Genomic DNA, 71,027 nt, shown 5'->3' with positions numbered 1-71,027 from the left:
GAGTGTGTGTGCATGGGGCAGAGAGAGAGGAAGAGAGAGAATCCCAAGCAGAGCTCCAGGTGGGGCTAGATATCAGGAACCATGAGATCATAACTTGAGCCAAGATTGAGAGTCAGATGCTTGACTGACTGAGCCACCCAGGCACCCCTACTTCTGCTTTTTTTTAAAGACAAAAAAAATCCTGTCATTATATCTAGCCTTGACCAGTAAACACTACATTTAATAACTAAACTTCTGATTTGCTTCCCTTGTAGAATACATTGCTAATGAGTTGACCCCTCCCATTTTGGTCTGCTCAGTAATCTTATTCTCCATGTAAGTTTCTGCTTATAGAGTTTAAAATATGCTCAGTGAGGGTATAAAAGTCTTTATAACTTAGAGGATTTGGCTCAATTGCTTCATTCTCAGAAAAATAAGTTCAACTAAGAGCAGTTAACAAACCAAAAAAAAATTCTAGTGTTGAGAAATATGTTTAGTCAGGTGAATTAGTTTGCAAAACTGTTGGTTAAGCAAAGCATATGGTTTCATACTTTGTAATAACCATGTTAACCTTAAAGCTTATTCTTCTCTTAAATGACTTTATGTGCTAGGACTTGAAAACTACTGAGACCATGTTTTTCATACATATTGGGTTTTGCTTGTTTAAAGTTTTTTTAATAATTGGGGCGCCTGGGTGGCTCAGTTGGTTAAGGGTCTGACGTCGGCTCAAGTCATGATCTCATGGTTTGTGAGTTCAAGCCCCACATCGGGCTGTGTGCTGACAGCTCAGAGTCTGGAGCCTGCTGCCTCCCTCTCACTCTGCCCCTCCCCACCTCACACTCTGTCTCTCTCTCCACCTCACACTCTGTCTCTCTCTCCTTCAAAAATAAATAAACATTTAAAAATGTAAAGTTTTTTTAATAATTAAAATATTTATTTATTTTAACATTTATTTACTTATTTTTGAGACAGAGGCAGAGCATAAGCAGGGGAGGGGGAGGGAGAGAGAGAGAGAGAGATACAGAATCTGAAGCAGGCTCCGGGCTGCTCTGTTAGCACAGAGCCCGACGTGGGGCTCAAACTCACGAACTGCTAGACCATGACCCGAGCTGAAGTCAGACACTCAACCAACTGAGCCACCCAGGTGCCCCAATAATATATTTTTTTAATTCAAACTTTACAGAAGGTAAAGTAAAAGCCCAAAATAAGTACCTCTTTCCTCTCAGTCCCACTTCCCAGAGGTATTCACTGTTAACTCTAGTCAGTTATTTCAGTTACTTATTGAAGCTGTTAAAGGTACAGTCAGCAAATAACATGTGAGTGCTGGTTAATGCAAGATGTTGTTCTATATTCTTTGGGGAATATAAAGTAGGTTCCTTTTCTCAAGATTATAGTCAGGCATGCACAGAAATAGTGGTGAAATAGAAATACTAAGTATCACAAATTAGATACAAATTGATTTATCAGAGACTTAGAAGAGGGAGTTAGCTGATGTTCCCAAAGCCTCTCTTATGGCATAGGGGTCTTTATATTATTCAGATCTCAGTTTATATGTCATCTCTTTAGAGCAGACTTCCCTGACCATCCTACTTAAAAGTAGCACCACTCAGGGAACCTGGGTGGCCCATTCAGTTAAGGGTTCGCGTTTGGCTCAGGTCATGATCCCTGGGTTGTGGGATCTAGCCCTGTGTCGGGCTCATGCTGAGCGTTTAAGATTCTTTCTCCCTCTGCCCCTCACCCTTGCTCAAGCTCTCTCTTTTTTTTCTAAAAAAAAAAAAGGTAGTACCACCCACCCTCATTATCATATTACCCTATTTCTGCTTAAATGGCAGAACCCATCACCTGCAATTAGTAGTTTACTTATTTCTCTTCCTCTGCTAGTGGAACAGAAGCTCAGTAAGGACAGGAATGCTGTCTATTTCATTCCTGTATCCCAAGGCCCAGAACCAAATTCTGTGCATAGTATTTGGCCGAAAATATTTACTAAGTGAATGAATGGGGCATGTACAGAAGGAGGAGCACTTTAGCCTAAGGGAGCAACATGAACAAAGGTATGGAGGAAGGAACAGGGAAGGGTATAAACAAAAGGTTTAGTGAAGTCAGGCAAGACCTGCCATTGTGCATAAAATCAAGTGGAGTGGAAACTGGAGGACTAATTAGGAGGTTAATGTTGTATGCCAGGGCCAGGGAGCATGGAGAGGTAAGAACATAAATGAGATTCTGTAAAGAAAAAACTGAAAGGACTCAAATTTTGGTTACATAAATTGGTACTGAATCGGCTACTGTAAACTGTTAAAGAACTTCCTGTTCTTCATAATTGCTGCTTTAACCTGGTATTTGAAGCTTTCCTTAGAGTTAAACCTGTTTGACTCCCTTTCCATCTTCTGCCCAAAACATTTTTGACTCTTCATGCCATATTTATTTCTGATTCAGAGATTTTGTTTATGCTGCCTTTACCACTTTGTCTTTCTCCTTTTTCTTCATCTTTGAATGAAGATTTGCCAGTGTATAAAATATATAGGATATATAAAAGATAAAAGGGAGAATGAGATTGGAGAGGGGCACACAGGAGCCTCTGAAAAGGCATAAGAAATGGAACGTTTCTAGTACCATAAAAGCTCCCCACGTGTGTCTCCCAGTCTATTCTCTCCCTTTTCTTTGAAGTAAACCACTGTGCACTTAGGGTATAGTGTTATCTTGTTATCATTTTACTGTATTTCTTTTTTTGTGTGTGTGTTTTATTTATTTTGAGAGAGAGCATGAGTGGGACAGAGAGAGAGTGAGAGAGAATCCCAAGCAGGCTCCGCACTGTCAGTGCAGAGCCCAAAACACTCCCTCTCCCCCACTTGTGCTCTGTCTCTCTCAAAAATAAATAATCATTAAAAAATTTTTAAAAAAATCATGATCTAAGCTGAAATCAAGAGTTGGACACTTAACCCACTGAGCCACCCAGGCACCCACATTTTACTGTATCAGCAGAAAAAAACTGGGTGCCAAACTTATCAGTAGGAATCAATTGTCTATTTAGATGGCATACAAGTGTTTATTGAGCATTATTAAATAATGTAAGGTTTGAATTTTATGGTTAAATAAAATATAAACTTGTGAATGATAAGAATTGTAGGAACTTACGTTAAGCAAGTCCCTTTTTTTTTTTAATGTGCTTGGTCTTCCATCCTGACTAAAGGTGCACTGGATGTAGGATTTTTCATACATTTCATGGGGAAGGATTGGGATATGAGTCTTAGTCCATTTAATTTGCAAGTCTCACCTTTAGTTCCATACCAGTTTATATTGTACTGATAGCATCTTCACATATTTTGACTTCACAAAACCTATCTATATTTCTTTCTCCTTGGTCTACTTATTTTTATCTATCATAACTTCATGTTTTAGTACTTTAATGCTATTATATTTTCATCAATGGCTGTCTTTTGTCTCTGCACCACAGTACCCCAAGCTGCATTATAATCCCTTCTAAGAACAACCATGTATTACATTATTTTCCCTTGTAGCACCAGCTCATACTCTGTGTATGATAAAAACGTTGTTTGCCATGTTTTGATCTAGTACCAAGAAGGATGACCAACAGGCTGGGAAAATGACAGTATAGAGGCACTATTAGAGTTCTATCCCTAATGAGTATTTTGCTGACTTACAAGGAAGGGTCACAGTTCCTTTTTTTTTTTTTTTTTTTTTGAAGAGCTCTGAAGTGTTCTGAGGAATCAGAGGTTTTGTTCTGTTTTTTTCTCCACATCTGGCCAAGAAGGATCCAGAGTATGTTTCCCAAGTACAAACTCTAGCTTCTGGGGTATCTCCCTTATGGTGTGACAAGGCAACAGAGAATTAAAAACCTTTCGATGGGCACCTGGCTGGTCAGTTGGTGGAGCCTACAACTCTTGGTCTTGGGGTTGTGAGCTCAAGTACTATGTTGGGTGTAGAGATTATTTAAAATCTTTAGGGGTGCCTGGGTGGCTCAGTCAGTTGAGCATCCGACTCTTGATTTCAGCTCAGGTCATGATCCTAGGTTTGTGGGTTCCAGCCCCGTGTCAGGCTCTGTGCTGACAGTGCGGAGCCTGCTTAGAATTCGTTTCTCCCCTTCTCTGCCCCTACCCCACTCGCACTCTGTAAGTCTCTTTCAAAATAAATAAATAAACCTTTAAAATATTTTTTTAATGAAAAATAAATAAAATCTCTAAAAAAAAATAAATAAAAATTTAAAAACCCTTTGGTACTTTAAATTAATCCATTAGAAGGGGGAAACTGCCATAGGGCCGTAATTTCCTTCCTATATTAATTTTCTTCCTATATTATCATCTAACTACAGAAGGCAAATACTTTAAAACCTGACTAGACCTGTTTAATAAGCCTAAATTCTTCCATTTATAGCCACCTTCAGCATTGAAGGGATTTTATGTTTACATTATTTTACATATGATACTTTGTATTCTATACTGAGACCTATTATTATGACTGTCTGAACCTGGCACATGTTTATATTCCATTGATTTTTTTTTTTTTTAATAATTTTACCCTGGTTTGTTCACAGGTGGTCAGGACGTAATAACCGAGAGAAAATTGGTGTTCATGTTGGCTTTGAAGAAATCTTAAACATGGAGCCTTATTGCTGCAGGGAATCCCTGAAATCCCTCAGACCAGAATGTTTTATCTATGACTTATCTGCTGTAGTAATGCACCATGGGAAAGGATTTGGCTCAGGACACTACACTGCCTACTGCTATAATTCTGAAGGAGGTATAGATGGGTAGATGGGGAAAAGTATTTTATCTTGGGTCAAATTTGGAAGCTGGAGTTTAGGCTTTACAATTTCTAAATTGACCACTAAATCATCTTAAGTGAAGCCACTTGACCTTTTGTTTTCTTTCAAGAATACTTCTATAGTTCATAAAAAAAACTGAGAGTTTGTGCAGAAAATGGATATTTTCTGCAGGATTGTAGTAGTTTTGACTTTCAAAGGCTATAGCAATAAGATAGTAAGAATGGTTGCATTAATTCAGTGCTATCTTTTTTTATATAATTTTTTTCATGTTTATTTATGAGAGAGAGAGAGAGAGAGAGAGAGAGAGAGAGCACTAGTGGGGGAGGGCAGAGACAAAGACACAGAATCCTAAGCAGGCTCCAGGCTCCCAATTGTCAGCACAGAGCTTGAACTCACGAACTGTGGGATCATGACCTGAGCCGAAATCGGACACTTAACCAACTGAGCCACCCAGGCACCCTAGTGCTCTCTTTTATTACAGGCATATTTCTAAGGGCAAGTCCTCTGTTTACTGGTTTCATCTAGTTAATTTTGCTAGAGAACAGATCATCTAATAAACTGGGATCACAGATTCTTAGAATAAACCCTGAGTTTAGGTTTTAACAAAACTCACTTTAATTTACTGCCTCTATGGACCCTCAAGGACAGTCTTCATAGGTAACAAGTGACTTAGGGTTTTTTTTATTTCCCTTCCTTACCTACTATTGAAGGAAGACTGAGCCTCCGCATTCATACCATTTCCCTTCACCCTACACAAAATAAACACAAAAGACGTGTGGACAGAAAGCCCACATAATCCACGAAGGCAATTAATTTAACAATAAACTACCAAGAGCGAGTTGTACACTGTTTACTTTACAGTATGACTAGTAGCAAAAGCATTAACTGGTAAAATGATACCTGGAATTTAAGATTGTGTCAGGTGAACTAATCAGATTCTTTAACTTAAAACTACTTGTAGAATAAAGGTAGATAAATAACATATCAGAGTAACATACTGCCCAAACTATTTAAAAGAAAGGAGTTGGCTAATTATTTTCCCTTCAAAGAAACTTTAACTCTTACTGAAACTAATACCTTTAAATCCATTTTAATTTATACTAGAAACTTCTAAAATTCCTTTATAAACATTAAGGTATATTTCTGTGCTTCACTCTAGGGTTCTGGGTACACTGCAATGATTCCAAGCTAAGCATGTGCACTATGGATGAAGTATGCAAGGCCCAAGCTTATATCTTGTTTTATACCCAGCGAGTTACTGAGAATGGACATGCTAAACTCTTGCCTCCAGAACTCCTGTCTGGTAGCCAACATCCCAATGAAGAAGCTGATACCTCTTCTAATGAAATCCTTAGCTGATCCAAAGACAGTGGGGCTTTCTTCTTGTGATTTTATATATACTTTTTAAAAGGGCTTACAATTTTGAGCTTCATTGTTTTAATTTTTTACTTAGGAATCAGTGCACAGTTTATACATTTTGTATCCACAACAAAACTGTTTTTACAGAGACAAAATTAGCATAAACATGTATATCAATGACAGCAGGTAACTAAACTTTTCTCAAGTACTTGGGAGTTTTAAACTTTCAGTGTTTACTTCATACTGGCATTACTTCTTTTATATTTTCATGTCTTAATTGGCTCAGATCATGAATTTGTGCAATCTTTTACTGAAGTTCAGGTGGCATCATTTTATACATTTTTTATTTAGCTTTTGTAGGTATTTTCTATACAAATTCTTATTAGGTGGAAATTAGATACTCTTCACTAATGATATTACCAAAAAAGAAAAAATTTCTTTCAGGCCATTTGCATAGTGAAGTTACCTTTGCCCCTTGAAGGCAGTTAAACTACTACATTCACTGTGAAATACCAAGGTATTACCTAAATACTCATCAGTCACACTAATTGATACTCCTGAGGCTTTGTGTGTTACAGGACTCAGAACAAACATTCCTTTGGTTAAAGGAACTTCATTTTTTTCAAAAATGTATTAAGTTTTAATAATTGTTCTTTATTTGGCATAGTCAAACTTCATACAAATGAAAATGACAGCTTTATAAATAGTATATTTAAATTACTTCAGTACTGTGGACATGAAAACAATGATGGCTCAGACTTACAATGATTTGTTTGGCAGCAAACAGGTTTGTCCAGATTCTAATAAAGCAGTCTTATAAAAAATCTGAATTCAGCAGTGTATTATGGTAAGCAAGTACAGTTTAACTTGGATATGAGGTTTTTTTGTATGTTTAACATTAGATCTCTTAAAAGCTTTGTACCGTATCATATCTTGAGATTTTTAAAGGAAAAAAAAAAGTCTTCTTGAAGAGAAAAAATTGCTTAGGACAGAGAAGATAATTGTTCAAAATTGGCAACTGGGCAATATATTCAGCATCTCATTTTTTCTAAATAATTTTTCTAAATCTCATTTTCTAAATAGGCTTGGATTACTCACTCTTGCTCCGATTATGTGAAGACTAGGAACCTCAGATGTTCAAATACTTGGCCCTTTTAAAAAAACTATCTAAACTTCCATTTTATTATAAATGTTATGACTCTTTGCTCTTCCCAAATAATCTTACTAGATCTCTTTAATTTCCTACTGCTGCTAATTTATCATCCACTAACCTCTATAGATCAGCTATTTCACATCTTGGCTCAGTGTTAACCCCTGGAAGATCATTTATTCTTTTTAGGTTTGCTTGTAGGTTGAAATCTTCATGAAAGATAATACCCTATAGAATGCTGTTTTTTGCCAGTGTTCATCTATTAAGTATAAGCTTGAAAAGGACCTCTATTAGCAAATTTTCCTTAAATTTCAGAGGGCAAGTTGCTGGGGCAGCTGATCATGAAGTGCAATGAGAATTTATCACTGAACAGACAAGTCATTTATGCCAAAATACAGCCTGAGTATTAAATGGCTAAAGTTTAAAATCTTTCACTTAATTACCTATGCAAGTTGTTACCTCAACTGTTAACATAATTATACCTCATTAAAGATTTATGTGGTCAAGATACCTGAGTCTAGCCTTTTTTAATTTCAAGGATTACTTTATACTTGGGTAAACTGCTATACACTTTAGCACCTGGTTTTAGGGAGATAATTTAAAGACAACTCTGGAAGATCTGTTTGTAATGGTATAGATGTTTCAGTACTTATTTCAATATAAAAATATATGAGAAAGAAAGTGACTTACCCTTTTACTTTTTTTTTTAAAGGTATACACACCTATATGTATGCACATAGCTTTTTTTTTTTTAATTTTTTTTTAACCTTTATTGATTTTTGAGACAGAGAGAGAGAGCATGAACGGGGGAGGTTCAGAGAGAGATGGAGACACAGAATCTGAAACAGGCTCCAGGCTCTGGGCTCTGAGCTGTCAGCACAGAGCCCGATGTGGGGCTCGAACTCACGGACTGTGAGATCATGACCTGAGCCGAAGTCAGACGCTCAACCGACTGAGCCACCCAGGTGCCCCGACCCTTTTACTTTTTAATCCCTCAAAACTAAAACCTAAGGGGAAGACTATGTGTGTGAGGTCAAGGGGGTATATGGGAATCCTGTACTTGATGCACAATTTTGCTACAAACCTAAAATGGATATAAAGAGATGTATTAAATTTACAAAACCAAAACCTAGCCAATGAACAGAAACTTAAATTTCTTATTGTACATCTTAGTGTAGACTTCTACATTCGGCTAAGTTGATCTAACAAAAAACAACGTGTTTTGGTTGTAAAATAATTTACTAAAGGCACTATTTGTTAAACATCAACTAATAATTTGTTACTAATAAGGTACATCATTGTAAACATAACAAAATGATTTCAAGAGATACATGGCTAGTAGGTAAACAATACAATGTTTTTAAGTGACAGCTTTCCTATTTACAAGATCATATTTCTTCCAGCTATTCCAGGGGCATGCAGCGATGCTACTGCTCACAAGAGTTACTAGGAAGAGAGCTTGGAGGTCATAACTGGTTTGAGATCCCTACTGCTAAAGAGAGGTCTTATAATGCTCCAATATTCTTCATTCACAGGGTAAATTATAAAACTCTTGAGCATAGAAATTGAGATACTTTATATCTCCCACCAAAACACATCAAAGTAGTACGGACTCAGAACCCCAAGAGAACTAGCTGGAGGGCCCAAGCCCTATAACATGTCTAAGCATGAGCTTGTGAGCTCTGCCACTACCACATCGCAGAAACTGGAGAAAATAATTTGAAAGTAGCTATTGAACATTAGCACCATAATAAACATGGCTCATATAACTGAAAACTAGATTGTTTACCCCACAAGACAACATTTATAGCTCTAATGCTATATATATAATAAATGATCTAAGTACAGAAATCCAGTTTTTCTTCCTATAAGAAAAACATTGAACAAAATACAAACTAAACAGCATCCCAGAGGCAGTGAATCTTATTGTGCTAAAGCATATACAAATTAAGGCTTTACCTTGGTACATAAACAATTTTGAAATTGTGTTGGAACATTCCCAACAAATCGGTTACAAAGAATTCAGGCAATTTGTTCAAGAATCTGTAGTGGGACTCAGTTTAAACAAGTAAATATTAGGTATCTTACATTCAACTTACGCACTTAGCTGCCATAATTAGTGTAACTGAAATGCCACTAGTTTTTAATTCAAGCCAGTCAAGGGGCAGGGTGAATTTGATTCATTAATGGAATAGCCTAATAGTTCAATTTAACTTTTCTAACTATAGCAAGATCGAAGTATGGGAAGTTTTCCTGTTCTAGTATTTGTAGTTTTAAATGCCCTTTTGGTTTATTGAGCAAGCTGAATACATTTCCTGATAAAAACTACCACTGGATAAAGGATCTAAATGTTGAGATTTTACTAAATCAAGGTTTCAAGTTGGTACAATGTATCTACCAGGTCCTGTTTCAATTAATCTTCATAATGTCATGGGAAAAAAATGAAAGACAAAGACTAATATGGTTCTAAAAAGAAAATAAAGGCAAACCTTTCCTAAAGCTTTATATTAATTTGTGAAGATTTTCCCACATTATGCATGTGTAGATCTTGTTTTAGCCATTATGTCAGAAGAAAAGTTTCAGTGTAGAGGTCTACAATCCAGATAAAAGGCTCTACGTTTCCCTACGTTAAGTTCAGCTATTTCCTGTGCAGAATTATAACCACAGACATTGAAATGTAGCTCTCAGATCTGAAAATGTCTTTATTTTTTAGAAAATGGATTCCAGGAAGGTTAAAAAGCAATACCAGAGGGTATAGGTGCAGAATTGGATGTAGTCATTCAAAGCATTCAATTAAGAATATGGCAATATAAATATCTGAAAAGCATCTCTTAGGTGTTTAAAACAAAAAATGTGTAAGTCATTCCTAACTAACTTGAGCTTTATAGCATTTCCTAGATGGGAAAAACAGTTAACATTTGAAAGTCCTGAAAGCTTTTTCCTTGGCTAATTACATTAGATGGTTTGCATTTGATCAAAGTCCTTCCTTTTTAAACATGGATAAAAGCATTACATAGGCCCACTGTTAGACAAACATGTTGCAAATAAATTGTGGTATAATGTACTCCAACAAAGCTTAGAAAATAAAAGATGTTGAGGCGGCTTTGGACTAAGTTTAATAGTCATCTCCTCTGCTGACAACTTCTTTACACGTTGGACGCAACAGTATGGTATGTTCAAACTGTGCTGTATATGATCCTTTAATGTCACATAATGGTGGATAAGGATCTACAATGCCCAAGTCACACAGATTCTTCAGAGCCATCAAGTATTTACTTTCTCCCAAGCGATCCAGCCATCTGCGGCAGAAGGCAAGGGTGCCAAAGTTTTCATTGATGACATTTAACAAGTGTTTTGTTCTTGGAAGCCTAAGAGGAGAAAATCCAAAATTAACAGGTGGCTAAAAAGTTACCAACTCATTTTCCCCATTAAGGAAAACTCATATGGTAGCTGTGGTTTTACTTGGTAATTAACTTCAAAAAACTTTTTGTCTCTTTCAACATTCAAAAGTCAGAATGTATAACAGCCCATACGTAATTATAGATGGCAGCTGAATGGGAGACCACCTGAAGACTATCTTACGTATTTATTTATGTGTCTACATATGTGTTTTAAATTCCCAGTAGACACTCATCAACAGTATTATGGTGGTAATTTCCTTTTTTGTGCACCAAGCTGAAAAACCTGCACATAAAGGAGGTATAAATCCATCCTTCAACCATCTTCTCCAAAAAATTTAAGGGGAAAAAAAGGTAAAAATAGAAAGTTTATCAATAGGAAAATATTAAGAACAAAAACCTAGAAATGCCAGCAAAATGATTCTCTCTGAAAGTATTAACAATTATTAGAAACTGGATCTGAAGAGAATACTTGCCTATATCATTTTCATCTCAGGTAAGATTTTTAACAGGCCAATTTCCTTGCTGTATTATAAAAATCCACACAACTTACTGGTAGGCTATAGAACTGTACATTAATGAATATACCACTGTGAATGTTTGTCATATTTTTAAAAATGCTACTAACTGGGAAAAGAAGCTTAATACTCCTATAAAAACAACAGTCTCTCACCTTATTGGCACATGTCCAACATCAAAATTTTTCATATAATGTGAACATTCCATATCATCATGAACAACACCTTTTCCTGTGCTTCCAAAGGTTTCAATGGCATACACTTCTCCTTCCTAAAGAATATGTAAGGTCAAGGGGAGAGAAGAAAAATTCAGAACCAATTAAAATTGCCATTTGTTAACTTCAGGCTGAGGTTATTATTTACTTCATATAAGAAACAACATGAAATAACCCCCTGGTAGTCATCCACCCTTCCTTGCTTTATCTCCTTAGCACTTTTTGGTCTATGTCCTCCTATTGGAATGTAGGCTTTATACAGGCAGGGAATTTTATTTTGTTCACTACTACATCCTCAGTGACTACTAAAGAGACTGGCATCTAAGAGATGCTTAGTAAATACTCATTAAGTGTTGAATGAACAATCCTCTGACATACCCAACTTCCATAGCTGACTGAGCCCTGGCCTGACCAGACACAATTTGCATACTCAGACCAGTAAAGATGGCAAGTTAATTTTGCTCAACATACTATATGCTCAACTATCACTAACTTTAGTTTAGGAAAAAAAAAAATCAGAATGCTTCACAATAAACACTTTGTATGTATGGCATACATACCTCCATTCTTGTAGCCTCTCCTCCTTTCACGATGGGCACTGTTTTCCCAGCATGTATTCTATACGGCCCAATTGAATGTCCGTTTAGGTTACGGATTGGTTTCACTGGCATAATAGGAAAACAGTTATTCAAGGTTTCCAGAAGCACAAACAGATCTCTTGGCTTTCTGGCACAGAGTTCAAGCATTGATTTAAAAACGATATGGCACTACTAAATAACCTCGCATTGACATAGTTAAATACAAACTGGAAAACTAGCAGAATATAGAAAAGATGTTAACTGCAATTTACTAAAAACTAGAAGGGAGTCAAGGGGGATGATGGGAAAAGAAAAAACTATGTGATGAGGTAACAATGGGGGGTCATCTAAGGAGGTATTGTTTTTCATTCGTTTTTAACTTTTTTTTTTTATTTAATCTCTACACCGAACATGGGGTTCAAACCCACAACCTTGAGATAAAGTCACACACTCCTTGGACTGAGCCAGCCAAGTGCCCTTAAGGAGATACTGTTAATATAAAGTTATATTACACAGTACATGTCATGTACACAGTGATTACAAACAAAAAATATTTTTACAGTTATGGACCAAAAGGTAATGTGAAAATGTGGATACTGTGTCGAAATGATAGGATGTAAAACCATACATTTTTTTATTTTTTTCACAAACCAACTCATACGGTTTTTTCTTCAGTTGACAAAGGGGGGGGGTTGGACTTCCAGTCCTAGGGCTTGAAGATCCCAGGACACAAAATGAATCTAGCAGGACTGCCACCAGGGTGTAGAAAATTCCAGAAAGCTTTGGCCTACATAATGGAATCTACACACCTCCCTATCTTAAATTTTACAATTATAGCACATTCCAAGTGTTAATAAGGAAAATCCAAACAACTCCAAGATCTTGAGACCAATTACAGAACAAATTGTGGTATATTCACACAATGGAATACTACTCAACAATAAAAATGAAAGGTTGGGGATACACTGAACAACAAAATAAAACCTAAAGAAAAAAGAACAACAGGCACAATTATATACATGTTGTTTTATTATTATATATGTAAAAGTTAAGCACAAATATACTGTTGTTTAAGGATGCATAGTTAGATACTAAAGACATAAAGAAAAGCAAATGTAAATACTTTAGCACTCAAGACTGTGGTTTGCTAGAGGAAGACTGCTCTAATTCAAAAGAGTATACAGAATTGAAGGGCTTTTGGAATGCTGACAATATTCTATTTCTCAAGGGATAAAATTACATAACTTTTACAACTGTTTAACTGAATTTTTGTGTTGCATGTATTTTCAGTGATATTCCACAAAAATGGTTTAAAAAAATCTATCTCTGCAGTGCTAGAATTCCAGTACAAGTTGCCTTTCTTTTAAGGCAGAATTAGGTAGCAAGGTTTTTTCAACTCTACAACAATGAAACAATGACAATTACATTGACTGTACTGTACAAAATTGATTTGCACTGATGTTTACAGGATTACGGATTTGTGAGCAACAAGGACATACACCATCAGGTTGCAGAGGAAGAATACCTTCTGCAGTTGGTAGAAACAGTAGTCTATCAGTATCAACAAGGTCAGGCAAAGAATGCTAAATAAATCATGTGAATTTACAGAGGTCAAGGCGGTATGAATGTCTCTGCTCAGATGACTACAAGGGAGAGACAGGATTTGGTTAAAGGCAATGTGGGAAACACTCCTTAAGAAAGTTATTAGAATAAATATACTCACTAAAAAATAAAAATAAATAAAAATAAAATTAAAAAGTTATTAGAACAGTAGTTACAAAGAGCAGTGAGCACAGATCAGGAAGGAGGACAGTGGTTAGACCCTGAGAGCTGGGAAAGCAGCACAAAGCACAGGTGACTCTGGGACTGTGTACCTAAGGCAGTGGCTGGGAAAGACCAAGAGGCAAAGGGAATAAAGATTAAAGAAAAAACACACAAGGAATTAACTGGGCTCTAAATTCTGAACTCAACTTAAAAAAAAAAGGTGAAGGGCTCATCAATGGAATGAGTCCCTGGCTTCTTTTTAAGCCTCAATTTGACTTAGTCACAGAAAACCAAGTCTACATTTTGGCCATTCTCAGATAAATCCCTGGATATCTTATCAGCTACTACCGCAGCTCGGCAAGAGTTCCCACCTAGTGACCACAGTTTTCCTAATAAGATGAAGTTATTCTCCCTCCGTATTCCCTCTTTATATTCCCAGGAGATAAAGAAAGCACTCAACACTACTTTGTAAAATTAATTCTGCAAGAGGTCACATGCATTTCAAAATAATATTCATTTTTTAAAAACATACCTTGATATGTCTTCCCATCTATTTCAACCTCATAGGATTCCATAACTTCTTGGATGGCCTCACCAACATCACACAGACGGACATCAATTCCAGCACACTAAAAACAAAATGATACATATACTTGTTACTCAAAATGCATAATTTTATTACAATTTATTAGTATTCTAAAAGGACAATTAGATAAACTGCTTTGTATATTATAACTTCCTTTATAAAACCTTGGTATATTATACTAGAATTGTCCACTTAAAACCCTAAGGGCAGTAGACCAGTCTTACATAATCCAAAGACCTTCAACAGGCTATAAAATGCTCAAAATACATTGAATGAAATTGTGCTTCCAGTTCACATACCTTTATTCCAGTGTTAGTGGCATCTTTTACAGCTTTTAATAATGTATCATATTTGGGATTAAAAGTAACAGTAAAAGCACAGTCAATAATCCTACCTGAAAGAGAAAATTCTTCTTTAAGTTGATGTATCAGCTAGTCAATGTGTCTACTTTATTGCATCTATTCTATTAATCTGCCTAGTTAACATGCAAATAAAACGATGGGCTCAAATGAAGGCAGCAGTCCAAGTACCCACACAGCATTCAAAATCAAAGTGAAAAAAAGTATAAATAAGTTATATAAAAGTTTCAGAATGCAAAGACTAATTCCAGGGTCAGTATGTAACATTTCAAGATAGCACCAATATAGTACTAACCTAGGTGGATAAGCAAAAATATAAACAGAAACAAATCAAAAAGAGAAAAACCTGGGGACTAAGGAACAGTAATGTGGGCAGAGAAAATGTAAAGGTCTACAAACACCAATCAGTGCAGCTGCTGCAATTTAGCAAAACCTCAGGTAAGTACTTTATCTGAATTTTATTTTCTTTATCTGAACTTTATTTTCTCACCTAAGTGAGATAAAAGGTACTCACCCAACAAGGTTTGGGGGCAGAATTTAGAAAAGCTAGCAAGTATATAAAGGTTGGTAAACTTAAACGTTCTAAGTAAATGTTTGTTGTTCTTATTAACAGATAAATTTCTGAAACAACATGAATAGATAAACAAGATTAATTTCTTCTCACCTTGATACAAAGAGTTATAAACCTCAATTACCAATGGTTTGCATTATACTCCATGTAGTAGGATACTTAAAAGTAAATCTCAAAAACTGGCTCAACACAACTCTACTGAAAAGTGAGGCATAAAGAAGAAAATTAGGGAGTTCAAGTACCTGAGCCCCATCTAACAGAGAGAAGACTACTTTTTTCTGGAGGTGGGGGGGGGGGAATTATTTCCAAAAACTCACCACTTATATGTGTTCCAAAGTCTATCTTACAGATGTCATCATACTGTAATACTGTTGTGTCACCAGCATTTGGAGTATAATGGGCGGCACAGTTATTTAGAGAACACCCAGTAGGAAATGCCAGGCCTGCATTTAATCCATTCTCTTTAATTAGCTTTCGTGAACAGTCTTCCAACTTTTCACTATTTAAAAAAAAAAAATTATTTACATTTTTATCTTTATATACCTTAAAGGTCATCAGGTCCAGAGAATTTACTAAAACTCTTAAGTTACTTTCTGGGAAAGATCTGAACAATTCCTGGATGTGAATGACTAATAGTTCTCTGATGCTATGAAAATAGTAGCTCATTTCTAAAAGATAAAAGATTAAAAAAAATTCAATTCCACTAGAAATCTGGAGAAACAGAACCACACAATCAACTTTTAACTTAGTTACTAGGAAGTGAGATTCTCCACTCAGACTAATATAAATGTTGATTACATTTTATTTGCTCAATGTTGCACATTTAAAAAAACTGTCTGAATTAGAGAACTGTTGCCTTTTATAGCTAATTACTACTCGAAAGGAAAACTAGAGACAAAGTACTTTTATTGGTTTCTTCATTGCATTGTAACTGTTTTGTGACCAATAATTTTAATACAAATTGTTAGATAGAGAAGTAATAGACTTCCGAACAGAAAGTAAGAATCAGAGTAATGTGTGCATTTGCACATATAAGTGTACAATGTACAAAATAGGGTTGTTGAGGTATAAATGTCCTCTTATGGTTTCCTCATTACATTTACAGTGTAAGAACTCATATTTCTAGAACCCTCACTTCAAGTTTAAGTAGTAAGAAAGCCAAACATTACAACTGGAGAGTTAGCACTTAAAAAAAAAATTTTTTTTTATCACATTCTTACAAAAATATATTCCTTTTACCAGATTTCTATCATTGTCATCCCAGGCTTGATCCAGCTCATAACATATTTTCTAACTTGTCGATGTGCTTCTGCAGCTTCTCGAAAATCATTCCAAATCTCTTCACTAGCTTGATCTAATGCTTTCTTTTCTTCACTTGTAGTTCTCCAAGCAGCTGTTCGCCTTTATAGTATGTATAGCATAGTATTAGTCACTTTAGAAACAGCAGATAAGCATAAAAACTGAGAGATAAAAATACACTAATATAAGACATTTTAGATAAAAATGTCACACAATTTCTTGTATTAAACATCAGCAAAGTTTCTGAAATACGAGTAGTCACACATTTGCAATCAAGCCAAATCAAGTTAAACCTTTTTTGTAAGACTCTCAAAGTCCTCAAGTGAAATTTCATTCATAGTCAAAGAGACTAAAACTTTGCCACACAAAAAAGGAAAAAAAAAAAAAAAAAAAAACCAGAGAAGCCAGAAAAGAGTCCTGGAAACCAAGCAGTGGAAGAAAAAAAATTATCCTTCCACTCAAGGTTACTCTGAGAGACTTCAAAAGACCACGCCAAAAAAATAAAAAATAAAAAAAAAAATAAAAAAAAAAAAGACCACGCCAAAAATTAACATTTAATTTCATCAACAGGGTAAGTACTAATATGAAAACTTGACCGGAAATCTACATACACTTTCATCAAAATATAAAATATTATGTGCTTTTGCAGGATCTTTCTAATGTAAGAGGCAATGCTCCTTGAAGGATATGGCTCATATTTGAAAACTGCCAGGGATAACAAACATTTTTTATTCAGTATCTGGGAAATGAGAAGATACACTGACTCCCTTTAAGCAGCACCTTTCAAAAATAGTAACTTATCAAATGAAAATCTTTTAAAAAGTTCTTATAACTTTCATACATTACTGGCAATATTGAATACACAGTTCACAACTCAGTGATCACTGAGGTATAAATTATACTCAGTATAAAGTGATGCCTTCATTGGGGCGCCTGGGTGACTCAGTCAGTTGAGTGTCCAACTTCGGCTCAGGCCATGATCTCAGTTTGTGGGCTGGAGCCCTGCATCGGGCTCTGTGCTGACAGCTCAAAGCCTGGAGCCTGTTTCAGATTCTGCGTCTCCCCCTCTCTCTGCCCCTCCCATGCTCATGCTCTCTCTGTCTCTCAATAATAAATAAACATTAAAAAAATGTTTTAATTTAAAAATAAAAGAAATAAAGTGATGCCTTCAAGATTACTCCTGTTTTCCTCAAACTATGGTTTGCAGGCAAATACAAAATACAGCCTGGTACATGTCTCATAATCAAAATTTTACTGCAATACAACTATGTCTATTTGTGTACGTACTGTCTATAGGTACTTACGTGCATGCTATAAAAGCGTAAGTGAGTAATACTCATGGCCTGAAATATTTACTACATGGCTCTTTATAGAAAAAGTTAACATAACTGCTCTAGAGTATGCCCCTAAATTAATGTTTCCAAATACTGTGAGTTCTTGGTCGTTGTCAAGTTATGATTACTTCCTACCGCAACAGCTACCTGTGTGCCAACATCTAGCACCTCTAATTTGCTACAATGACACAAAGGGGCCATCCTATGTCATTTTAGGGATACTTAAGCATCACAGAGGCTTCTTTGGCTTATTTTCTGTTTGGAAATGTATTTTGGATCTATATACTGACATTACAAAGAAATGAAATATTGCAGCACCATCTGTTAAGGTCAGTTTTGAACGCCACAAATACTTAAATGTGTATGAATTACTTTTAATCGGAACAGTGAAGATTCAAGAGGCAATTACAAGTATTCAAAGGAACATCCTCAGACTAGAAGGTAACAGGATATGATCCTTTAAAAAAGTATATTCTCAACATGTGGCTCAATCTTTTTTAGCTGCAATACACTTATAGTTGCTCACTCCATGATGGGACAGACAAGCCACAATCTCCTGACCTCCAGATATAACTCCAGTTTATTCTCTCCCATGAATCCAAAAATCTTTCCTGGAAACCAAGAACCCAAACATTCTAAGAATCAATCATTTCCAGGCATAAGAATACTGGCTAAAGACATCAGTTTTTAAACAAAACATATCACAGTTGTCTCTTACATGGGCCATAATTCTGGCACATATACAATAGCCATACCATTATTGCACCCCTTGCCTCAAAAGCCAAACATTTTGTGAAAAACAAAAATATCCCCAAATGTTTTTTCTAGAATGGCTAAGATGAAAGACCATGTCCACAGGGAATTGATGGATATCATGCAGTGGGGCCATGAAAATGAAACTGTCATTATCAATTCCCATTTTTTCTCTTCAATTCTTCGAATCCATTTCTTATAGATTAAAATGCTAAGTATAATTAAATTTCAAATGCTATCTAACTACATTTTAGAATCAAAATATGGCACAATAAAGATCTCCAATAATGAAATCAACAGGTCTCAAATAAACATCTTACACTTCTGAAGTTGCATAGCTTGATTCTTAGAAGCAGTAATTCTTCAAAAGGTTATGGAATGTTCTACATTGTTGCTAAAGAGGTACCAATCAGAAGCTAGATTAAAGAAATTCTTTTCCTAAGTCTTGAGTTCAAATTGAAAGCCATTAGTAATATTCAAGAAATAGACTGCCAGCATCTAAAATTAGAATTCCAGGTTCGTTCTAAAGACAAAAAATATTATCAAGGAGCCTGTCTTCTTTCCTAAATTTGATATTTTGACGTTCAGTCTATTTAGCAAATACATAGAAATCAGTAAAATGAAAAAAACATTCTGAGCCAATAATTATTTGAAAAGGCAATTAATTCATCCAAGTGACAGAGGTGGGTTAGAAATACTTTTTAAATAAATTATGTATGTACAACAAAACTATCAAAATAACTGCTCGAAAGAGAATCTTTACAGAAGTGTTTACAGAGTATGTAAACTTCCCACACCTCTTTCATATTTCGGAGTCTTTTCAATATTTCATCATTTTTACTAGATGTGTTAAGAGCATAAAATGTAAATAAAACCAAAAGATACAAAGGAATCTGATTATTAGTTTCAAACAGTTGTAAACATTTCTGAACTCACTGCATAGATAACTTGAAAGCTACTTACATTTATATTTTTAAAGCACCAAATACCACGTTTATAAAATTCATTTAAAAATGCATGTCTTTAACCTAGAAATTAAGATTGCATGTAGATCAATTCCTTCCTCTGAAAACTGGTAAACAGAAAAATAAAGCATGTTTTAACTTTGCCTATAAGAAACTATAGTTAACTGATAAAGTTGAGACCCAGCTGATAGAGGAAAATTCTTCTTATAGAAAATCAGCTAATAAATGTAGAAAGAACTACAGAATTAGAAATCCACCATTTTGCAGTCCCCAATGAAAACTGATAAAGCATGAATGGATATTAAAATACTTAAGAAAAAGGCTGTTGAAAAAAAGGATATTCCAATGGTACCAAACTACCCACAGATTACTTGGAAACTGCAAAAAGAAAAAAGTACCTTTAAAAAAGAAACAGCTGGCTAGTATCACATTAACCAAGTGACCACATACAGTAAAACTAGTAACAGAACAATCTGACAATCTGACATTATATCTGATGCAACAGACTATGATTCAATATGAAGAACACAGTATCACTTATATGTCCCTGTCAAAATCTAAATATAATCTAAGACTTTACAACTAATTCCAGGTTACAGAAAATAGAGCGAAATCACTAATAAAATTATACTAGATACAAAATAGAATATTATACTCATTCAAAATTGGTTTAAAAATTTTTACTAACATAGGAAATACACAGAGAAAGTCAGTTTTTTTAGAAGTGCAAATTACTAATTATAAGAGGAAAAAATAGTAATGACACACTAGAGAAACTAGATACACCTTATCCAAGTGATAAAATCTGATATCATGTGCCTCCAGATGTGACAATCCTGAAAAGGACATGATATCTACTTGTCTAGTATTCCATCCAAAAATACACAAACTACTTTCAAATAATTCAGAAAAAGTAGATGAATAGAGATTCACCAATATAACATTTTCCACATCTGCCCTCTATCTTTCTGTCTTCCAAGGAGAAAATGGAATGTTACTGGTATATTATACAGAATATATATATTCGGTGTAATTGTCATATTCCCCTGAGAAAGAGAACAATAGATGAGGCAAATGTTAAAGAGAACCTGAGTGAAAGGTATGCAGGAATTCTTTCTTTTAAGTGCAGAATTATTTTAAAAAAAGCTAAATAAAATGCTGCACTCAACCTGGGTGGTAGTTACACAGGCAAGTTCTTTGTGATAATTCATGCAATTTTTAGTAAGTTTATTAAAAAAAAATAATGAAGGAAAAAAAGAGACAAGCAAAGAAACAAACCCTATAATGTAGGGAACAAACTGATGGTTACAGGAGGTGGGAGGTGGGGGGAATAGATGAAACAGGTGATGGAGAGTAAGAAGTGCACTTGTTGTGACAAGCACTGGGCGATATATGGAAGTGTTGAATCACTATGTTATACACCTGAAACTAGTATTATGCTGTGTGCTAACTAGAATTTAAATGAAAACTTAAAAAAAAAAAAGGGTAGATATAAAACTGTATTTAATACTTTACCAAACCTGTAAGAATACTGATTCTGATCTATTTGCAAACAGTCAAAACTGGTTATATGAATGTCAAAAAATATTAAAACTTGGGGCGCCTGGGTGGCTCAGTCGGTTAAGCGGCCGACTTCGGCTCAGGTCACGATCTCTCGGTCCGTGAGTTCGAGCCCCGCGTCGGGCTCTGTGCTGACACAGAGCCTGGAGCCTGTTTCAGATTCTGTGTCTCCCTCTCTCTGACCCTCCCCTGTTCGTGCTCTGTCTCTCTCTGTCTCAAAAAAATAAATAAACGTTAAAAAAAAAAAAATTAAAACTTACTAAAAAGCAAACATAACCACAATAAACTTCTTTTTCATTTCCCCACAGCATACAAGATTGCTTTTTAATATTTAAGTATTACTTAAGAAATATAACATATAATTAATATCTTCCTTTATTGTTTCAAAATCAGAGGTTATTCTACCTTTACAATGTTTAATTTGCAACAGATGATAGTAAGGAGGGAAAGATAGTTTTTAAGGTTTATAAAATCTCAATTTTCTTTGTATTAAACATTACTTCAACTGTTCCACTATATTCACATTATTAAAAATATTAATCTATTTTTTAATAAGTATAGGAAATCAATGGTTTTCTTCCACTTAGCAATAAACACATAGAAATGGAAACATAAAAACATCCTGTTCACATCAGTAACAAAACCATAAAACACTTAATAAATTTAACAAACAAGGGATGGGACCTACCTGAAAAGAATCAGAATAAGTGGGAAAATATACTATGACAATGGATAAGATAAAGTGACACAACTGTCAATTTTCTGAAAAAAGATACATAAGTATAATGCAATTCTGATCAGAATTCTAATGAGAGCATTTTTCTGTGGGTATATGTGTTAAAACTATTATGACTAAAAACAGCTTAGTATAAAAAAGAACTGTGTTTGGGCGTGTATGGCAGAGGAGAAAGACTTGCCTTATTGAATTATCAACATATAAAGTTGTTGATAAATCCAAATACTAGCACAGGAATACACAAACAGATCCGTAGAATAATAGAAATTGGTTGACTAAGAAAATATAGTTCCATAATATGAGAATATAGTATATGGCAGAGGTGGTTATTCCATTGAGTAGAATGAATTATTTCATGAATAAACAATTCTAGCACAATTGGCTGTCCATTTGAAATAAAATAAAATTAGCACTCCCAACTCTACACAAAAAAATTCCAGACTAACTAAAGACATAATAAAACACAGAGGAAGAGTTTGAAAAAAATCTAAGAGACTGCTAGGAATCCAGAGGTATAATATACCATATTCAAAATTTTAAAACTTTTAGGAGAGCAAAAGAACAAAGCCAAAAATCAAAAAATGCTCACAATCATTAGCAGTTTGAGAATCATAAACTAAAGTATTAACATATTCTTTGATTCAGCAGTTCCACTCCTGGAAAACTATCACACAGTAAAACTGCCAGAGTGTAAGGAGACACATACATAAACACGTATACATAAATACATATGTGTATCTTAGAAATACTTATTACAGAATGGTTTATAATATGGCAAAAAATATTAGAGACAAAGTAAATGCTCATTGATTAGAAAATGGTGAAATACAATATAGCATATTCATTCTATGGAATATTATAAAGACATTCAAAAGAATAACAGGTCTTCTGACTGACTTGGAGAGCCTTCCTGAATGAGAAAAGGTGAGGAAAATGTGCATAGGATTCCATTTTGGAAAACAAACAAGACCAAAACACTCCCCTTACATAAACAGACATAGATGTGTACATATAGGAGCATATAAAAATATGGAAGGCTACCTGCTAGGTGGTTACATGGGTCTGGAAGGAAGGGAAGGAAGAGGGAACAAGCAAAAAAAAAAAAAAAAAAAAAAAAATTAAAAAGATTATATTTAAAAATAAATGTTGATTATATCGTATGTACTACAAAAAGTTTAATTACATGCCTGTAACATTTCAAAAACAGATGCTTTAAGATAGGGATGGTGACTGATGAATTCAAATCCAAAGAAAAGATGCTCATGACACAAAATTTCAGAACTTTATAGACTTATTCCCTATAGGTACTGGGAATTAAGGAGGGGGATTAAAATATAACAATATCATGTTCTTTCCTAAATTTAAAGAAAAACAATGATGTCTTTACAGGTCAGTGAAACAAGGCTACAGTAGAAGCTTTCTTAACCAACTATGGCAACCACTGGATTAACTGATGGTCTCAATTCCCTCTGTAAAATATACTGACCAATGGCCACTGTATTCTGAAAATTAGGGGCTGACAGGTTCCTGTTCTGAATAATAACAGCAGCAACTAACAATGCTTACATGTGTCTGTTACCCTCCTAAGTGCTTTACATATATTCTTCACAACAACCCTATGAAGTGCTTATTTTATGGATGAAGAAATGAAAACAAAGACATGATAAATTACTTGCCCAAGTCACAAAGCTAATAAGCATTAGAGTTGGTATTCAAATGAATCCCAGCTTCCATGTTCTTAGCCAGTCAACATAATGCCACTATGAGTGTCTGCTGACCAGCGGAAATGTTGCCTTTCAGAACAATCAGGTGATTTGCTCACAAACCGGTGTAAATTATCAGTTACTATAATTCTGTAATTTTGTTATACAGTACATAAAAAAAATTTTTCCTATGAAAACTAAATTGACTACTCAGAAAAGTCTAAATAAAGGCAAGTCATAAAAAAAAAAAAAACTTGTCACATTAAGTGTAGATAAGAACTGCAAATGGTTTCAGGAAAAAAATGTAAACTTACAAGTATCAGACCTCAGACTACATAGTTTCTATTCACAGCAGCTCAAAATGGAATACATTCAAAGACAATGCATTATGGATATAGCTTATGAGGAGAAAAAACATGTTCAAATATCAAGAATGATAAAAAACAAATGTTTAACTTTTATCAATAAAGATTTTTATTTTTTGTTATTCCCCACTTTAACATACTTTTTTGATTAAACTATGACCGGTCCCAATTATTTTGGATAAGAGGGCTTCTACTGTATTTTTGGTTAACAAATTCACAAGCTTTTATTAAGGTGGTGGACCAAAGCTCTGAGAAAAATCAAATCTGCTTTATTGCTAAGCTACAATTTTCAAAAATCAAACTGGAAGTTATTTTATGATCCTTACCCATCTTGTGTGGGTGGGTACTCGCATTCTTGTCCTTTGGGAAATACACCGTTAGGATACAGGTCACATATTGGAACTGAGGGAGGGTCTGTTTGAACTTTTGCTGTGAGATACAAATAAAGCATTAACTCCTGCAGTTAAAAATAAAATTAAGCACTTATCATTACAGTTTTTCTCAGTTCCTAATGGTTGTTATATGACCTAATTTTAAAGAATCTCCTTGCTGTCTTACAGTTAAAAACAGAAGATATTTCACCATGCTGGCCACCTCCTCTCCGATGTACTGCTGCTTGGGAATAGAAATATTCAACTCCTTAGAATTCCATTATGTATTTAAATAGTATATGCCTTGGCAGAAAGCACATTCTAATGTTTTTGTCTTCGTTTACTATACTGGAAATGGAATAGCATAAAGGCTGTTTTTCACAAATAAAAATCAAAGAAGCAACAAGAAAATATGAAAGAAATCCTATAAAGATGAAATAAAAATATAAAACTACTATGTGTTAATAAATTAAGTGAAAAACTTATTTCAAGGAAATAATAAGATATAAAAGTTAAGCATATACATACCCAGGGCTAAAAGAATTTAGGTAGCCATACACAAATTTCCAGATACTTAAAAAAAGGTAGAGTTCTTACATATGTTTTAAGAGCATTATTTCCCAAACTATGTTCTAAAACACACCAGTGTTCCAAGATGACTTTCAAAAATATCTGGAGATCTGTCTTCTGAAAAAAATGTTTAAATACATAAGAACTAGTTACATAGTTCTTATTATATGAAGAATCACCTTTTAGTAATGACTGCTATTTCCAAAGACTGCCAGGAAGCTGAGTTAATTTATGCAGTGATATAAGACATTCAATGTATATCTGCAGTATTTCAACTACTGAGGTGAAATATGTGGTTTTCTTTTGATTATAACTGGTCTTATGTTACAGATTTTTGTCTTCAATTTTAACACATATTTTGCTCTCTTTGTTCTGCAATGGGGGAAAAACTATATAAATAAAAATATGACTTTATTGAGCCAAATCATTTATCTATGGAACCATGTTCAGTTCCTTCCTTTAACCCAAATAGTATCTCATGAGCACCAAATGTTTTTCCGTCTTTACATAATGTTTAAAAGCGTCCTATGGGCAAGTAAACTTGGGAAACACTGTTTTAGGGCCCTCCTAAGAGGGAACATTTAAATTTAAAATAAAAAAAGATCTTAGAGGTCAACTAATTTAGCTTTACACTTAAATCTAGGAATCCCCTAATGCCTCTGACAGATGGCAGTGAACTCCTAACAATGGAAGCAGTCTTTATCTCCCAAGCAAAAATCCATTCATTTTGAAAGAACTGTAACTATTAGAAACCTCTTCCTATACTTATACTGTTAGTTCCAGCTTTATTCTTTGCAGTGGAAAACATTTTACTTTTCATTTCAACTGATTCCTTCCTCTCTATGATAAGAAACCACTTTGAGGGAAATGGTTCTTAACACTTTCACCCCTATGTGCCAGCCTTGAATTTGTCAATGTTCTTTGTAAGCTGGTATCAGAATTGATTCATATTAATAGTCCAAATAAGGTATAATTAATATAAGACTATACTTTTAATTCTAAAAATCTTAGAGCTATTAAATAGTTAAGACTCCCTGCTTTTTGGCTCACAATGTACTAGCACTCAAAATCCTTAGATCCTATTACCCTGTTCTAATTTTATGTACATCTATAAAAGTTCAGCTTGCTAATCCTAGTCTATTTCTCAGTTTTTTTGATCTTTTGAAATCCTGAGTTTATCAACAAAAGTATTACCACCCTCAGCTTTATTTCATCTACAAATCTGACAGATGCCTTTTATACTGTCCATAAATTATTAAAGCAAAAGACTCAAAAAGAACATTAGAGAAAAAAATTTGTAATAAAAATATGACTAGCCTTAACCACTTATTAACTGTGACTTGGACAAATGGCCAAATGTGCCAAGCCTCAGATTCCTCATCCACAAAATGAAGAACCAGATGAAATCTTGGATAACCTTTGAAAATACTAATGTACCCTGCCCAAGTTTTATTATCTAAAACTATGAATAATTATACAATCTGTACTACAGTTATCATTACTATCATTTGTAATTCTCTCACTTTATAAATAAGGAAAATAAGGGCAGTGAATGGCTCATTATTACATTATTTGGCTTATTCCAGAAGTGATTTATGATAGCCTACAAGGAGATCAAAAATAAACAAATAAGAAACAGTAAATAAGAGAACAAAAATCAAAACATGGAAAGAACATAAAGTAGAACCTGAAATACAGCCAATACAAAACCACAGATTTGGCTCTAAGCCCTCTAGTAGACAATATATATATTTTTAAAGCTAGGTTATTTGCATATAGATCATGCTTATGAGATAAACACGTAAGTACTCAGGAAAAGCACAATTATTCTTGATACTAAGACCAAACAAAAGAGTGTCTTTTACAAGTACTCATAAAGAAATGTAATGAACAATAGGTTCAACAACATCCTCAGAGGAGGCACAATAAAAGCTGATGGCAGGGGCACCTGGGTGGCGCAGTCGGTTAAGCGTCCGACTTCAGCCAGGTCACGATCTCGCGGTCCGTGAGTTCGAGCCCCGCGTCGGGCTCTGGGCTGATGGCTCAGAGCCTGGAGCCTGTTTCCGATTCTGTGCCTCCCTCTCTCTCTGCCCCTCCCCCATTCATGCTCTGTCTCTCTCTGTCCCAAAAATAAATAAACGTTGAAAAAAAAAAATTAAAAAAAAAAAAAAAAAGCTGATGGCATCATAGTAAAACATCTGTCAGTGGAAGAATTCTACCAGTGGCATATACAAAGTAGCCCCTTAACATTACTCCCTGTTTATCTACTTCTGTTAGGGAGTAATTCAAGGGTATTGGGAGAAAGAGTTATCTCTCAAACCATTTTCAGACAATACCTTGTCTCATGGGCACACTTTTAACAATTTTTGAACAGAAGGAATATGATATCATAATCCCTGGAAGACTTCTAGAACATAGGTAGCCTATGCTCATTAAATACAGACTATGGGGGCACCTGGGTGGCTCAGTCGGTTGGGCGGCTGACTGCAGCTTAGGTCATAATCTCATGGTCTGTAAGTTCGAGCCCCATGTCGGGCTCTGTGCTGGCAGCTCAGAGCCTGGAGCCTGCTTCCGATTCTGTGTCTCCGTCTCTCTGCCCCTTCCCTGCTTGCTCTCTCTCTCAAAAATAATAAACTTTAAAAAAATTTTTGTTTTTTAATACAGACTATGCTAGGGACAGAACTGACATCCTATGTGTAGAAGGACCTAACAAAAGTAGATGCCTGAATAGAAAGAAGGCTATCCTATCTTCATCTGGAGACCCATCAGGAAAAATGCTGGCAGAGCCAAAAGCTTTCTTAAAAAAGGTATTTCTCTCAACACAGAGATAAAAATGAGTCAAGCCCCAATATTCTAATTCATAAAATTTTCGCCTGAAAGATTTAAAGAAAGGTGCAACCAGACATTCAATGTTCCCTAATAGCCCAAAGGGCATCCAAGATTAGAACTTGTTCTGATTCTCAACCCAACCCAACATTTATTCCCCAATACTATACATTCTCCCCCTGGTCTCCCTAATAGAATTCCAGGTCCCTGAAGATGTTGATTTGCCATTTAAAATAAAACAAAACGCAAGTAGGATCATATTTTAAATAATATGAAATAGTGCAATACGTCATTAGTAACATTTTACCATATGCACAAATTTTAAATAATGGGAATCCTCATTAAATACTCATCAAGAATCTTGTAATTTCAAAGCTGGCAGGTGAACTGCCAACTATGTTTACCCTATTACCACACAGTGGCATCACTTTAGTCATCCCTGAAAGAATTGTTATTTGCATTATTCAAGTTTTAAATGATAAACTCATACCTAAATTATGGTAAAATGCAACCAACTTATTATTAACATCCCTTATCTCAACAATAGGTAAAGAAAATACCAACAGGACTATTAAATGAAAGAATAGTTGTTTCATTAAATTCTACTCCTGTTAAGCCTAAATTTATTTCCCTGACATACACTAGGATCTTAAGCAACTTCAAACCTACTCTTCAAACCAGCTGGTTAACAAACACTTCAAGTTTTTTAAGACCAACTTAAGATACTAACGTCCTCTCTTCTTCTTCTTCTTTTTCTTCTTCTTTCCAGCTGCTCCATCTCCATCCCCATCTCCATCTAAGAAAAGACCATTTCAAGTACACATTTATTTAAACCTCAGAAACAGAGAGACAAAACAAGCATAAGCAGACAAGTAACACACACACAAAGCATCTTAAATAGCATACAACAGAGTTGATCCAATATTCTTAGAACAGAATTCTATATAATGCTAATGTATCAAAATTTGGTTTGCATAATCAAAAGCACTAAGGAAACTCTGACTCACTCTAATAAAAGAATTATTGAAAAAGGTATTTTTAAGAATAAAAAGTATATTAACACTCTTTTTCAAAAACTAGGAAAAATAACCAGTGTTAGTTTAATGCTAATGACTGGGTGACTTCACCTAAAATATTACTAGTTTGTTTACATATGCTTTGCAGGTTAGTATTTCATGACCTCAAGTGATCCTCAAAGCAACTTTAAGAGGTAAAACAAGGAATGTTTAATGGACATGCTCAAGGTAATCCTAACTGATAATGGCAGAAATGGACCAAGAATATATCACCTGATTCCTAATCCAGGCAGGGATATTTAGGGGGTCATATTTTAAAATATCTTTTCCTGGGGCACCTCGGTGGCTCAGTCAGTTAAGCATCTGACTTTGGCTTAGGTCACGATCTCACGGTTCATGGGTTTGAGCCCCGCGTTAGGCTCTGTGCTGACAGCTCCAAGCGTGGAGCCTGCTTCAGATTCTGTGTCTCCCTCTTTCTCTCTCTGTCCCTCCCCCACTTGTGCTCTCTCTTGTTCAAAAATAAATTTAAAAAATTAAAAATTTTTAAATATATTTTCCTGTATAGTTGTTATTAAAGAAAGAGTTCTTCTGGGTCAAATGTACACAAAAATCAGAGGGTATATATGCTTTTCCCAGGTTCAGTTGTCAGGTTCTCAAAAGAACCTGATGCCCAAAAATGGAGATTAAGAACTATCTGAAAAAATAGTTGGCAAAAGAGTAACTAAAGTAACCACTATCTGTTAGTTTTTATAACAATATTTTATGAAGCCCATGCCATTCTCTTGGAGAAAAGATAAAGGATACTATTATGGCCAAGATTAAATAAATAGTGACTTAAAACATTTTAAATAAAGGATACCAAAAAATAGACTGGAATTTCTGAATTTCTAAAAAGGCTGCTCAATAAATTTCAAGTCATGAAGTATGCCAATCTACCCACAAATCACAATGCTATGAAACAGGGATGAATAGGAAGCTGTGGCAACAATTAGAAGTTGACAGTTTAATAGTATGTTCACCATATAGTCTTCTTTTAAATGTTTCCCCTAGTGGCAGTAACTCATGGCTAGCATCAATAATTTTAGATCATGAAATCCACACTCATAAAACAATGTCAAACGAATGCTTAAATTTTCTACTCCCAGAATGATAAGCAGGAGTCATAAATTATCTCACCATGCTACCACCTATATTCTTCTATTATAATTATCACACAAAATTATAATCTTTTTTTTTGTCTGCAAAATGATAAGGGAGCTACAATGACCCTACTTGTCTGTGAGCTCCTTAAAGATTATACACCATTTCTTAAACTAAGGCACAGGACTAAGCATATGATAAATATTCACTCTATTCAACAAATGAATGTTCTTTTCGCTTATTTTATCCTACTTATTTTCATCTAAATGAGAAATAGGAAACAGCAATTTAACAAAGAAGGAGGTAACATGATATAGGGCTTTAATGGATTGAGTGATAGAAAACAGCCAATATTTGACAATTTTTGACTTAGAAATTTGCAATTTCTTTTTTTTTAATTTTTTTTTCAACGTTTATTTATTTTTGAGACAGAGAGAGAGAGAGAGCATGATCGGGGGAGGGTCAGAGAGAGAGGGAGACACAGAATCTGAAACAGGCTCCAGGCTCTGAGCTGTCAGCACAGAGCCCGACGTGGGGCTCGAACCCACGAACTGTGAGATCGTGACCTGAGCTGAAGTCGGATGCTTAGCCAACTGAGCCACCCAGGCGCCCCAGAAATTTGCAATTTCTTATGTTCACTCAACCTCATGAAATTGGGTACAGGAAACATGGAAACACAGTGGGAACACAAACATTGCCAACTTATGCATTACTGGTTTCTAGATTCAAAAGCTCAAGAAAAATAACAGTAAAATAATTTTTTTATGTTTATTTATTTTTGAGACATATGAGACATATTTATTTTTGAGACACACACATATGAGCAGGGGAGGGGAAGGGAGAGAATCCCAAGCAGGCTCCACGCTGTCAGAGCGGAGCCCAACGCAGGGCTTGATCTGACTAGAGATCATGACCTGAGCCGAAATCAAGACAATAAACTGAGCCATCCAGGAGCCCCTAACATGAATTTTTTCTTTTTTCTTTTTTTTAGAAAAGACAACTTTCAGGGTGCCTTGGTACCTCAGTCAGTTGAGTGGTTGACTAGTGATTTCAGCTCAGGTCATGATCCCAGGGTTCTCCCTCCTTCACCCCCTTTCCCCTCCCCCTCCACCACTCTCCCCTGCTTGCAGGTGCCCTAAAAAAAAAAAAAATAATGAAAAAAGAAAACACTAATTCACATATTCTGCACTACAATTTTAATAGTAACTTTCATTCATTCAATAAACATTTGCTTAGGGATTGGTGGCTCGGTTAAGCATCCGACTTTGGCTCAGGTCACGATCTCATGGTTCATGAGTTTGAGCCCCATGTTGGGCTGTGTGCTGACAGCTCAGAGCCTGGCACCTGCTTTGGATTCTGTGTCTCCTTCTCTCTCTGCCCCTCACCAACTCATGTGTGCACACGCTCTCTCTCTCTCTCAAAAACAAACATTAAAAAATAATAATAATAATTTGCTGACTTCTCAAATAGGTAAAAGGAGTAAAATAGCAAACAAGATGGTCTTTACTCTGGAAGAACATTCAATGTCTAGCATACTGGTAAATAACACTACACTCAACCTAAAACAAATGCTTCAAGATATATATCCAGTTTTAAATACACCCTAAAAGTCCTTCCAGCTGTGTGATGTTAGGCAAATTATTTAGCCTCTCTCTACCATGGTTTCTTTATCTTGAAAATGAGGTAAGAAGAAGCTCCTCCTTTGATACTCATTCTTCTGAGGCTAATTACTTTATCCAATGTTCAAGGTCTGTATTCGGTGTGGAATAATAGCAACTGTTTATTGCCAGAAGGGTAGTAGAGCCTGGATCCGAATACTCAACTATATATGTTTATACTCCCATGCATTATACCATGCCACAATTTATGTTTTTTTTTTAATGTTTATTTATTTTTGATTTTTGGTTTTTTAAATTTTTGATTTTAATGTTTATTTTTATGTTTTATGTTTTAACGTTTATTTATTGAGAGACAGACAGAATGCAAGCGGGGGAGGGGCAGAGAGAGGGAGACACAGAATCGGAAGCAGGCTCCAGGCTCTGAGCTGTCACCACAGCACCCAACAAGGGGCTTAAACTCATGAACAGTGAGATCACAACCTGAGCTGAAGTCCGACGCTTAACTCACTGAACCACCCAGGTGCCCCACAACTTATGTTTTTGTAAGTCTTTCACAGCATCCCAGGATATTCTTAACAGGTATAGACTGTTCATATTTATTACTGGATTAGCACCATGTCCAAATCAATTAACATTTGTTGAATGACAACTGGACATCCATATGCAAGAAAAAAAGGTACCTTAATTCTTACCTTCCACTATATACAAAAATGAATTCTAATGGATCATAGACCTAAACATAACAGCTAAAAATATATAAAACTTCTTGGGGTGGCTGGTTGGCTCAGTTGGTTCAATGTCCCAACTCTTGATTTTGGCTCAGGTCGTGATCTCATGGTCTATGAGTTCAAGCCCCACATCCGGCTCTGCACTGGCAGTGTGGAGCCTGCTCAAAATTCTCTCTGCTCCATCTCTGCTCACCTGCATGCTATCTGTCTCTCAAAAATAAAGATTTTTAAAAAAAACAAAACTTTCCATTCTTTAAAATAAATAAATAAAAATAAAAATGTATAAAACTTCTTGAAGAGAACATAAGAAAAAATCTTCATGACCATAGAGACAGCAATTATTTAACTTTTTGGATAACACACAAAAAACATGACCCATAAATAAAATGGGATTTCATCAAAATTAAAATCTTTTCTGCTGCAAACAATACTAACATGAAAGAAAATATTAAAACATTTATCAGATAAAGAATTTGTATCAAGAATAGAGAACTACTATAACTCAGTAAAACAAATAACTCAATTGAAAAATGGACAAAAGATGTGAACATTTCACCAAACATATATGAAAGGCAAAAACATGAAAAGATGTTCAACATCATCAATCATTAGGGAAATGCAAGTTAAAACCACAATAATATACTACTACACACCTGTCAGAAAGCTAAAATTTAAAAATTAACAATACCAAATGCTTAAGAGATTCAAAGCACTTGGAACTCTCAACCACTGCTGACCAGAAAGCAAAATGACACAGATACTCTAAGTAACAGTTTGATAGTTTCTTATAAACATATACTTCCCATATGACCAGCAAACCTACTCCTAGGTATTTACTCAGGAGAAATGAAAATGTCTACACAAAGCCTTGTATACAAATGTTGACAGTAACTTTATTCATAAGGCAAAAACTAGAAACAATCCAAATATCCATCAACTAGTAAGTGGATAAACGAATTTGGAATACTATTCAGCAATAAAAAGTAATGAACTACTGACACATATGCTACAACTGGATGACTCAGATTATCATGCTAAGGGAAATAAGCCAAACAAGCCACACACTACAATAATTCCATTTATATAATATTGTAGAAAAAACTACAGTAACAGAAAAATGTATCAAAGGTTTCAAGGGATCAGGGTATAGAGCAGAGAACAGACTTCAAGGGGTACAAGGGAACTTTTCTGTGGAGATGGAAATGTTAAATGAAAATGGTCTACACCTTGAGGTGCCTGGATGGCTCCATTGGTTAAGCAATCGACTTCGGATCAGGTGATAATCTCACAGCTCCTGAGTTCAAGCCCTGGTTCATGAGTTCAAGCCCTGCGTCAAGCTCTGTGCTGACAGCTCAGAGCCTAGAGCCTGCTTCACATTCTGTGTCTCCCTCTCTCTGCCCCTCCCCTGCTTGCACTCTGTCACTCTGTCTCTCTCTCTCTCTCACAAAAATAAACAAACATTAAAAGAAAATGGTCTACATCCTGGTTGTGGTAACACAAATGCGTACATTTGTCAAAACTCACCAAACGATATACTTACCATTTATTTTTTATTTTTTTATTTTTTATTTTTTATTTTTTTGAGAGAAAGAGTGTGAGCAGGGGAGGAACAGAGAGAGGGAGATACAGAATCTGAAACAGGCTCCAGGCTCTGAACTGTCAGTACAGAGCCCAACACGGGGCTCGAACTCATCAACGGTGAGATCATGATCTGAGCCTAAGTCAGATGCTCAACCAACTGAGCCACCCAGGCGCCCCATCAAACGATTACTCATAAAGGGCAAATATATAGAACGTACAACATCATGAGTAAACCCTAATATAAACTATGGACTTTGCATAATAATGATATATCAATGTAGGTTCATCCACTGTCACAAATGCACCACTCCAGTGGGGGATGTTGATAATGGGAGAGGCTGTGCATGTGTAGTGGTAGGGGGTACATGGGAAATCTCTGTACCTTCTGCTTGATTTTGCTATGAACCCCAAGTAAAACTTCTCGAAAACAAAGTGTATTTTTTGAAAATGGTGAATATAGTCCTAGGCAAATTATACCTTAATAAACTTGACTTAGGGGACCCAGGTGACTCAGTTGGTTAAAGGTCCAACTCTTGAGCTCTGTTTAGGTCTTGATCTCAAGGTCATGAGTTCAAGTCCTGCGCTGGACTTAAATACTTAAAAATTTTTTTTAAAAACTTAACTTAAAACTTTATTGAATTACTTCTAGAACATTGCCAATTGCCCATGGGACTAACTTTTCACACCAATACTCCAGTGTCAAATTAAACACATCTAAAATTAAACACAATACCTTCTCCTTTGCCTACAAATTCCCTCCTCCAATCCCCACCCACTCTCCCTCTCTACTTCACCATTTCAGTGAACAGCACCAACATTGTCACCCATGTTCAAACCTCTAGAATCTACTAATGCCTCTTCTTCCTTCTCCCCAGTTTGAAAGTCTCTTGCATCCTTTGAATTCTGCTTCCACAACCACTATTCCAATGAACCATTCCTTTCCATTCTCATTTATGCCCACTAATTTAAATCATCATTAACACATGCCTAAGCTGTTAAGTGCCCTCCAAAATGATTTCCAAGCCTTTCCTGTATATTTCCTCTAGCAACCCTGCATATATATAAAGATTAAATTATTTTTATAACATTCTTCTCTTTTCTTTAACATTTTATCTTTTAAGTAAGCTCTATGCCCAATGTGGGACTTAAACTCACGACCCCGAGGACCAAGAGTCACATGCCCTATGGCCTGAACCAGCCAGGCTCCCCTATAACATTCTTTTAAGGGGCGCCTGGGTGGCGCAGTTGGTTAAGCGTCCGACTTCAGCCAGGTCACGATCTCGCGGTCCGTGAGTTCGAGCCCCGCGTCGGGCTCTGGGCTGATGGCTCAGAGCCTGGAGCCTGTTTCCGATTCTGTGTCTCCCTCTCTCTCTGCCCCCCCCCCCCGTTCATGCTCTGTCTCTCTCTGTCCCAAAAATAAATAAACGTTGAAAAAAAAATTAAAAAAAAAAAAATGCTCCAAGGCTCCTTCAACAAATCATCTCATATGGCTGGTCTGCACTATTCACTACATCTTGAATACATTCTCAGCATTGTTCTGCCCCAAAGTGGTCTCTTCTGTTTGGTTTCATTCACTCAAGTCCCACTCCTTCCAAAGAGTGTTCCTTCATCATTGAGCCCGCAATTCCATCTCCAAATTCCAATAAGCTTTCAGTGTATCTTTTCCGCTCTTTGTCTCTCCATCCCACTATCAGTTTTTCTTTAGTACAAAGATTCTGAAATACTAACTTTCTATCCTCTCAAACAACTCTCACAATAGATAAGTAGTACTAATCTATTAATTGGTACTACTAATTAGTATGAATTAGTACTAATTATTAATTCATTTCAATAATTACTATTATTGAAACGAATTAGGCAAACAATTCAATTAGAGAAAACCAATACTCCAAAAATTGTCTTTAAAACATTGATGATTTCCAATCCGACAATCAAACTTTTCTCCTTCAATGTCAAGAGATTCACACAACTTTGCAGAGGTGCAATGAAACAAGGAACGCTCTTCAAGATTAACATTTTGATATTCTACACAGGCCTACAGCAATCTATTATATAACCTTGAATTTAACAGTTTCTTTCTTGCTAAGAGCTCAAAATATGGTCATAATTTGAAGCACAAACGAAGGTAAAATGGACAAGAGATTTGCTTAAGGAAGAGCTAACTATTCCCTTGAACCTTGGCATATTTCCCACCAAATTTTGACTATAAGCTTCTTGAAGACATAGAGTTTATCTTTCTAAAGGAGAGACAACTACTCGGCCTTATCCTAACACAATAATTAAAGTACAGCAAGCTTTTGTGTTGCTAAGGATTATAAGGCACAAGCCCAAGTTGGCAGTGCTTGAGGAAGAGCAGCAAGTCACAACGGTACAATTAAGAATGGGAAAATCTCATCTCCCTTTCTGCCAAAAAAGCTTGTGGAATAAGTTCTCTTAGCAAATACTGCCTCCACTGTCTTACTGATAACATCAATTGTTAGAATTCCAACAGTTTTTGTCTTTAAAGAAATTTTATAGGACCAACATACGGCAAGAAGCTAGGGTTGGGAAATTTGTAATAGAGTTTAGAGGCACTCCATATAGTCTTTGAAAATAAAGAGAGGGAGCTTTCATACAGAGTAAAGGAATAGACTTGGAATCAGGTGCTAGGTTTGAAACTTTTGGTTCTACACATAGCTGTGTCACACTGGGCAAATGACATAACTATTATTTCCTGAAAAGAGCACCTACTTTGCTTGGTTTTGTGAAGGTAAAACGAGAACACATGTGAAAGTATTCAAAGACAGCGCCTTGTACATATTAGTTGCTCAATAAATGTTAGTTGAATAAACAGTCCTTTTATTTCATCTTGATACCCACTACTTGGTATTTTACCAAGTACATTTTTAAAAGTTGAGATCTGTGTTATTTGAGCAGTCATTCAACCTATCCCACTTTTTAAGAGTTACTTATAAATACCTTTTCTTTTTTATCTGTGAGATTGAGGCTTTAATGTCAATTAATTAAGTAAAACATTAGAGAATCACAAACTATATGGACACAAGCAGATTTTGTTTAAAGAATATCATATTTTCTTGCTTTTCTAACCACAAAAATCAAATTTACCATTTACCTTCATCGTCATCATCTCTTTCTTTCTCTTCCAATGCTTGTCTTTCCAATTGTCTTGCTACCTCATCAACTGAGGCTCCTGATTCTTTATCAGGTTCCTGTTGCCCTGCTGATCAAATATAACATAAGTCAAATCTAATAAAGATACTTTCCAATTTGAATATGTTCTAAGGATCCTGGAGAACACACAAGTCCTTTCCCATCTGATAAGTATTCAGGAAACAAAAACAGAAACGTTATTGGGAACATAATCGAATTTACTTAACAAAAATCTGCCACATCTAAGTAGCATTGTCCATTCAATAAACTATCCATTACACCTTCTTTGTACTAGTAACTAAACAATAAAAGAAAATGTGAGTTGGTCCCTAGCCTTAAGTTGTTTCACTTTTTAAAGTACTTAACAATTTGACTACAGCAAACACTTTATTAACCAAACAGGTACTTAAGATAGGTAGTAAATGCTGAAGGTCTTAGCAAGAGGAGGATTTGTACAAGACACTGGGAACTTCAAATCTTCATGAAGAAGTTGCCAAGCCAGGATGGGTAAAATCAAAACAAATAGGAAAAGATAATTCCATTACTATAAAACCTAAATTCTTGAACAGCACAAGACCAGCTCCCCCCACCTCACCCAAGTGATTACAACAATCTAGCTGTAGGAGCAATAGCTGTGTGTATAAAGGGATAGTATTCCCACTTAGCACATACTGAAGTGATATTCTGGCTACTGTAGAGGGTTCATATTGAGAGATACAACTGCTTAAAATATATTAGGGTCAGTCTACTGAACACCTGAATGGACAAACTGAAGAGTTTGGATTTCATCCGAAAGCCAGGAACAGCCGACTTATGTCCAGGGATTAAACTTTCTCTTGAAGTGTCTCAGCACCCACAACTTTCCCTTTTCAACTCCCATTTAATCAAAATTTCATAAAGTTATAGATTAACCCTTTCCAACCTGTCTCCACTTCACCTTCATCACTTGTGGCCTCTCCATTGGTCCCTCAATCTTTGTGTGGCTGATTTTAGAAACAGGTACAACATTTTTTTCCCTAAAATGAAGGACCACGTACAACAAAAACACCGACTTCTCAAAATATTTTAAGTTCCTAACTCATAATGTAATCCAAGTGTAAACTTTCAGCTGTTTTCCTTACCTTACCAATGGATTTAAAGAAGTTCAATTCCAACCCACAGATTATTCTATCTGGACTGCCGGCAAATGGCATCATAATTCACACCTAAAAGCCTTGAAGCTTGGTGATGCTATGGGATGAGGCAGGTGAAAATTCGCACCACTACCATATATTCTGCAATTACTACTCAGTGACATGAGCGCGTGGGCAAACACACATATACACACACCCAGAAGTGTAGCCCGCAACAAAAATCCTTCTGTAAACCAGGAAGGTGGGGGGAGGCGCAGTCAAGGCACTAAGATTTGCCCACTCCTCTCCTATCCTTGACGAAAACATGCTCCAGGTTGCTTCAGCAAAGAGGCGACAGTCCGGGTCAGAACGGATTTTTGAGGAAGGCACACCGCGAGGAGGGTAGTAGAGCTCGGCCCTGTGCACAGCTTCAAGTTCGTTGCACGGTATGTATGGGTGGGAGCTGAGTTCTGGCAATTATAAGGGCCCAGCAACCCCAGAACTACCTCACCACAGGCTGAAGCACCCTTTTCTCCCCCACCCCACCCCCACCAACTCTCTAGTCCCAGCTAAAGAGAAGCCGCCTCCACCCGGGATTGGGAATCTGTAGTCCGATTTCAACACACAGTCCTGGGAATCAGTCCAGTGCAGTGTTCCGAGTCCCCCAGTCTCTTGTCACCCCTGCCGGGCCTGGGCCGAGCCGTTCGGCAATCCCTGGCGGGGACTGGGAACATACAAAACTCCCTTTACCTGTGGCAGCCCCTTTACTCTTCTTCTTCTTCCGTCTTTTTTTCTTGGCTGCCTCCTCAGCCGTAGAGACAGCTCCCTCTTCTCTGTCGTCTGGATCCAGGTCGCCATTCAGGTGGCTCCCGGAGGACGCTGCCTCCTCCACACCCGCCATGTTGCCCGAGAGAGCGCGAGACAGTGAGACAGAGCGGCAAGGGCCCGCTCCTTCTTCACCCACCTACACGAGCGACGCCGGAAGCTGCTCTCGATGGTAGGAGCGCAGGGAATGCTGGGATGTCGGAGGACTCGACGGCGCGAATCGCGCGCTAAGGGGTGTTGGGCGAGGCTGAGGAGGAGCGCTGGACTGTGGCTGCTAAAGTGCTAGTGGGGCTGCCTCATACACCTTTTTTGTCCCCGGGCATTCCCCGGGCACATTGAATGCCTGTGCTTGCCCAGCCCTCAAGAGAGAGGGACGTCTGTGCTGAAACCGAAAAGTCATATTAGCGGATTTATGAAGCGTGCCGAAAGCGAGAAGAGGGCCCCAAAATGTGTTCACTTGTACACCTTTTTTTTTTTTTTTTTTTTTTTTAGGACTCAGAAGGACTGCGTTGTTTTTCACAGTTACAGTTCACGACGAGGCTGTCCAAGCACTTACGGTGATGAACCTGCAAAGGAGACTGAAGAGGCGTTTATTATTAGAGAAGGCAAGGGAAAACAGCGTTTCACGGAGGGAGTGATTAACCGCAGAGTGCTGCTAGGAAGTCAAGTAAGAGGACTGAAAAATGTCAGTTGTATATAGTAACATGGAAGACATAGGTGACCTTAGCAACAGCTACTTAGATAGTGAGAGATGGAAGGCGGACTCCAGAGAGTTGAGGAATGAGAGGGAGGTGAGGAAATAAGAGACTCTCCTCATCCTTCAAATTTCAGCTGAAATGCCACTCCCTCCGAGACTCTTCCTCGGTAATCTAAATCAGGCCCTGCTTTTACAACCTCTCGTTGAATTCTTAACCTTTCATGGCAATTTGTAATTACATAATATGTTTGATAAATTGGTTTGTGTCTGTCTCCCCAACTACCTTGGGCTCTGAAGAGAACACCCTGTGTATTTTGTGTTCTGTCACAAGCACCTACCTCTAAGCTAAAGCATAGTCTGAGCTCAGGAAATAGTCATTGTATCAATAGCACTTTAAAAGCTCCAAGTACTTTATTTTCTCATTTTATCCGCTTCTGAGTTGAGGAAATTAGAAAGTTTTGTGAACTTAGGTCACACAGCAAGTGAATAGAATCCAAACAGGCATCAGGCACCAAAAGTTAAATAATTCTGTATTCTGCCTTCCCAATTGAAATTTCAAATCAGTAAACATTTATTGATTGTAGGTTAGAAATAATTTTTCTTGATGGCCAATAAAAAATGAAGGAGAAATCTGTACCCTCAAGAAAGTGTAGCATTCAATGAGACAAAAATTTAACTAAATAAGAATAAAATAATACTTATGCTAATACTTAAGTCATTTAATTCTTTTCTATTCCAAGCTAATCTATCACAAAGGTGAGGAATTTTAAAACAGTCTAGAAGATATTCAGACTAGGGGCAAGGATGTGACTAAGCCCAGGAGAAATCAAAGCTCACCCTTTTGAGGTGCAAGGCTACTGCACAAGATTTTTTAACATCCTTATAAGTAATACTGCTACGTCAAAATGCCTCCAAAATTTTTTTGTAAATCTTCCTGGTTTTTCTGTAAATTCTGGGAATACTTGTACTGTGGCTACTATCTCAGACCCAGTTGAGGAGACACAGGATCCTGGAGGACAGAAACTGTAGGGTTGATAAATGAATTTTCACAAAGGGGTGCTGGTATAGGTTGACAGAATTATCAACGTCAAAATAAAATTTGTTCACTTAAAAAAATAAGCTACTAAAATGCAATAAGACAAAATATTGTTTCTTTGTTGGAAAGGGATTGTACTCTACTTCTCCCCCTTTTTTTTCCTGAAAAGAAGCAAGAAAACTAAACTTCAGGGTAGTTGTATAAAAACAATATATATCTCAACAGTATGGTAGTCGATATTTGTTGGATGATTGTTTTCCAGGAAATTCCAGAGTTTGAGATAACTGAGTGAGTACTTAAAATAATAGCCCGTTACACTCCTTATTTCCATCATTTTTCTTCATTTAGTTTCTCTACAAGAGGAAATTGAATAGGATAAAGGAATGAGAAATGTTGAAATCTCAAAGAATCTAAGAGAACTAAGAATCTAAGTGAATAATGTAACTCAATACCAGTACAGGCTAAAATATTTTTCCTAGCTGACTACATGAAGTAATTTTGTCTCAGATGGCTAACTAGATAAGCAGATAAAAATTTATTTTTTCCTTAGGGAGATACTTTTCCATTTATAAAGTCAATGCATTATAATAAGACATATATTTTTTAAAGATTTTTAAGTAATCTCTATACCTAACATGGGGCTCAAACTCACAACCTTGAAGTCAAGATTCACATGGTCTACTGACTGAGCCATCCAGGTGCCTGGATACAATAAGACATATTTATTATTTTGTCCAGAAATGTATTTTTTGCTAAGAAAACCTCGATTCAAAAAATGGACATTTTTAGCCCCAGTCTTACTTTTTATTTTGAAGTCCTTGATAGTGGTATGGCTTTGGACAAGTCACTTAATTTCTCCAAATTGCACTTCTCTTACTTGTGTTAACTAACATTAACATTAACATACGTTTCCTTATTTCTAAAATGAGTATAATAATAGTACTACATAGAATATGGAAATTAAATTTCAATATGGAGAGAAAGCACTCATGGTAGCACAGTGTCTTACACAATAGTGATAAATGTTAGCTAACTTTACTGTTAGTAAGCCATGCTCCTAAAAATTTTACATTTGTCTGGATCATTTGATGGCCTAGATATCCTAAGGCACTCTTACGTTTTATTGACCTCTGGCAATGGGTTAGCAAGAAATATATTAGGAAAAAAATTGAGAAGGCTTGATTTCTTAATGTTAAGGGTAAGGATATTTTTTTCATATCTTTATGTTTAAAACGTGATATAACTCTTTAAAAATCTATAGATGACATGGCATATACATGCATATGCCGTGTGTGTGTGTGTGTGTGTGTGTGTGTGTGTGTGTGTGTGTGTGTGTATGGCATGCCAGTCTTCAAGTACAGTCACATAGAGGTTAGGGATTCAACATGTGAATTTGGGGGGGGGGGATTCAGATCATAACACAGACATTGCCAAATGCCTTCTTATAGAAGGGTGCAGGGAGTTATTCCCAGCTGAGAGCCACTGGCATAAAGGCATGAAAGAATATGGAATGTTTATGGTAAGTTCTTGCTGAGGAGTAAATTACAGCTAGATTGTAAAGGGCCTTTTGTGTTACCCTAGAGGATAGCTTGTATTGTAAGGCCTGAAGGTGATATGTCACAGGGATGTTTAAAGTTTATTATTTTAGAAAAAAGTCTAAAATAGAAGGCCATAATAGACATGTCAATAACATGTAAATAAAATGATTACTATGTGCCATTAAAAGCCAGAAAAGGATATGCATGTAGATTATATGGATAAATTTAAATGGTTATGTAACACAGAGATTTTCAAGCTAGCTAAAGATCACTGTGATGGCAGTCTAAATTCTAGAGCAATGGTTGCCATCCAATAAACGGTTTCATTTAAAAAGCCAAATAGGGGTCGGCTAAGTGTCTGACTCTTGATTTCTGCTTAGGTCACGATCTCATGGTTTGTGAGATCAAGCCCGTCAGGCTGTGCACTCACAGCACAGAGCCTCGTTGGCATTCTCTTTCTTCCCTCTCTCTCTGGCCCTCCCTGGCTCACACACTTGTTCTTTCTCACTCTCTCTCAAAATAAATAAACTTAAAAAATAAAATAAAAAGGCAAATATATTTAAAGAACTGTTTTCAACGAGGGTATGGTACTTTCTATTTTTTGAAGTTGAATAGTCTTTTAAATTACTATGAAATGGTAGTGAGAGTAGATGATGTTGGGTTTTGTGCCCTGACAAAATTTTTAAAAAAAGAAAACCATACTATGTCAGTTCTCAAAACCATTTTTTAGACTTTTCTGAACAGTGAGATCTCTAAGTCTAATGGCCTCTATTCTAAAGAAAACATTGGAAATGACAGAGCCTTGTAGTAGAGGAGACTTGCTAAGATGTTACTGTTGATAACAGTATTGATAAGAACTTACAGAAGGCTATTGGGGGGCCAGAGAGGAGAGGTTGGATTGCAGAAACATTTTGAACATAGATTTAAAAGAACTTAATGGTCCATTAAATGTGGAGAGGTAGAAGTTGAGGATCACACCCAGGTTTCTGGCTTGGGTTCCTGGGTGGATAGTGGTACCACTGTCTGAGATAGGGAATAAAGGGGGAGGAGGAGGTTTTGTAGGAGTTGGAGGGGAAGATAAGCATTGGGCATTTAAAGTTTGAGATGCCTGCAGAGCATCCAGACAAAGATATCTAGTAGTCAGTTAGAAATATGGGTCTGGAGATACAGACATGTGAGTTATTAGGACTTGGGTAGAAGGCTATGAATGAGGTAATTCAGGGAGAAGAGAACAGGACCCAAAACAACAATCCAGAAGGACACTAATATTTGAGGATTTTGTTTACAACAAACAAGAGTGGAAAATTCTGTTAAAAAAAGTACAAAGAAATAATAGGACAAGAAGGAGAAAATGCTTTAGAGAATAATCACATAGAAATAAGGAGAAAAAAAGGGTTTACAGAATAAAAGTTTGGTCAACTATATCAACTGCTGAAGAAAGATTAAGTAGTATGAAGTCTCAAACTAGAGCATTGATTTTAGCCATCAGGAGGCTACTGGTAACTTTAGTGACAGCAATTTTGTTAGCACCAAAAGAGGGATCCTCACAAGAGATTGGGATGCACTATCCTGAACGCCAGCTCAAAGAGCAAAGGATCCTTTATCCCAAACTTACTTTATTAGTGATTCTTGCAGTGTTCTCCTCTTTTGTTCTAGAGAGAGTGTTTCTTGAAATTACATGTGGCTCTGTTGCCACGTACTCTGGTATAATTCCTTTCCTATTTTAGTTCTGTCCAACAACATCCTAGGTTACCTTTTGTCTCAAACATATTATTATCTCTTTTTGTAACTGGAGAATAGATACTTAATAATAGAACTTTACCTTCCCCATGATCTCTATGTAGCATCCATGTATTTAGGCTGAACTTTGGGAAAGACATATATGGTTCCAAGAAATATTCCTATGGCCAAAATGTCAGGAGTATCATTACCTACATGGAAGTTTCAAGTGTTTATTAGTCAGGGATACATAGGAATCAATATTAAGAGTTCATAAACGAAAGATAAAAACTACATGAAATACTGGAGGACAAATGACAGTACCATTCATAGACTCCCTCTTCCCATCTCTCCTGATCATCGTTCCCTACTACTTGTAAAAAGAACTGAGGGTTATTTTAGTGTTGAAGATCAAGGTGGGCTGAGTTGAACTAGGAATATATTGTGAATGAGGTTGTAATGAGCCCTCATGATTAGGATTAGTATTCTTATAAAAGAGGCTCCAAAGAGGTCCCTTGCCCCTTCCACTATGTGAGGACACAGCTGTCTATAAACCAGGAAGCTGGACCTCACCAGACACAGAATCAGACAACTTGAAATTGTCTTATTTGGTTGATTTTGATTTTTTTTTTCTCTTTTGCTTCAGTTTGGATGGTTTCATTGCTTTGCCTTCAAGGTCACTTTTATAGTGTCTAATTCCGATGAAGCTTATCTGGTTACCTTTTCATTTCAGATACTATTTTCTTCAGTTCTAGAATTTCCATTTTGTTCTTTTTTTATAGTTTCCATTTCTCTATTGAGATTTTCTATTTGTTGTTTTACTACATTTATGTTTTCCTTTAAATATTTAAACACATAATAGCTACTTTTAAGTCCTTATCCCCTATTTTCGTCATCTCTTTCATTTCTGAGTTTACAATTTTTTCTCCTGGTCGAGAGTCACATTTTCCAATTCTCATGTCTTGTAATTTGCTATCTTAGGCTAGAAACTACAGACACTACTCTGAAAGACTTTTATTCTCTTTCATGATGGAGTATTGAATATTGCTAAAATAGTTAATTTACTTGCATCTCAGTGTGATACTTTCAAGGTTTGTTTTTAAGTTTTGTTTTTAGAGCTAGAGTACCCCTTACTCTAGGACACCAGTGTTCAATATGAAATCCACTAACCACATAGGGCTATTAAATAATTGAAATGTGACTAGTCAAAATTGAAGTGTGCTGTAAGTGTAAAATGAACACTGAATTTCAAAGACTTAGTGTGAAAAAGATTGTAAACTATCTCATTAATAATTTTCTGTGTTGAAATGATCATTTTTGGACATATTGAGTAAAATATTTTATTTACATTAATTTTGTTTACTTTTTTTCCAAGAGGTTACTAGAAAAAGTTTAAATAACGTTTATGTCATTATATTTCTCATGAAGTATGCTACTGTAGTGCTAGTTTAACCCCATTCATAAAACCTAGGCTTTCTGGGATTTCTACTAAATTTCTCAGATAGTTAAATAGACCTTTCCACTGTGGTTGGTTGGAACACCAACATCTCCCATTTCTGTTCAACTTCTGATCATTGTTCAACCCATAGTTTCTCCATAGTTGTTCTCTTCCTAATAGTTGCCCTTTGCCTAGTCTTGCAGAGTCTTTTCCTGTGCAGACTTCTCTGTGCAACTTCCTTCTCAATGATATCTGGTCTCCATCTCCTCAGCTCAGATACACCACCATGCTTTATTTGGCCTTTCCAGTGGAAGGTGCCCCCAGACAAAAGCCACTGCAATCCTGAAGCTTGTTCATTTGTTTCTCTTTTGTAGGGATAATAGTTCTGTGTTTCCTATTGATCAATGTCTAAAAACATTTATTTTGCCTAGTTTGATGGTTGTTTTTGGTGGAAAGTCTTATATCCAGTATCAGTTGCTTTATCATGATTGAAAGTAGAATTCTTTATTATGATCTTTCATTTTCATGTTGGACATTTTCCTTACATGTCTGATGGGTGTTGCTTACGTGTTCGTATTTTACAATAATGCAGCGGGAGAACTGTGACTTCTATGTCCATGGGCAGAGCTTTGCCAACTGGGAAGTTTTGCTTTAATGTGAATGGATGAAAAAACTAACCATAGACATTGGATGCCTGTAATGGACACTGTTGGAAGTCTACCCAGAATTCATTTTCGTTTTTTCCTTGCTAACATAACCCTGCTTTTGGTCAGTTGTCTTTGCCTAACCATGTGCCTGACCAGATGAATGTATCCTCCAGGGTACACCCTGATTGGGCTAAGCTAATACACAACAATTCTGATCCTTCCTGTGACTTGTTTAGGAAGGACATGTGTCACAATTTTGGTCAATGAGACATGAAGAAAAACCATTGAATGGTAGAAGATATTTGTAAATGATATATTAAATAAGGGACTAATATCCAAAATATATAAAGAACTATACAACTCAACACCAAAAAAACAAACAATCCGATTAAGAAATCGAGGATCCGAATAGATATTTTCCCAAAGCAGATACACAGGTGGTCAACAGACACATGAAAAGATGCTCAACATCACTAATATCAAGAAAATGCAAATCAAAACCGCAATGAAATACTACCTTACACCTATCAGAATTGCTAGAATAAAGAACACAATAAAAAACAAGTGTTGGCAAGGATGTGGAGAAACAGGAACTCTCCTGCACTGTTGGTGGGAATGTAAACTGATACAACCACTGTGGGAAACAGTATGGAGGATCCCCAAAAAATTAAAAATAGAAATACCATATGATCCAGTAATTCCCCTACTGGGTATTTACCCAAAGAAAATGAAAATACCAATTCAAAAAGATGTATACACCCTTATGTTTATTGCAGTAGTATTTAAAATAGCCAAGATATGTGGCACAAAAACAGACACTCAGATCAATGGAACAGAACAGAGAACCCAGAAATCGACCCACAAATGTATGGCCAACTAATCTTTGACAAAGCAGGAAAGAACATCCAATGGAATAAAGACAGTCTCTTCAGCAAATGGTCCTGGGAAGACTGGACCACTTTCTTAAACCTTACACAAAAATAAACTCAAAATGGATGAAAGACCTATTTGTAAGACAGGAAACCATAAAAATCCTAGAGGAGAAAGGTAAAAACCTCGTTGATCTTGGCCACAGCAACTTCTTACTCAACACGTCTCCAGAGGCAAGGGAAACAAAAGCAAAACTGAACTATTGGGACCTCATCAAAATAAAAAGCTTCTGCACGGAGAAGGAAACAATCAGCAAAACAGTATGGAAAGGAATGGGAGAAGATATTTGCAAATGACATACCACATAAAGGGTTAGTATCCAAAATCTATAAAGAATTCATCAAACTCAACACCCAAAAACAAATAATCCAGTGAAGAAATGGGCAAAAGACATGAATAGACACTTCTCCAAAGAAGACATCCAGATGGCCAACCAACACATGAAAAAATGCTCAACATCACTCACCATTAGGGAAATACAAATCAAAACCATATTGGATACCACCTCACACCTGTCAGAATGACTAACATTAACAACTCAGGCAACAACAGATGTTGGCGAGGATGTGGAGAAAGAGGATCTCTTTTGCATTGCTGGTGGGAATGCAAGTTGGTGCAGCCACTCTGGAAAATAGTATGAAGATTCCTCAAAAAAATTAAAAATAGAACTACCCTATGACCCAGCAATTGCACTACTAAGTACTTATCCAAAGGATACAGGTGTGCTATTTCGAAGGGGCACATGCACCCCAATGTTAATAGCAGTGCTGTCAACAATAGCCAAAGTATAGAAAGAGCCCAGATGTCCATCAGCAGATGAATGGATAAAGAAAATGTGGTATATATATACAATGGAGTATTACTTGGCAATCAAAAAGAATGAAGTCTTGCCATTTGCAACTACGTGGATGGAACTGGAGGGTATTATGCTATGTGAAATTAGAGAAAGACAAATATCATATGACTTCACTCGTATGAGGACTTTAAGACACAGAACAGTTGAACACAAGGTAAGGGAAGCAAAAATAATATAAAAACAGGGAGGGGGACAAAACATAAATGACTCTTAAATATAGAGAACAAACAAAGGGTTGCTGTAGGGGTTGTGGGAGGGGGTGATGGGCTAAATGGGTAAGGGGCATTAAAGAATCTACACCTGAAATCTTTGTTGTACTATATGGTAACTAACTTGGATGTAAATTTTAAAATTAAATAATTAACTAAAAAAAAGTGATGTTAAAAAATAAATAAAATAGCCAAGATATGGAAGCAACCTAAATGTTTATTGACATATGTGTATACACACACACACACACACACACACACACACACACACACACATACACACAGTGGAATGTGATGCAGCCACAAAAAGGATGAGATCTTGCCATTTGCAACAACATGGATGGACCTGGAGGATATTAAACTAAGAGAAATAAGTCAGAAAAAGAAATACCATATGATTTCACTCATATGTAGAATCTAAAAAACAAAGCAAATGAATAAACAGAACAAACTGAAGGTTGCCAGAGGGAAGGCGGGTGGAAGGAATGGCCAAAATGGGTGAAGAGGAGTGGGAGATACAGGCTTTCAGTTATGAAATGAATCAGTCCTGGGAATGAAGGGTATAGCGGCACATGGCTGGCTTGATCACTGGAGCATGCAATTCTTGATCTTGAGGTTGTAAGTTCAAGTCTCAATCGGAAGTAGAGATTACTTAAAAATAAAATCTTTAAAAAATTAAAAAAAATAAAAGGGTACAGTATAGGGAATACATATCGTCAATGATATTGTAATAACATTGTATGGTGACAGATGGCAGCTACACTTGTGGTGAGCACAGCATAATGTATAAAGATGTTGAATCACTATGTTGTACGCCTAGAAATAATGTAACATTGTCAGCTATACTCAAAAAAAATTTTTTAAGTTTATTTACTTATTAGAGAAAGAGAGAAAAAGAGGAGAGAGAATCCCAAGCAGGCTCTGTCATATGATATGTCATATGTCATATGAATAATGCTACTATGTTGTTAGTGCAGAGCCCGAGGCATGGCTTGAACCCACGAACTGCAAGATCACGACCTGAGCTGAAACCATGAGTCAGACACTTAACTGACTGAGCCACCCGGGTGCCTCTCAAAAAAATGTTTAATATAAATATATAGTAAATAAATAAAAATTTTAAAAAGAAAAACCCACTGAGAACATCTGGAAAACGTTTCCTAAGTTAAAAAAAACACACAAAAGAAAATATGGTCCCTTCTTTTAGGTGTTTTCAAAGCTGAAAATGATCCTTGGGGATGAAATCTGAAGAACACAGAACAGAAAGATGGGATGATGCTGGATCCTTGGTGATGTCATTCAGCCACTGAATTGGAATCCATAGGCTACTTATTCTACCTCCAAACATCTGAGATATCATATTTCTGTGTTGTTAAATTTCTGGTAATTATAAATAAAGACATTCTAACTTTATACAAATTCCAGAATGTACACGACTTGGTGCTCAACTGGCTCTGTTAATCCAGAAATTCCAAGTTTACATTTCCAGTGACTGAGGATGACCAAAATAAAAGACATGAATGGAATCAGTTGGTCTTGAAGTTCTGAACGGAACTCTGGTACAAAGTTATTTTGGAGTCAGAACCAACAGATCTCTAATATTCCTTGGGTCTGAAAATTGCAGCAACTGGTGAGACAGAAGGTTGGTACTTTTTAAGGCACTCAGATATTTTTGAGGGCTTGAACTTTGGAATTTGATATCTTTAGGTTGTTATGGGTAGAAGTTGGAACTGGCAGAGACTTTTGGGTACTCTTTTTTTAAAAATGGTAATTTACATGTCACAAATTCATCATTTTAAGGGTATAATTCTGTAGTTTTTAATATATTACTACTGCTATTTAATTATAGAATATTTTTCATCCATCAATTAATAGACATTTATGTTGTTGCTATTTTTTAGCTATTATGAATAATGCTACTATGAACATTCCTGTACAAGTTTTGGTGTGGACATATATGTTTTCATTTCTCTTGGATATATATCTAGGAGTACAAGTGCTGAGTCATATGGGATAATTCTATGTTCAACATTTTGATGAACTACCAGACTATTTTCAAAAGCAACTGCAGCATTATACAGTCCTACCAGCTATGTATGAGGTTTCTAATTTCTCCATATGTTGTCAACACTTATTATTGTCTTTTTTTAAATTATAATCATCCCAATAGGTATGTAGTGGTTTTGATTGTAATTTAGCTAATTACTAATGATGGTGAGCATCTTTTCATGTGTTATGGGCTATTTGCATATATTCTTTGGAGAAATGTTTTTCCAAATCTTTGGTCCATTTTTAAATTGAGTCATTCATCTTTTGTCTTTTTGTTGAATTTAAGAGTTCTTTATATATTCTAGATACTAGATTCTTATTACATAGGGTATGCTTTGCAATTATTTTTCCCATTCTCTGATTCATTTTGATTTTTTAGAGTTTATTTGTTTGTTTTGAGAGAGAGAAAGAGCACATGTGTGCATAGGAGGGACAAAGAGAGGGGAGAGAGAGAATCCCAAGCAGACTCCACACTATCAGAGCAGAGCCAGTGTGGGGTGAGATGATGACCTGAACTGAAATTAGGAGTCAGGTACTTAATCTACTGAGCCACCCAGGCACCCCTTGAATTGATTTTTGTATATGGTGTGATGTAGGGATCTAATTTCATTCTTTTGTATGTAGATATCCAGTTGTCTCATTACCATGTGCTGAAAAGACTATTCTTTCTTTCATTGAATTATTGTGGCACCTTTGCCAAAAATTAATTAACAATAGATGTGAGGGCTTATTTCTAGACTCAGTTCTAATTCATTGATCAACTGCAGTTGACCTTTGAACAACACTGGGGGTAAGGGCACTGACCCCCAACACAACTGAAAATCCACCTACAACTTTTTACTCCTCAAAGCTTAACTAATAGCCTACTATTGACCTGAAGCCTTATCAATAACATAAATAATTGATCAATACTTATTTTATAGGTTGTATATATTATATACTATATTCTTACAATAAAGTAAGCTAGAGAAAAGAAAATGTTATTAAGAAAATCATAAGGAGAAAATACATTTATAAGGGCACCTGGGTAGCTAAGTTGGTTAAGCATCCGACTCTTGGTTTTGGCTCAGGTCATGATCTCACTGTTCATGAATTCGAGCCCCACATTGGTCTCTGTGCTGGCAGCATGGAGCCTGCTTGGGATTCTCTCTCTCTGCCCCTCCCCTGCTAGCTTGCTGTCTCTCAAAAATCAATAAATAAACGTTAAGAAAAAGAAGAAAATACATTTATAGTACTATAAAATCTCTACATTATAAGTAGACTCATACAGTTCAAACCCATGCTGTTCAAGGGTCAACTGTAGCATGCTTGACCACAATTTGTGTTTTTATAAAGCAAATTAACTAATAATTATTAAATGAGAGACTGATCTCAGCCTAGCATGGAATTTGTCATCCTCAAATTTTCATACTTGATTTTTCTAGTGAAAGGAGGCCACAGCAGAGGTAATAGAATTGTAACCTTTATTAGGGTGGGAAAAGGCCTTCAGCTCAGCTGCGACACAGGCAAGAAATCTTTCAACTCTTAAAAAAAATAAAAAATAAAAAATGAGCACTAGTACCCAGGATGCCTCCTCAGAAAGGTACTCTCTCACACTGTATCAGGTTTCACTTCTCTCTGTGCATGCCTTAAAGCAACCCCACTGGCAAGGAGCTCTACTTCATCTACATTATTTCAGTACCCATCAGTTTGAATTTCTACTCTTAACATTTTTAAAAAAATATATCCCTGAAGCAGCTTCTGCTATAAGCGCCTGCTAGGGTCATTTAAGTTTCTCCTCAGGTGCCAATTACTGGCGTGTGATTTTTTTGTGCTCTGGTTCCAAAGTAGCATGGATTTTAAGTGGTGCACCATAACCCTGTTTTTCCCATAAGCCCTATTATTTCTAGTGCAAAATATTGCAAGACATAAGGTTTTTCATGAATGTACATAACATGTTACAACATAAATGCCTGTATTTTTACATTTTAACCGAGGATTTTTGAGATAGTGGATTCACTTAAAGTAGAATCTTTAGCTACAGTGGCAGGACAATGAGATGGAGATGTGTAGATAAATAGGAGTTTTGCTGTCCTTCAAATCTTCATTTTAAAGACATTCTCCTACTTAAAGGATGGGCTAATCCAATCTGGGCCTCTGAAATTTTTCTTTATTAATAATAGTAATAGCTAATGATCCTCAGTCCATCCTATTTCCCAGTCCATTGATGTTGTTGCTGCTACTCAGTCCTCCACTGTGTGCTCCTTCATCCTTCTACTACAAATCCATTAGGCCAGTTAGCTATGGTTTAGCCAGCCCCAGACTCCCTCCCACTGCCCCCAGTCACAAGTGGGTTTTCACAGCCTACTAGGTAAAATGTGTCCTCTTAGTCCATGCTTCCCAAACTTAGGCATTTTTCAGAATCACCTGGAGGGCTTGTTCAACCACCGGTTCTTAGATGCCACCTCTGGAGATTCTGATACACTATACATGAGGTCTGAGTGAGGATTGGCATTTCTAACAAGGTCCCAGGTGATCCTGAGGCCCCGCCTCCAGAGACCATATTTTGAATGGCATTGCTATAAATGGCCCTGTCATCAGCAGTGTTAATTATCTTAACCAGTTCCTTCCCTGTCAAACCTTTTTCCCTGGCCATTGCATTGGCACAGCCATTCACAACCAGGGGCAGTTTTGATCCCCAAGAGATATTTGACAATGTCAGGGAACACTTTTTGTTGCCATAACTGGGAGGGTATGCTACTGGTGTCTAGTAGGTAGATACCAGAGATGCTGCTAAACATCTTACAATGCTCAAGGTAGCTTCTTACCACAAAGAATTATATGGCCCAAAATGTCAGTAGTGCCCAGGTTAAGATACTTGGCAGGGATGTGCTATTGCTTTGTTTGCCCATAGCATGCAATCCTTCTGATTGCATCTATGTCAAGTTGATAGCCTATGAAGCAAAGATAGAGATAAAGGAACAGTTGCATTTCCCACCCCAAATTTGTTTACATTTCATTGAAAATACAGCATCTAAACTTTCAAAGTGTAAAGTGCTTTGAAAAATCACCTATAAACATGATAACTTGTCTTCAGAGTTCTAATTTCTCCTTCTTAGGTCTCATGGCAGAATGGAAGACTTTACTGAAGCCAAATCTTTGGATATTGGGCCCATCTATTTCTTTGATCAGGTAATAATATACCTCAGTCTCATCAAATTGTAGTTTGCATTTCTAAAAATAATTAGCTTTGGACCAGTATTTTTCTCTGCTTTTTAATCAGAAAATTTTCTTTCATTTTAGATGAAACCAAAAAGGAAAATATGGGAAAAAAGAGAACATGAAGGCCATTTCCCCCATTTGAGATACACCTCAAGAGCTATTTATAGGTAAAATATTTGGAATTACTCTTTAATTGCTGGGATCACTTTACATTTTCAAAGAGTTATAGGTGCTCAGGACCAGTGCTTCCTATTCCCCATCCCTTACGAAACTATATCAAGGAATTTCCTATTTCAAAGCTGACCATGAAGCCAATCAGAGAACTTTATTTTAGCTAGATCAGTGATTAATTGAAGCATAATTGGTCATATCTGACCAGTCATTCTGTTTGCCTCTTTCCACACAAACCCAGCCTCAGTTTTGCTTTATAGGGTTTGTACTAGATGTACCCTTTGGTTTCTGCATTGCTTACTTTCTGTTCCTTTTTCTTTTTTAAGTTTATTTATTTTGAGAGAGAGAGCAGGGGAGGGGCAGACAGAGAGGGAGAGAGAAAATCCCTATCATGCTCCTTACTGGTAGCACAGAGCCCCACATCGGCTCACAAACAATGAGATCGTGACCTAAGCTGGTATCAGGAGTCAGATGCTTAACCAACTGAGCCACCCAGGGACACTTCTTCCTGTTCCTTTTCAGATTTTACTTAAATATTACCTTTTTGATGAGACTTTTCTTGATTATCCTCTTTCAAATTTCTACCCTGTCCTCACTTTGGCATTCCCTATTCTTCCTAACTTTCCTCATGCATTTATCACTTTCTATAACATTATAAATGTCATTCCTATTTCTTTGTTTGCTCTCCCTCCCCTTGTGAGAATATCAGGTCTATAGGGAAGGATTTTTTTAAATCTACTTGATCACTTATCTATTCCCAGTCCTAAAAGCAATGCTTAACACACAGAATGGGCTTAATACAGATTTGTGTCCGCCCTTAAATATAAATGAGATGATGGAACTAGTCATTTCACAATGTTTTTTACCCGCTAATTACTACGTTTTTTAACTTGGAAATTAAAATACTCCAACTCATCTTAGAACATGTATCACAAGGTTGTATAAGGTTAAAAGCTGTCAGTTATACCAGTGAGTTCTTGAGCAGGGGCAACTTTGCCCCACAAGGGGCATTTGGCAATATCTGAAGACATTTGTGGTTGCCATAACTAAGGATGCAACACTAAACATCCTACAATGCACAGGACTGCCCTCCACAACAGAGAATTATCTGGTCCAAAATGTCAATAGGGCCAGGGTTGAGAAACCATAGTATACTCTCATGTGGTAGAGTTTGTTTGTTCGTTTGTTTGTTGTTTTGAGCCTGCTATAACTTTTCTCAAGACCACTGCAAGTTGCTGCTCTTTTCAGAAGTCTACTGTCTTTTTATTTCCAACTCTTTCTGTTTGAAAAACAATTCGACATAACTTGGTTATTTTACATTCACAGTAGTTGGCTTATAATTGGCACTCAGTAAATGAGTTCAGGTTGTCATAGGGGCAATAAGTAGGTCTGTTTATCATAAGGCTCCAGGGCTTTATTGGCTGCCCAGCTTTCTTATTTGATACATGTCTTAAGCATTGCTTCTGTTCATTCCAATTAGAAACACCCTGTTTCTTCCACTGGCTATCCTACTGCTGCCACAGTACCAGGAGTAAAATCCACACTTTTAACCATGAGCTGCAAGTCCTTCTGTCATTTCCTCTCCTACCTGCCCTCTGACTTCCTTGCATGCCACTGCCTGTCACTTGCTCCCCAGACATTATGGCCTATCTATTCTTTTAACAACCAAGGCCACCTGCTTTTGGTTCTTTGCATCTGCTGTACACTCTCCTTTGAATGTTTTTCTGCCATATTGTTTTATGCTTGGCTCTTCCTCCTCATTATTCTAGTTTCATTGCAAATGCCACCTCAGAAAGGCCATCCCTGATCTCCCAATCCAAGGAAGCTAAACATACACCACCCCCGTCACTCTATTACAGTGTCTTGTTTTATTTTCCTTATTGCAGTTATCACTATCTGTAATTTTCATTGCCTTCCTTTCTCTCTCCCCTCCTTCTTCCTCCTTTCATTTTTCCTTCCTGTCTTCCCCATTAAGGTCCATGAGGTAGAGTTCCGTTCTCTTTGCCATGTCTCTCTAGCGCCTAGAACTGTGCTGATGAATATTTCTTGAATGAGTGAGTCATTTCTTCATATGTGCTGTTCCTAGAGAAATGGGGCTACTTTTAACACTGAGCCAGGTGCCAAGACCTTCATTGTTGATTATCTCCTTAAGGTTTTTAAGTCTGGTTTTGAAATGGGTAGTCCATTATTTGAGCTTCTGTCTGAAAAATAAACCAGACAGGTAAGTATTATTTTTAAAATGCACATTCAATTTCTCAACAACCCTCTGAAGGAAGTAAAATTATTGACCTTATCTTACATATAATAAAACTGAGGCAATTAATAAATGGTAGGTGTTAATATTATTATTGAAATAAGTAGTTTTTATCATTTCATTTGAGCAATAGGTAAATCTGACAATTATGAATGCGTATTTACAGGATGTTAACAAAAAAAAATACCTTAAAGTGAAGATAACACAGTATGGCTCATACGGTTTGTATTGGAGTTTAGTAAAATGATGTTTATGAAAGCAACTTTAAAGCTATAAAGAGATATAGAAATTTCATGAGTTATTATATTTAAAGTTTTCAAAAATGGGTCTTCCATCTTTTAAATATCAGTGAAAATATAACTAATGCCTGAAGATCAAAGATTTAAGATCTACATTTAGAATTCTTATGCAAATTAAAATACCTTTTCATCTTAAAAACATTCCCTTTAACTTTACTTAAATACTTAGTTGGGAAAGTACTGTTATTTTTCACATTATGTGAATGGAATTATTATTTAGAAGAGAAATACAAGTAACTCTTTAGTGCTGTTTACCATTTTAAAAAATTTTTTTAATTTTTAATGTTTTATTTGTTTTTGAGAGAGAGAGAGACAGAGACAGAGTGTGAGCAGGCGAGGAGCAGAGAGAGAGGGAGACACAGAATCTGAAGCAGACTCTAGGCTCCAGGCTCTGAGCCATCAGCACAGAGCCGAATTCAGGGCTCAAACTCACAATCTCTGAAATCATGACCTGAGCCACAGTCATTTAACCAACTGAGCCACCCAGGTGTCCCAGTGCTGTTTACCATTTAATAAAAACTTTATGCAAGTGAAATTCCATCGAGTGTTGATAATGTTTTACCACACTGACTTGGTGGAAGAAAACACTTTGAAATTGTAATGACTTGGTTAGCTGTCTTAGAAGTCTTTGAGCAACTGGTTTAGGGAACATTTCAAAGGACAGCTCGTTTAAAGTACTTTTGTTCATACCTCTGATAGTGTATTGAAATCAGTTTTGGTTTCTTATGCAATAGATACTGATTGAATAAATGAATAAAGATAGTAGCCAGATTATAGATTTTAAGCTCCTGAAAGGGAAGGACTGTGTCTTCTCTGTGTATTCTGTGTAACACAGTGTCCATGCAATGTATGCTTGATTGTCCTCCTAGATTTTATTATATCAACTATCAGAGGCTTGAAGATACCTTTGATGTTGCTCAGTAAAATATGTGCTTGGGATATAAATGTTCTATATCCGACTCATGGCTCCTATCTTTTTAAAAAAAATTTTTAATGATTTTATTTATTTTTGAGACAGAGAGAGACAGAGCATGAGCAGGGGAGGGGCAGAGAGAGAGGGAGACACAGAATCCAAAACAGGCTCCAGGCTCTGAGCTGTCAGCACAGAGCCTGACGCAGGGCTCAAACTCATGGACTGTGAGATCATGACCTGAGCTGAAGTCAGACGCTTAACCGACTGAGCCACCCAGGTGCCCCTCATGGCTCCCATCTTAAAGAAGGATCACATCTGAGCAAAGCCACTAACCCACTAACATTGCTATCTGGACCTAAATCTATCTTTTTTCTCTTTATACTAATATTTGTTGAGCAAATATGTGCTAGAGAAACGGTAATGAACAAAACAAAGCCTCTGTTTCATGGCTTTCATTGGAGCAAAAGGAAACAAATTAAAGCCAAATAAACAAGTAAATATATAGAATATCAAATAGTGATATGTGCCTTAGAGAAAAAAACAGGTTCAAGGGGAAGAGGGTGATGCTATATTGTATAGGGTGTTCAAAATGGCTCCATTTCTATAGTAATATTTGAGCAGAAGATGGATGTAAGGGTGTATGGTACATAACAGTGAGAAGCATCCTTGGTCTATTTGAGGATAACAAGGGGGCCAGTGTGGCTGAAGCAGAATGAATTGGAAGAGAGTAGTAGGAGATAAGATTATAAGAATAAGAGGAAAGGGAGAGGCATCTATGTGTCTCAGTTGGTTGAACATCCAACTTCAGCTCAGGTCATGATCTCAGAGTTCATGAGTTGAGTTCGAGCGAGCCCTGCATCAGGCTTGCTGCTGTCAGCACTGAGCCCACTTCAGATCCTCTGTCCCCTTCTCTCTCTACCCTTCCCCACTCACTCTCTCTCTCTCTCTCAAAAATAAATAAACATTAAAAAAAAAAATAATAAGAGAGGTGCACCTGGATAGCTCAGTCGGTTAAGCATCGGACTCTTGATTTCAGCTCAGGTCATGATCTCATGATTCATGGGTTCAGGCCCCTTGTCAGGCTCCATGCTGATAGCTGTGGAGCCTGCTTGGGATTCTCTGTCTCCCTCTTTTTCTGCCCTTTCCTTGCTCACTCCCTATCTCTCTCTCTCTCTGTCTCTCTCTCTCAAAATAAATAAATAAATAAATAAATAAATAAATAAATAAATAGCAAAAAAAAAAAAAAAAAGGGGGGATGGAGAGGGTCAGATCATGAAAGACCTTGGGCGCCACTGTTATGCAGGCTTTTATACTGAGTGACATGGGAAGCCACTGCAGAATCTGAGTGTAGAGGGGTCACTGGACCTGATTAAATGACTAGGCTTGTGTGTTGAGATTCAATTTTAAGAACTGGGGGGAAAAGCAGAAGATTAGATAAGAGCCTATCTATAGTAATAATCTAGGCAAGGGATGATTATAGATCACCTAGTGTGATAGTTCTGAAAGAGGGGCAATAAGGTTGATTCTGGATATAGTTTAAGGTAGAGATGACTGTGTTTGTTATGGAACGGATATAGAATGTGAGAAAAAGATAGGATAAAGATATCCGAAGATAACACCAGAGCCTTTGACCTGAACAGCTAGAAGAATGGAGTTGCTATTTATTGAAGTAAGTAAAAACTAAGGGAAAAACAGGTTTGGTGGGAAAGACCAGGAGTTCATTTTTGGACATGTTGGATAAGTTGACCTTGAGATGCCTTTTAGAGATGTTATGTAGAAAGTGGGTATAAAAGTTTGGGGGTCAGGTGCGAGGTCAGAAGTAGATATGTACATTTGTGAGTTGTCAGGGTCTAAATAGTTTTTAAAGCCTTTCAAATGGGTAAGCTTACAAAGGGAGTATAGGTAGAGAGAAGAAGGGAGGTGTGAGAGGGAGAAGTTAACTCAGAGATGAAGAGAAACCAGCAAAGGGTTGGAGAAGGAATATCCAGTGAGGGAGGAGAACCAAGAGAAAGTGATGTTCAAAAAACCAATGAAGAAAATGTTTCAAGAATGCTCAGTTATGTCAAATGCTTCATGGGAGTTGTATGAGTTGAAGACTGAATAGTGACTGTTTGGTTCAGTATGATCAAGGATTTTGGTGACTTTAAAAGAGGCTTCTCTGTGGAGAGGTGGGGACACATAGAGTGGGTTGAATAGAGAATGGGAGCAAGTATAAACAACTTTCAAAACTTTGCTTTTTCAAAGCAAAACAACTTTTACTGTATACCACTTCACACTCATTAGGATGTCTATTAAAACAAAAAACAGAAGGTAACAAGTATTGGCAAGTATGTAGAGAAATTGGATTGTGCATTGCTGGTGTAACTGTAAAATGGTGCAGTGACTGTAGAAAATTATATGACATTTCCTCAAAAAATTAAACATAGAGTTACCATGATCTAGCAATTACAATTCTAGAAGTGAAATCAGGGACTTGAACAGGTAGTATATACCCATGTTCATAGCAGTATTATTCATAATTGCCAAGAAGGTGGAAGCAACCCAAGTCCATTGACAGATGAGGGGATAAACAAAGCGTAGTATACACGTACAATGGAATGTTACTCCTTAAAAAGGAAATTCCGACACATGCTGCAACATGGCTGAACCTTGAAGACGTTATGCTAAATGAAATAAGACAGTCACAAATGAACAAATATTGTATGATTCCTCTTATATGAAGTTCATAGGGTAGTCAAAATTGTAGACACAGAAAGTAGAATGGTGGTTACCAGGGCTGGGGGTGGAGTGAGTGATATAGGGTATATAATGTCTCCTCTACCTTCTCAGGATCTCCTACCGGGATGGATATAAGACAGATCAGTAGGAGAAAAACATTTTTATCTAGTAATTTTTAAGTGTAGAACAAACACCCAATGGAACAGAGTTGAATGCTTATATGCTAGGTCGGACAAAATAATAAACTGTGAAAATGTGACAAGACAAAGGGGTAGGCTAGAGCAATTAATCCTTGAGAAATGACTCAGAAGGTAAGACTTTAACAAAATTTGTTTGTACAGATTTTTCCTGACCTCAACTTAATCTTTGGTGATAAGAATGTTTCTTCCTCCTGGTATAGGGAGGGTATGTTTCACCTGAGGGTTTTAGCTCCTGCTTTCAGGAAGAAAAAGGAAGGTCAGAATGCACCTTCCATTTGCTATTTTTCAAATGCCTTTAACTCAATATAATCAATATGCTAAAATGGCATATTTTGGGGTGGTATGCTCTGAACCTCCACAGTAGGGATGAAGAGTTAGTGTTAATGGGTACAGAGTTTCATTGGTGAAGATGAAAAAGTTCTGGAGATGAATGATAGCAATGTTTGCACAATAATGTGGATATACTCAATGCTTTAGGACTGTACACTTAAAATTGATTAAAATGGTAAATTTTATGTGAATTTTATCATAATAAAGAAAAGGAATTTTGCCGTTAAGGGGGCAGATAAATGATTTGTAGTTGGCAGGAACTGTATCAGTTCCTAAAAGTGTGTGGAGAAAAACACTGAAGAAATTTGTAAAACTAGGCTGTTGGTAATGCCTTGTAAGAGAGAGTCAGCTGAAGTCTGACCTTCCTTTAGTCTCTACCCCCTAGATTCAAACCCTGTGCATTTTAAGGGCCCAGAGATGGGGTAATCAGCACATGAGATATGGACTTATCAACCAAAAAATATCTGTGGGACTGGGAAGGGCGTGGGGGTGCCACTAATTTCTAGTTGTTTTGGAAGAATTCCTCTAGGAAGCAATAGACTTAAATGCCACTTGATCAGCAGTACATTCTCTCTCCTGGTAGTTTAGATACATGGTAGGCCAAATCTTAACCATAATCACTTTGGTAGTAGAGTTAAAACATTAAGAATTCAGACGGTCTTATCAAAGGTGAACAACTTTGGCCCAAGAGAGTGCCAAACACTCTCTCTCAGGATAGCAATGGCCATGGAATTGTATGTTCCCTTTTATATACATTCCATATTAATATAGATATTAGCGTGAAATACTAGTATACATACAGTGTAGTTCTACATCTTTAGAAGTCAATATGAGGGGCACCTGAGTGGCTGAGTTGGTTAGTGTTATATATATAAATTCATGGGGTGAGTCAAATAACACACATGTTTTAATTTACCAACAGGATCCCCCTCCATCTTATCCTTTTATTTTTTAAATTAATAGTAAATTTTGATGACTATAAACAGATGGTATTTTATGATCTTACTTCTGCTCAATTTTATCTTTCGATACTTCATTGTGAAGATTTTCTTCTGACTTGTCTTTCATTTAACTAATTTTCTTTTCAGCTTTGTGTCTAATATGCTGTTAAACCCATCTACTGAGTTCTTAATTTGGCTTATGATATTTTTCAGCTTTATAATTTCTATCTGGTTCTTTTTCTTTTTTTTTTTTTTTAATTTTTTTTTTCAACGTTTATTTATTTTTGGGACAGAGAGAGACAGAGCATGAACGGGCGAGGGGCAGAGAGAGAGGGAGACACAGAATCGGAAACAGGCTCCAGGCTCTGAGCCATCAGCCCAGAGCCCGACGCGGGGCTCGAACTCACGGACCGCGAGATCGTGACCTGGCTGAAGTCGGACGCTTAACCGACTGCGCCACCCAGGCGCCCCTATCTGGTTCTTTTTCAAACATGCTCATGTGTGTATGTGTGTGTGTGTGTGTAGCTTTCAGTTCTTTGCAAACATTCTCAATTTCCTTGGTCATCGTAAGCAGAGTTATTTTAAACTATATATCTCCCTATGGTTCTATTTTATTAGTTGCTGTTTCTACTGGCTCTCATTCACGTTCTCTTGATTCCTTGTAAATCTTGTGTTTTAAAACACTTTGTGTCACATATTGTATTTGAAAACTATTTTTAAAAATAATTTGGGGGCGTCTGGGTGGCTCATTCAGTTAAGCCTCTGACTCTTGATTTTGGCTCAGGTCATGTTCTCACGGTTTGTGATTTCAAGCCCTGCATCAGGCTCTGCACTGACAGTGCTGAACCTGCTTGGGATTCTCCCTCCCTCTCTCTCTGCCCCTCCCCAGCTCTCTCTCTCTCTCTCTCTCTCTCTCTCTCTCAAAGTAAACTTCTAAAAACTTTAAAAAAACTTTTAAAAAAATTATTTGAGGGCTAGGATGAAGTCAACTTCTACTGGACGAGATTTACATTTGTTTCCGTCAGGAGTTTGTGGATAGCAACACTTAGGGGTCACCTTAATTCAATGTCAGGAAATGAGATAATTTGAAGCTGTGTTATAATGTGCTGGTCTAGGTGTACTTCTGGAAAATCCTTACTCCTAGGCCACAGCCTTTCGAGTCTCAACCAATAACCTTGCCATGGAAGGCCCTAGATTCCAAATTTTGAACACTTAGCCCCCACAAAGCTATCAAAAGTCCTGACCAGTCTTTAAGCCTCTCAGATGCATCTTATAGAATTGGTAAATTTTCCTTCCATACCTCTAACCTTCCACAAAGGGGGAAAATACGGGGTTTTTCTCTTTGGATTTCAATCTTCTTCCAGATACTGATAGTAACTCCTCACTATCTTGTTAGCTCTCTGTAGCCTTTAAGAAAAAAAAATTTTTTTTGGTCCAGCTTTTCTAGTTGTCTCCAAGAAAGGGTTACTTTGAATTACCTAGATGCTATTACCAAAAGGAGTAGATCACTTGCAAGTTTTAAACATGGTATGCATAGTTGTTTTGTAAACTGTGGCTGAAAATTCCAGTATATGAGATATCTAGACCTTTGCAGATCTGTTTCTGTTGCTGCTTTGGAATTTCAGTATAATGTAGTAACATCTGATGGGGTGTGTAGGACAGGCTAAGGGAACATACAACGTGTTTGTAGTCTAACCTAAGAAATTCAGGGAAGGCTCTTTGGAAGAAACGACCTCTGTCTTGTCTTATAATTAAGGTAATGAATAAGCAGTACACACACATACTGGTTTTTATCTTCTGTTCATAAATGTAATAAATATTAATTGTAGAAAAGTTAGAAAAGTATAAAGTATAAAAGAAGGCAAAAAAATGACTTCTACAATCCCATAATCAATTTACTTTTTTGGAGGATATTTGCTTAGTTTCTGTACTAGCAGATATATGGTGCATACATTTACATTTGAGATCATTCCACATATATAACCGTGTATAATCTTTATATAATATTATAATGTAAGCATTTTCCCAAATTATTAAGAGCAATTTTCCAAACAATTCTTCATGCTACCCATTGTATGAGCATGGCACTATTTACTTAGCTATATCCTTATGGGCCATTATTTTTTTTTCAATTTTTTCTAATATCAACAAATAATGTTATAGTTAGCAATTTTATTCACAGATATTATACATCCTTTTTATTACATTTTAAGATGGATTTCCAGAAGTTGAATTACTGAGTTAAAGAAAATAAAATATCTTTTAAGGCTTACATATGTTTTTTACAGTCATACAAACAGTACAGTATCTAAAGAACAAAAGGAAGCAAGACTATCTACAGTATCTGAATGTGAGAAGAAAGATGAATTCCATTCATCTGGGATCTCACAAATTTCTGGTGTTTCCAAGTTTTCATCTAACCTTCGATTCACCAAAATATACCGGCAAAAGAATCTATTTGAAGAATATAAACTGATTGCTGCTGAAATACTGAGTGAACTTGGGGAGATATTGCAGAAATATGCTGAGTATAACATTACTTTCCCTGCGGGAATTGTAAATCTTATGAATTACAGCTGGCATGATCTTATTGAAGGTGTTTGTAAGTGTGCAACGAAAAATTTGAAGAAAAACAATGCCTTAAAAAGAGATTCCAAAAACATGACCCAAATCAGCACCTGTGCAAAAGAGGAATATCATAAGGAAAATCATCTTGTGAAAGCAAAAAAAGACCACCCTGTTTCATCGGGTGAGTAGAAGTTAATTAGATTTGTAAATAATCCTCCAGGTTTCTCTTTTTTTTTTTTTAAAGGAATAAAGGGGCGCCTGGGTGGCTCTGTCAGTTAATCGCCTGACTTGATTTCAGCTCAGGTTTGTTAGACTGAACCCCACGTGGAGCTCTGCACTGGGTGTAGAGCCTGCTTGGGATTCTCTCTGTCCCTCTCTCTCTGCCTTTCCCCCCTCACTCATGCGCACTCACTATTGCACACTCTCTCTCTCTCAAAAATAAACAAACATTTTAAAAAAATGAATAAAAATAGCAAGTGAGTGAGATGTTGACAAAACATTATATTAGTGATATATATTTGGTTTGTGTTAATAATTTTAATAAGTGTTAGTGACTGTCAGGAGAAAGATACAAAAATTTATAGTGCTTTCATTTAAGCATCTGTTACACTTTACATTCACGTGATATGAACTCTCTGCCTTAAGGGATTCTACAAATACTTTTACAGTGGCAGGGTCCAAAATAAATATGATGCTAGCCACATATGTAATTTTAATTAACTTTTTATTTTAAGATGATTGTAGATCCACATACAGAGAGATACCATATACCCTTACCCTTTCTCTATATGACAACATCTTGCAAAACTATAGTACAATATCACAGCCAGGATATTGACATTGATACAGTCAAGATTCAAAACATTTCTATCAAGGCAAGAATCATTCATGGAGTCCTTCTGCAACCACACCCACTTCCCTCCTTCTTCCACCCCCTCTTTAATCTTGACAACCACCAACGTGTAATACATTTCTATATTTTTGTCATTTCAAGGATGTTATATAAATGGAATCATGCAATGTATAACTTTTGGTGATTGCCTTTTTTCAGCAAGCTTAATTCTCTGGAGATACATCCAAGTAGTATGTATCAGTAGCTTGTTCCTTTTTATTGCCCAGTAGTATTCCATGGTATGAATGTACTACAGTTTGTTTAACCATTCCTTCCTTGAAGGACATCTAGGTATTTGGGTTTGTTTGTTTGTTTGGGGTTTTTTTCCTTTAGTTTTTAGCTATTATGAAAGCTGCTAAAACATTTGGGTATAGGATTTATGTAAATATAAGTTTAGATTCCTCTTTGATAAATGCCCAGAAGTACAATTGCTGGGCTATGTGGCAACTGCATGTTTACTTTTATATGAAACTTTCAAACTATTTTCCAGAGAGGCTTTACTGGTTTTTTGTTTTGTTTTTGTTTTTGTTTCTAAGTTTTATTTAAGTAATCTCTACACCCAACATGGGGCTTGAACCCACGACTCCAGGATCAAGAATCACATGTTCTTCTGACTGAGCCAGCCGGGCACTCCATGGCTCTACTGTTTTACATTCCTACCAGCAATGTATGAGTGATACCATTTCTCCATATTCTCACCAGCATTTGGGTATTATCACCACTTTTTATTTTAGCCATTCTTGTAGGTGTGTAGTAATATCTCATTATAGTTTTAATTTGCATTTCTCTAATGGCTAATGATATTGAATATTTGTCATCTGTATATCCTCTTCAGTGAAATATCTCCCATGTCTTTGCTTAATTTTCTAATTGGATTGTTTTTTTAATTGTTGAATTTTGAGAGTTCTTTATATATTCTAGATACTAGTCCTTTGTTGTATATGTGCTTTCCAAATATTTTCTCCCAGTGTCTTCTCATCTTTTTAATAGGGTCCTTTGCAAAGAAAAAGTTTTAAATTTTGATGAAGTCCAACTTTTGAAAAATCTTTTTATGAACAGTTTTTTTGGTATCAAGGCTAAGAGTTCTCTGCCTACCCCTAAATCCTGAAGGTTTTCTCCTATTTTTTTCCCTAAAAGTTTTATAGTTTTACATTTTAGTTTTACATTTTACATTTAAGTCCATGACCCACTTGGCATTACCTTTTGTATAAAGTGTGAGACCTACACTGAGGTTCATTTTTTTGCCTATGGTTGTCCAGTTGCTTCAGCATCATTGTTGAAAATGCTGTCTTTCCTCCATTGAATTGCTTTTGTATCTTTCTCACAAATCAGATGGGCATATTTATCAAAAAAAATTTTTTTTAATGTTTATTTATTTTTGAGACAGAGACAGAGCATGAGCAGGGAAGGGTCAGAGAGAGAGGGAGACACAGAATGTGAAGCAGGCTCCAGGCTCTGAGCTGTCAGCACAGAGCCCGACGCGGGGCTCAAACTCATGGATTGTGAGATCATGACCTGAGCCGAAGTCAGATGCTTAACCGACTGAGCCACCCAGGTGCCCCCAGATGGGCATATTTATGTGAATCTATTGTGGGGTCCTCCTTTTGTTTCTGCTGGCTCTCATTCATGTTCTCTTGATTCCTTGTGAATATGATTATTTTTGTCTTGTGTCAGACATTGTTTTTAAAAATAATTTGAGGCCAAGGGTGCCTGGGTGGCTCAGTCGTTTAAACAGCCCACTTGGTTTCAGCTCAGGTCATGATCTCATGGTTTGCGGATCGAGCTCTGCATCAAACTCTGTGCTGACAGCTCAGAACCTGCTTGGGATTCTTTCTCTACCAATCTGTCTCTCTCCAAATAACTAAATAAACTAAAACAATAATTTGAGGCCTAGAAGAAGTTATCTTCAACTGGAGGTGATTAGAAGCAGGGACTCAAACAGATGTTTGTATACCAATGCTTATAGCAGCATTATTTACAATAGCCAAGAGGTGGAAACAACTCAAACGTCCATAGACAGGTGTATGGTTAAACAAATTATGGTATATATATACAGTGGAATGTTATTCAGCCTTAAAAAGGAATGAAATTCTGATACACATTATAATGTAGATGAACCTTGAAGACATTATACTAAGTGAAGTAAGCCAGAACAAAAGGACAAATATACCATGACTCCACTTACATGAGATACCTAAAGTAATCAAATTCGTAGAGACAGAAAGTAGCATGGTAGTTGCAAGGGGCTGGCAGGAAGGGAGGATAGGCAGTTACTGTTAAATGGTTATAGAATTTCAATTGAGGAAGAAGAAAACTTTCTGAAGATGAATGGTGGTGGTGATGATTGTACAACAATGTAAATGAACTTGAATGAACTTAATGCTTCAAAACTGTACACTTACGAATGGTTAAAATGGGGGGCACCAGGGTGGCTCAGTTGGTTAAGCATCTGACTTCATCTCAGGTCAAGATCTCACAATTTGTGAGTTCAAGCCCCAAGTCGGGCTGTATGCTGACAACTTGGAGCCTGGAGCCTGCTTTGGATTCTATATCTCCCTCTCTCTCTGCCCCCCCACCCCGTCTCTCTCTGTCTCTCACAAATGAATAAACATTAAAAAAAATTTTTAATGGTTAAAATGGTAAATTTTACATTATACAAATTTAACCACAATAAAAATATCTTAATGGTTAAATGGTAAATTTTTGTATTATGTATACTTTATCACAATAGAAAACAAGATGGGGGACTAAGCTAACTGTGAAAAAGGAAGCTTTCCTTCTTATAAGGTGGTAAATAAAAGGAACTGAGTGAAAGGGCAGGTATATATACACAAGGGGGCATTTAATTTCAGAGTGAGAAGAGTTGAGTCTGTAAGCCTAAAACCAGGAACTTGTGATAATATGATATATATGTGAAATAGTACAAAATGGCCCATTTTAGAGACACTTGAGTTGATGCTGCTTCCACAGTTCCTTTCTGCCTACGATCACATTTGTGTTCCCTCACTCCCTGGGCCAAATTAGGGCTTTTGTGGGCTCTGGTGCTTTTCCCTTCACTGTGTCCCTTACTTCATAGAAGTTATTAAAAACTATATCTTACGACTGCATTATTACAAAGATAAATCTAATCCAGCTAGACTCACTATTATTTATTCATTATTGTCTTATTCAGTTTCTTCTTCTGCTTTAAAAGAAACTAAAATTAAAACATTTTGGGGGGCTTCTAGACATGTCATGTGCCTCATGGAGAAATCAATTCTGCTTTCTTCTTCCCTCACTTCTGAGGGACCATCGTCCTCTCAGAATGTTGCTCTCTCCTGCCACCTGATCTTTGCCTGTTCTTAGCCTCTAGATTTTTCACTGTTAAGATGAAGTTACTGGGGTGCCTGGGTAGCTCAGTCGGTTAGGCGTCCGACTTTGGCTAGGTCATGATCTCATGGTTCATGGGTTCGAGCCCCTCATCGGGCTATGTGCTGACCACTCAGAGCCTGAAGCCTGCTTCCAATTCTGTGTCTCCCTCTCTTTCTGCCCCTCCCCTGCTCATTCTCTGTCTCTCTCTCTCTCAAAAATAAATGTTAAAAAAAATTTTTTTTGATGAAGTTACCTATTTAATTCCAAGACATTGATGCTCTTCTCAGATGCTGAAAACATTTGCAAGTACCAAACCCAAGAATGTTAAAAATAATAATAAAGTCTTAGGGGTCTGAAATTTTTGCTGATAATAATTTCAGAAAACTTAATAGGGAGATATGAGTGACTGGCACAAACATGCAATTTAAAAAGGATGAAGAACCTCACCAGAGCTTAGCACTACATTCTGGAGAGTACAGGTAGACCCCACTTTTACCCCCAGAGTGAAGCTTTATTTTCAGTACTTTTAAGATTTCTCACTTTAGCTTCTATTGTGTTGATATATACAAGCAAGTTTCAACATAGCAAAAGAGCTGATATTTTAAATATTAAAATCATATTCGATTATAACATTTTATAGATCATAGGGATCTTTCTAGCTATTATCTAATTTAGTTGTCCAGATATCCCTGTCAGGCAGCTAATAGGGTTTCTGTTTCACTAAGAAGAAAACTGAGATTCCAAAGGGCTGAGTAACTTGCCCAAAGTCATACAGTTTCTGATTGAGCTGTGATCCCAACCCTGGTCTTCTAACTCCCAATATAGTAGCCTTTCTGCTATCTTATCTCTAATTCTCATTCTGCTATTGTAATAGTGATAATGATTTTGACAATGAGAATAAATAGTAGTGGTTGCTATCTCTACAATGACCCCTCTGAGATAGAGAAGTAAACTAGTGTAGTGATTAAGCCTTTGCTTTTAGGATTCCTGGGTCCAAATCCTGGCTATTGCATTACTGCTTATATAACTTTGAGCTCATATAATTATGAACACACTTCATAACCCCTCTTTGTCTCAGTTTCATTATCTGTAACATCGTACTAGAAACCATATCTCTTTCCAGGGTGGTTCTGAATATTAAATAAGTTAACACTAAAACACTTGGAAAAGTATCTAGATATAGTAGATACTACTTTTTTTTTTTAAGTTTTTATTTAAATTCCAGTTAACATACAGTGTCATGTTAGTTTCAGGTGTGCAATATACTGGTTAAACACTTCCATTCGTCACCCAGTGGTAGGCACTACTTATGTATTTGTTATCTTATTATTTTTTTAATGTTTATTTATTTTGAGAGAGAGAGAGAATCCCAAACAGGCTCTGCTCTGACGGCAGAGAGCCCAATGCAGGGCTTGAACTCATGAACCATGAGATCATGACCTGAGCCAAATCAGATGCTTAACTGACTGAGCCACCCAGGCACCCCTGTTATTTTATTATTATTATTTCCATTATCTCATATTATCCTCAGAGTAACCCTTTGGTATATAGGTATTATTACAGGTTCCTGATGGTTCATGAAGCCTAATGCATTTGCTTGAACAAGATAATTCTAACAATACAATTTTTACTCTTTAAGAACAAGTGATTGCTGTTAATAAAAAGATTGGAATGCTCTGTAGCAGTTTTCAAAGTGTGGTTCCAGAACCAGTGCATCAACATCACTAGGAACTTAGAACAAGTACTAGCAAATTTTCTAGCTCTTATTCTAGACTTACCTGAATTCCTCCTCTGTAAAATGAGGATGATTAATTGTAGAATTTTGTTGAAAGAAATAAACTAATTTATAATGCATGTAATGTGCTTAGCATAGTGCCTGGCATATGGTAAGTGCTTAATAAATATTAGCCATAGTTATTGTGCATATTCTTACTTGTACCCTTATTTCTTTTACTTTTATCATTGTAATTTTCTCATCTTTTTACTTTACTTTACTTTAATTTTTATTTTTTTAAATTTTAGATGCAGACTATTTGTATGGATTCCTGGAAATAAGGACTTCCCAATTCATATATAAAGTTTAAGAAGCTACCATGAGTTTTGCTTTCTTTTCAAAATATCCCTAAATATTTTATTTTTAGATAGATTTTAAGATCTAATTTTATTTTATAAGATGACTTCATTCCACTTCATACACTAATAGAATTTCTTGTCTTAATTTACATTTTGGGGTGCCTGGGTGGCTCAGTCCGTTAAGTGTCTAACTCTAGATTTTGGCCCAGGTCATGATCCCATGGTTTGTGAGTTTGAGCCCTGCGCCGGGCTCCACAATGGCAGTGGGGAGCCTACTTGGGATTCTTTGTCTCTCTCTCTCTCTGCCCCTCCCCAGATCACTCTCTCTCTCTCTCTCTCAAAGTAAATAAATAAACTTAAAAAAAATGAATTAGGTTTACATTTTAGCACAAAACTTAATGATACAGAGAGGCTTTGTGTCCATGTAGCCTTTTTTTTTTTTTTTAACCAGAACAGGCTGCTATTATCCCATTGCTAAAAAAATAAATGAAAGTAAAACATGAATTTTTTTTAGTGGTTCTCATGTGACAGGGCAACTCTTAGAACAAAAGCATAAACACAATCTTTTAGTAAATCAAGAAGTTATGCAAAGATATTTAATTTTAAAAAGCGGTTTCATTTCTAGAGCAAATTAAAATATTTCATGAGTCACTATGGGTACTTATGGAAAATTTTGCTAATGCCCTCATAAGAATATTAAAATATTGACAACTGTTTTTTGTGTTGATGATGATTTAGCAAAATATTCACTTTCTCTTCTTTCCCCTCTGCCCTCTCATCTTCTTCCTCCTTCCTTTTTTCCTAGCTCTTGTCAAACAAAACCAGTATTCACAGATCCCGCAGGATAGCCATTTACCTGTTGTCATCCACTTCTCCCTGTTATCCAAGATCTGTTTAGAAAATGGTAAGACCCCTTTACCCACCCAAATTAGGGTCGACTCTAATGAGCAAGCAGAGAATCACTTACATTCCCTGAATTTGAAAACTCTCTCAGTCATCTTCATAGTATAACCTAATTCAGAGCCAGACATTTAAGTTCATGGATTCCAAGTCAAAAAGTTTTCAAATGCAGCCCCCACCCCCACCC

At 36.4% G+C, this 71,027-nt stretch overlaps 2 protein-coding genes across 4 annotated transcripts in view; one reads left to right on the top strand and one right to left on the bottom strand.

Annotated features, from left to right (window-relative positions):
• The window catches only part of USP44 (ubiquitin specific peptidase 44), a 14,553-nt gene extending 7,853 nt beyond the window's left edge, over positions 1–6,700 (top strand). For both annotated transcript variants that reach the window (XM_047067367.1, XM_047067365.1), the window contains 2 exons: positions 4,529–4,734; positions 5,919–6,700. In XM_047067367.1, the coding sequence (XP_046923323.1) occupies positions 4,529–4,734; positions 5,919–6,118 (406 nt within the window). In that variant the 3' untranslated portion in view covers positions 6,119–6,700. The remainder of the gene's footprint in view (positions 1–4,528; positions 4,735–5,918) is intronic.
• A 3,591-nt stretch (positions 6,701–10,291) lies between these two features.
• METAP2 (methionyl aminopeptidase 2) lies at positions 10,292–39,051 on the bottom strand. 2 transcript variants are annotated; one of them, XM_047065937.1, is made up of 11 exons: positions 38,836–39,051; positions 36,936–37,043; positions 28,470–28,535; positions 24,299–24,401; positions 16,497–16,658; positions 15,575–15,756; positions 14,627–14,721; positions 14,274–14,370; positions 11,960–12,063; positions 11,340–11,455; positions 10,292–10,636 (listed from the first exon to the last, which is right to left on the bottom strand). In XM_047065937.1, exons 1-11 carry the CDS (start codon positions 38,984–38,986, stop codon positions 10,384–10,386), a joined length of 1,437 nt encoding a protein of 478 aa, XP_046921893.1. In that variant the 5' UTR covers positions 38,987–39,051; the 3' UTR covers positions 10,292–10,383. The 2 variants fall into 2 exon arrangements, with proteins under 2 accessions (XP_046921893.1, XP_046921894.1); XM_047065938.1 differs by having other exon boundaries at positions 36,936–37,040; positions 38,836–39,050.
• Between the last annotated feature and the right edge of the window lie 31,976 nt (positions 39,052–71,027).

The sequence above is a fragment of the Lynx rufus genome, unplaced genomic scaffold (genome assembly GCF_022079265.1).
Source record: "Lynx rufus isolate CCGP_SWC_20201006 ecotype Redwood Valley unplaced genomic scaffold, mLynRuf1.p SCAF_7, whole genome shotgun sequence".
In the NCBI taxonomy this organism is placed as follows: Eukaryota; Metazoa; Chordata; class Mammalia; order Carnivora; family Felidae; genus Lynx; species Lynx rufus.
The sequence above is the reverse complement of the archived record's forward strand: the minus strand, read 5'-3'. Positions and strand labels throughout refer to the sequence as shown.

Coding starts and splice junctions, on each gene's coding strand:
- METAP2 (XM_047065937.1), bottom strand. CDS start 38,986: ATGGCGGGTGTGGAGGAGGCAGCGTCCTCCGGGAGCCACCTGAATGGC. Junction 24,402..28,469: donor GAAGAAGAAGAAGAGAGGAC/GTTAGTATCTTA, acceptor TGTATCTCACAG/CAAAAGTTCAAACAGACCCT. Junction 14,371..14,626: donor CCACTAACACTGGAATAAAG/GTATGTGAACTG, acceptor TTTTGTTTTTAG/TGTGCTGGAATTGATGTCCG.